Source organism: Solea senegalensis, linkage group LG10 (genome assembly GCF_019176455.1).
Source record: "Solea senegalensis isolate Sse05_10M linkage group LG10, IFAPA_SoseM_1, whole genome shotgun sequence".
Classification (NCBI taxonomy): Eukaryota; Metazoa; Chordata; class Actinopteri; order Pleuronectiformes; family Soleidae; genus Solea; species Solea senegalensis.
In genome coordinates, this window is record NC_058030.1 from 85,892 (window position 1) to 157,980 (window position 72,089).

The window sequence follows — 72,089 nt, forward strand, 5'->3', positions numbered from 1 at the left end:
ATGTACATATACATAGGATGTGACGCTCGTGCAAATCAACAATGTTTTCTGCACATTTGAGCAGAGGAAGTCGCTGTCACGCGCATTTCCTGTATTTATAGAGGACGAGGAGAAGAACGAGAATGAGGAGAAGATTGAAGACGAGGAGAAGAATGACGACGAGGAGAAGGACAAGAACGAAGATGAGGAGAAGATCGAGGAAGAGGAGAAGATCGAGGACAAGAACGAAGATGAGGAGAAGAACGAGGACAAGGATAAGATCAAGGAGAAGAAAGAGGAAGAGGAGAAGGAGGAAGAGGAGAAGAACGAGGACAAGGAGAAGAATGAAGACGAAGAGAAGAACGAGGGTGCAGGATGAGGAGAAGAACGAGGACGAAGAGAAGAACGAGGAGGAAGAGAAGAACGAGGATGAGGACAAGAGCGAGGAGAAGAACGAGAACAAGAAGAAGAATGAAGACTAGGAGAAGGACGAGCATGAGGAGAAGAACAAGGACGAAGGATGAGGACGAGGACAAGGACAAGGAGAAGAACGAGGACGAAGAGAAAAACAAGGATGAAGAGAAGAACGAGGATGAAGGATGAGGACAAGAACGAGGAGAAGGACAAGGATGAGGGGAAGAACAAGGACGAGGGGAAGAACAAGGATGAGGAGAAGAACAAGGACGAAGAGAAGAACGAGGATGAGGACAAGAACGAGGACGAGGAGAAGAATGAAGACTAGGAGAAGGAGCGAGGAGAAGCGAGGGCGAAGAGAGAATGGGACGAGGAGAAGGGCGAGGACAAGGAGAAGAACGAGGACAAGGAAGAGGAGGAGGATGAGGAGAACAAATGAAGACGAGGAGAAGAATGAGGGAGAAGAGCGAGGACGAGGGGAAGATCAGGACGAGGACAAGGACAAGGAGAAGAATGAGGATGAGGAAGAGGAGGAGGATGAGGAGAACAAATGAAGACGAGGAGAAGAATGAGGAGAAGAACGAGGACGAGGGGAAGATCAAGGACGAGGACAAGGACGAGGAGAAGAATTATTTTCTCTCATTCGTCTGTCTTAACTCTTCCTGAGGAGACATAAAGTCCAGACGTGGATGAATGAGAAACGTTACGTGTCAAAATGAAAAAAATAAGAATAAAAAGTCCAAACGCTCAAAGTCAAGATTCAGACATTCATCTTCAAAAACTCGCAGATTTCCTGGAAATTAAATAGAAAAAAAAACAGAAACTAAACAGAAATGACTGTTATATACACACACACACACAAAGAAGAGGGCGGGGTTGTCTGGGTTTTGAGGCGTGATGAAGATTGATGACCTCAGTTCAAGTCACATTAAATGCTAATCATGTTAGCATGTTTCTGGCTCACAGCTCCACACATTAGTGTGTGAGTGTAGAAAATGTTCCCCAGACTGAACCGGAGGCTCTTCATATACATATATGTATATCTGTATATATGTATAAATGCATTGTATAAATGCATATCTGTATATATGTATAAATGCATATCTGTATATATGTATATCTGTATATATGTATAAATGCATATCTGTATATATGTATATCTGTATATATGTATAAATGCATATCTGTATATATGTATACATGTATGTATATCTGTATATATGCATAAATGCATATCTGTATATATGTATACATGTATGTATATCTGTATATGTGTGTATATATATATATATATATTTACATATATATACATACACATATGTGTATATGTATATACACATATGTGTACATATATATATATACACATATACAGATATACATACCCACACTCTGGTGGAGAATAAAGCAGTAGATGATGGATGGATGGACTCGTGCTCTTAAACAGACATTTTCCTAGAGGAACTTCATATAGCCTGGAAAGATGGTTTTGTAGCTTACAAAAAAGCCCTACACAAAGCTAGAGTTGCCTATTATTCTTCTCTAATTGAAGAAAATAAGAATAATCATAGATTTCTTTTCAGCACTGTAGCCAGGCTGACACAGAGCCACAGCTCCACTGAACCATCTATTCCTTTAACACTGAGCAGTGATGACTTTATGAACTTTTTTGTGAATAAAATAACATCAATTAGAGAAAAAATGGATCATCTCCTCCCTCATATTGGGACTGACTCATCTTCTAGCACAAGAGCTTTAGAAGCACCAGGTGCACAGTTAGACAGTTTCTCCACTATAGATCTCCCTGAGTTAACATCATTAGTTTCATCATCTAAGCCATCAACCTGTCAGTTAGATCCTATCCCCACCAAACTGTTTAAAGATGTGTTTCCTTTAATTAACAACTCTATATTAACCCAAATTAATCTATCCTTATTAACTGGATATGTGCCCCAAACGTTTAAAGTAGCAGTTATTAAACCCCTTCTAAAAAAAACGACCCTTGACCCAGATATTTTAGCTAATTACTGACCTATATCTAATCTTCCCTTTGTCTCTAAAATCTTAGAAAAGGCAGTTGCTAATCAATGATGTGAATATCTGCGCATTAATGGCCTGTTTGAAGATTTTCAGTCAGGTTTTAGATTAAACCATAGCACAGAAACAGCACTAGTTAAAGTTAGTAATGATCTTCTCTTGGCGTCAGATAATGGTCTAGTTTCTTTACTTGTCCTGTTAGATCTTAGTGCTGCATTTGACACCATTGATCATGATATTCTACTGCAGAGATTGGAGCAGACTCTTGGTATCACAGGTGCTGCCCTCTGCTGGTTTAAATCATACTTATCTGATAGATTCCAGTTTGTTCACGTTAATGATAAAGCCTCACTACAAACAAAAGTTAATTGTGGAGTTCCACAAGGCTCAGTGCTTGGGCCTATACTTTTTACCTTATATATGCTTCCTCTAGGGAACATTATTAGAAAGCATAACATACACTTTCATTGTTATGCAGATGACACACAGCTATATCTATCGATGAGGCCGGATGAAATAAATCAGTTTGTTCAACTCCAGGAATGTCTCAGAGACATTAAGTCCTGGATGACCTGTAACTTTCTACTTTTAAAAAATTTAGGTCATTATACTCGGCCCTAAACACCTCAGAGAAAAACTTTCTGACCACATTGTTACTTTAGATGACATCACCCTGGCTTCCAGTTCCACTGTGTTATTTTATTCACAAAAAAGTTCATAAAGTCATCACTGCTCATTGTTAAAGAAATAGATGGTTCAGTGGAGCTGTGGCTCTGTGTCAGCCTGGCTACAGTGCTGAAAAGAAATCTATGATTATTCTTATTTTCTTCAATTAGAGAAGAATAATAGGCAACTCTAGCTTTGTGTAGGGCTTTTTTGTAAGCTACAAAACCATCTTTCCAGGCTATATGAAGTTCCTCTAGGTTACTGGAACGCCATTTTCTTTCTAATCTACGTAACGTCTGTTTAAGAGCACGAGTATTGGAGTTAAACCATGGTGCTCGTCTCATCTGATTCACCACTTTCTTTTTCAGAGGGGCAACACGATCTAATGTAGTACGCAGTGAGGCTGCTGTACTATCAACAAGGTTATCTATGAGGGCGGGAGTAAAATCACAAAAGGTACCTTCAGATGTACTGACATATGGCACCGAGTTAAATAAAGGTTGCACTGTCTCTTTGAATGTATTCATATTATTATCAGACAGGCACCGGCTGTAGCTGTATACAACAGCACACATGAAACCTGTCAGACCACAACTGAACATGAGTACAGGTGGAACACCCACAATTCCAGCCCATCAGTAACATACAGAAGAATATCACATAGAACACATGCACATACATTCCCTGACATACGCAAAACAATCCAAACAGGCAAACAGAAACCAAGGAATAGCACCCCACCCTCCATAGCAGAAAACCAAACATGTGAGGGGGTGTCTAAGTGCCATCACAGCCGACGCTGAATCAGGCGACAACTGCAGGACGGGAGGTGCACAGGTTCCTGTGAGAGTGACTGACGCACAGTGGGGCTTGTGGAGGCAACAGAGGAGGAGGGGGGTGAGGAAGGGCAAGGAAGAGAGGGTGGAACACTGTGTCAAACACTGGCACCAACAGGCACATGTGGAGGGGTGGGAGGGCGAAAAGGCTGTGAGGCGAGGGCCTGGTGACTGTATCTCAGCGGGCACAGCAGGTCTGATAGGAGAGGCACCTGTTCAACCTGTTATGATGAACGACCCATATCTCATACGTAACATCTGGGTAACCACCACTACTCAAGCTGCTGGTGTACCAGGAGTAGAGGAGGTTACAGTGGGACAAAGGTTCAGTATCATATCAAGTGGCAAATTGGGTTCTCTCCCATTAACTAAGAAGAACAAAGAAAAACCAGTACAGAAATGAACACTTGAATTGTATGCGAGCTCAGCTTGTGGCAAATACTGATCCCATTCACCACTACTTTCTACAATGTATTAGCAAACTGATCTTTCAGCGTCCGGTTCAGTCTCTCAACCATGCCATCGGACTGGGCGTGGTATAGTGAGGGGCGGGTTTTATCAATGCCAGGGAAACCACAGAGATGCTTAATGAGGTCAGACTCAAACTGTCGACCTTGATCGGTGTGGATCGACTCTGGCACCCCATGATGTCTGATATAGTCCTCAAAAATACACTTTGCCACTGTAGTGGAACGTTGATCCCTCAATGGGAAGAGGTTGACATATCTGGTAAAATAGTCCACAACTACAAGTACATATCTGTTGCCAGATGATGTAACAGGAAGTTCAGTGATGTCTGCGGCCACTTTCTGAAATGGCCTCTCAGCTTGGATTAGCTGCAGTGGAGCTCTTTCACATGGAGTGGGGCAGCTCCGTGTTTGACATGCAAAGCACTCTTTGAAGTGTACGCTCTGCACTCAGGTGTTCACTGAACTGATTACCATGACATGCTGTAGAGATGTGAGCTGTGGGTAAAAAAACCTGGAAATTAACAGGTGTGTGACTTGCATAGGCAATAACACGTTCCTTATCACTTTGACGTTGAGACAACACAGAGCCGATGCTGCCCTGTGAAGCATCAGTGTACAGGAGGAAAGGCTGTGAAAACCAGATGTGCCACAATGGGAGGATGAGTGAGAGCATGCCTCAAAGATTAAAAATGCATCCTCACACTCAGCAGTCCATTTGGATCTCGCTCCTTTGTGCGTGAGAGAGTGCAATGGAGCAGCAATGACAGAAAAGTTTTATTAAATCTACGGTAGTAAGAGCATAATCCAATGAATGCTCTCACCTCTGTCGCTGTCCTCGGTGTAGGCCATTTCCGAACCTTCTCAAGGTTCCTTGCATCTGGTTGCAGTCCCTGATCGGAAACAACATGTCCCAGGAAGGTGACTTGTTTTTGTGCAAACTGGCACACCAGCTGAGCGGAAAAGGCTGAAAACCTCTGTCAGGCTCTGTAGGTGATCTGAAAAAGAGCGACTAAAGACAAGGACATCGTCCATGTAGCAACCGATAACGTAATAACGGCCAATAACGTAATAATTTAAATGTAATAAAACCAGTAACGTAATAAATTCCCAATAATCTAATCTAATCTAATAATAAAGTAATAAAGTATCACTTTATTTTATTTTCAATTTCTGGTGAGAAAGTGTCACACCTTAATATTGCATCTTGCAACAGATGCTTAAAGAGGCCATAGCCCGGAAGTGCCAATGAACGCTGTGTTTGTGTGTGTATCTGCGTCATGACCTCGTCTATGAAGCCCTAAAAGTCCATAACAGTCAGTTCAGCCACTGCTGAGAGTGCAGGGTTTAATTGTTTCCCTAAAATAAACAGCAGCGCCTCCTGGTCCGGGCACTAGAGTGCAGGCACATCCGGTGACGTACTTTGAACCGTAGAAGAAGAAGAACTACTCTTGTTGTAGCTGCTGAGCGTATCGGTTGAGAACATGTTGAAAAAAGGTTCAATGAGTGTTTGCTCTGTTCTGGGTTGTGATAAACAATACCAGACGCTCCACAAGCTCCCCGAAAATGAGCAAAGAAAAGCTCAGTGGATATCTTTCATATTTGAGGGGAATATCCCTGCTACATTTCCCAAATACATCAATGAATGCGGTGACCACTTTAAGGAGGATTGTTACACAAACTTCGGACACAGCACCAAACTTCACCTGAAGGAAGGAGCAGTGCCAACAATACGTATATTACAATATTTACAAACCGCAAAGCTGTCTTTGTGTGCTTGTTCTGTTGTTTAGCATTAGCTATAGTCAGCTACAGGCTAAGCTACATGCGTTCGCTCATGTTTCATTTGCATGTTTACGTGTTTATCATCTCGGTGACCACAACGTTTTTCACTGCCAGAACACTAGGGGCTTCAGGAATGAGTCGTTAACTGACCAATGACAGCACCGCGCTCTCCATTGGTCTCAGTTGCCTGGACTGATGATAACACCTTGGGCTACAGAGAGCCCTCAGTAAAACCTCTTTGAGGCATTTTGAGATTCCAAAAAGGTTTAATTAAAAATTTTAAATGTTTTTCCATGAAAAACCCGTGTTGAATTCATTTGACAATGCAAGATCCTCACTGAGACATGATTTCATGTTACATACAGATATATTGCCTGTATATATATGTATATGTATATTTGTATATATGTATATTTGTATATATGTATACCTGTATATATGTATATTTGTATATATGTATATTTGTATATATGTATATTTGTATATATGTGTATCTGTATATATGTATATCTGTATATATGTATATTTGTATATATGTATACCTGTATATATGTATATCTATATATGTATATTTGTATATATGTATATCTGTATATATGCATACCTGTATATATGTATATTTGTATATATGTATATCTGTATATATGTATATTTGTATATATGTGTATCTGTATATATGTATATTTGTATATATGTATATATGTATATTTGTATATACTGTATGTATACCTGTATATATGTATACCTGTATATATGTATATCTATATATGCATATTTGTATTTATGTATACCTGTATATATGTATATTTGTATATATGTATATCTGTATATATGCATACCTGTATATATGTATATTTGTATATATGTATATCTGTATATATGTATATTTGTATATATGTGTATCTGTATATATGTATATTTGTATATATGTATATATGTATATTTGTATATACTGTATGTATACCTGTATATATGTATACCTGTATATATGTATATCTATATATGCATATTTGTATATATGTATACCTGTATATATGTATATTTGTATATATGTATATCTGTATATATGTATACCTGTATATATGTATATCTGTGTATATGTATATCTGTATATATGTATATATATATATATATATATATATATATATATATATATATATATGTAGACAGATATACTGTATGTATATATACGTCCAACAGGAAACTGAAGTTTGTAAACCACTCACTCTCTCACACCAAACCTCATAAAGAAAATCAGTGATTTTAGCTGCGGGGACACAGGAGCTGCTGATCCTCTGCTGCCTCGTGTGGTCACTTTGTGTCACTGAGGTTAATGTGAATGCAGGATTTTTCATGGTGAATTAACAAAATCAGACATTAGAACTTAGTGATGTTGGCAGCAGTGGATCAACAACTCCTGTGTGTGTGATGTTAAAATCACTGATTTTCTCTATGGGCTTTGGTGTGGGAGAGTGAGTAGTTTACACAGTTCAGTTTCCACAGACTTTCCACAGACAGACAAAGGTTTAATATCAGTCTCTGACCTCAGTTTTCTTCTGCCTGAGATCGAACTGTGATCTGTTTTGCTACAAGGTTCACACACACACACACACACACACAATGATGTTGTCACAGTCGCGCTGACAAACACGCAGCTGTTCAGTATAAATCTTCACCAGTTTGTTTTAGCTCAAGTGCTCAAATTAAGTATGTGTATGTTTTCATATGTGTGTGTGTGTGTGTGTGTGTGAGAGGAGCTCCACTTCCTCCGGGATCAAGTGTTGAAGTCAGGGTGGTCTTCAGTCTGGGGTGGTAATCCTGCTGCTGTGTACAAGTCTCAGACACACACACACACACACACACACACACACAGGTCTCCTGGGTCTGTGTGTGTTTATTTACAGTTTGGTCGGAGTGAAGCTGCAGAGATGTGGAGAGCGGCCGTCGCCTCGTGACGACGTCATCTCGACGTTCTGTCTTCAGTTCTTCACATTTTTCCAGCTTTGACGGAGATGTGCTCGCGTTAAACATAAAATAAATATTTGTTTGTGTGTGTTCCACGCCGCTGTGGTGTGTTTGTGTGTGTTCCACGCCGCTGTGGTGTGTTTGTGTGTTGGACATGCAGAAATAATCTCAGTGTTTGGGTTGGACGATGCAGCGGGAGAGCACACACCAAATCCAGTGTAAATAGAAAAACTTGACATAGAAACATGAACATCATTCACTGAGGCAGCTGCAGTTTATTTAACTGCTAACAGAGAAATGTCATGTTATAAATAGTGAACTGATGTGATATTAACAAACAAACAATCCGAGCTAAACAGAACTTATTATTGTTTCAATGTGTGTGAGAACATTTAAGTAAAAAAAACCTCGACTGTGCTTAATCTAAAGACTCGGTCAATAAAATCTACATCAGTGTAAGTCTACGATGTCTAAACAACACGTTCACGACTTTATCTCACTGTGAGACAGGAAACTGAAGTTTGTAATCCACTCACTCTCCCACACCAAAGTCCAGAGAGAAAACCAGAGATTTTAGCTGCAGGGACACAGGAGCTGCTGGTCCTCTGCTGCCTCGTGTGGTCACTTTGTGTCACTGAATCTGAACACACAACTCCTGTGTGTGTGTGTGTGTGTGTGTGTGTGTGTGATGTTAAAATCAGTGGTTTTCTCTGTGGGCTTTGGTGTGGGAGAGTGAGTGGTTCACACACTTCAGTAAATGGTGAGGACAGGTGAGGACAGGTGAATTGGTGTTAATTCAGGTCCCAGAGTGAGTGACATCTGTGACCTTTGACCCACGTTGACTGACACGTGTTTACATATTTTATCATTTGTAAAGTTTTAAATAACTTTTTTACTTAAACTTTTTGTTTGAGTTGAATATTTCAGTTCTCTCTCTTTTCACCTCAGCTTCTCTGCCGCTTCGTGGACATCATTTGTCAAACCAGGAACATCACATCTATTTTCATGTTGTTTTTTCCTTGTGTGACTGCTGGCAGCCATGTTTCCACTAAGCTCCGCCCTCTGTCTTTTTCAGATGAAGTGCGCACACACACACACACACACACACACACACTGTGTTTATGTCAGATGAACATATGCTAACGTGTACGTTAGCCTCGGTCTGACATTAATGAGACGCAGGAGGGTGTTGGTGGTGCGACGCCGCCGATGACTGGACCTTCACAACTCATTACACACCGTCCAATCAGAGCGCAGCGAGCGTGACCACTGTTTATTTATCCTCAGAGCTGGAGACGGCAGAGAGCAGGCACTCATCAGTGTGACACACACACACACACACACTGGTTTCCACGACTTCAGAGGACATCACAATGACTTTCATTCATTTCCCGGGGACTTACTCTGACCTTAACCATAACTAGTACTGACCTTAACCATAACTAGTACTGACCTAAGACAGCGAGTGAGTGGTTTTTACAGACTTCAGATAAAGACATGAACACATTCTTTAATGGACAAACATTTTATTTTTAGTGTTTTGTTCAGATGAGTTTTTGCTTGAGTCCTCACTGCTGCCATGTTTTCAGCCGTACGTTCCAGCAGCAGGGGGCGCTCACAGCACATTACAAAAACTGTCCCTTTAAGTGGCTTCTGGAGCGTCTCCATCAGGTGAGTCAGACACACCAACTGTCGGAACATCGTCACGACGACACACAAACTCCTTTCATGACAACAATCGAGGAAATCAACAGTTTCACAGAAGAGTTTACATAAACACAAGGCATCAGTGAGTGTCACATGACAGGAAGTTCACACCCCAACGCTAGTGCAATAATAACGCTGCGTCCCATTTACATCGGAACTCGTCATCATGTCCGTGATCCAGTTGAAAAGTCGGGAGGAAAAAAAACAGTCGTTAACAACACGATAAACGTTAAGTTATGTGTGCGACTGATTGACATTAACGGAAAAATACTCGCAATAACTCGTTTGTATGATAATGTTGCTCCGACTATAAATGGAACACGGCACATATACATATATATACATATATACGTATATATATATATATATATATATATATATATATATATATAAAAAAACACAACAGATCACAACAAAGGTCACATCGGTTAAAAAACTAAAAAGCTAAACAGAAAAATGTAGAGTTGCAATAGCATGTTTAAACACTAGGGGTCTCACTTCAGTTTTATATTCATGTTGATCACAAACACCATGGATTCTTTTACAACAGAAATATTTACAACATTTACAAAAATCAGTCAGTCAACCAATCAACCAACCAGTCAGTCAGTCAACTGACCAACCAGTCAGTCAGTCAACCAACCAACCAACCAGTCAGTCAACCAAACAACCAACCAGTCAGTGAGTAGCATATGAAGCTGTTCTCACTGCTTTGAATGAAGACACAATGCTGCCACCCAGTGGTCTCAGGAGGAACTACAGCTCGGTCAACTGAAACAATTGAACAATTATTCTATTGATTTCTAAATGATTTCATGTTTAAATGACATGTTTTTTTTAAATTACAAAATAAAAGACAGTCAGGTGCGATGTTTTATCTGCTGCCAAACAAACACGAGTGGTCGCCCTTTTTGGAATCCTGCACTGAGCATGTCAATCTGGACATTTACGAGTTCCGACTACAAATGGAACACAACACTCATACACACACTCATACACACACACAGTTTTGTTTGTTTGTTCTCTGTGCTTTTTTTTAAAAGACTTCTTCTTCTCCTTAGACGTCCACGATGAATCTCGACCACACTCACGTGTAAATATGGTTACCGTGGAAACAGAACACGCAGAAGATAGTGTGAGGCCGTTTACGTATCGTATATACACCAGATGATGATAATGATGATATTGACGATGATAATGATGATATTGACCAAATTGATGATATCGATGATAATGATGATATTGACCATATTGATGATATCAATGATAAGGATGATATTGACCATATTGATGATGATATTGATGATGATGATGATGTTGATTATTGCTGCTACGACTATGACACAGTTCAGTTCAGTTTTTGTGGTTGTTGGTTGTTTCTCCTCCATGGAAACTGTAACGTGTCATGTGACCGTTGTCCTCGCACTCCCTCACTCAGCCGCCATCTTCTCTATGTGGTCACTCAGTAACTTGTACTGTTCTGCAAAACACACACACACACACACACACACACACACAAGTTATTAGTTACAGTATGAGTTATGTGAATTAAAGGGACAGTCCAGGTCCTGACACTGAGTCAGTACTTATATTATAGCCACTCAACAAAAGACTTCTACGTCAGTCTAAGGGTACGATATCTACGTCACACGTTCACGTCTTTATCTTCACTGTTATACAGACATTACCAACAGGAAACTGACATTTGTAAACCACTCACTCTCTTACACCAAAGCCCATAGAGAAAATCACTGATTTTAACATCACAAAACAAAGGAGCTGCTGGTCCTCTGCTGCCTCGTGTGGTAGGTGTATCAGTGCATCAACTACTCCTGTGTGTGTGATGTTAAAATCACTCATTTTCTCTATTAGGTTTGGTGTGGGAGAGTTGTTGGGAGACAAATATATGAAGATGTTCTTAAAATATTGTAGACAATTAGAAATTAGCAGTGTTGCCAGGCAAACAGTTTAAAAACAGGAAACCCAAGTTTGTAAACCACTCACTCTCCCACACCAAAGTCCATAGAGAAACTCAGTGATTTTAACATCACAGCTCACAGGAGCTGTTGATCCACTGCTGCCTCCATCACTAAGTTCAAATGTCCAATTTTTACAGTTTGGCATTAAAAATCCTTTGTTCAGATTGACCTCAGTGACACAAAGTGACCACACGAGGCAGCAGAGGACCAGCAGCTCCTGTGTCCCCGCCAGGTAAAATCACTGATTTTCTCTATGAGGTTTGGTGTGTGAGAGTCATCATTGATAGTGAGCGTCAGCTTTGACTTTGTGTCAGAAGAACCACACTTCAACATGAACTACACCAACATTAGCATATTCGAAAAATCACTGATGTGGTTTTTATTCAATGTTTTGGGTTTTTTAAGTGAGAATTAAACTCTGAATGAACTGGTGAAAAAACCAAAAAGATTGACCTTGGTTGAGGTTTCCGATGATGGCCTGTTTCTTCAGGAAGTCGTTACACAGCTTCTTACTGAGACCAAACGCTAACATGTTGTGAGTGAACGTCCTGAAAACACACACAGTGTGAGTCCAGAGTTATCAAAAACAACACAAGACCAAAGCTCACAGATACTGCGGAAACACATGAATCCATGTTAGTAATGACACAAACAAATATGGCCGACATAATCCAAACTTTTTTTGTTTTTTTTAGTGGCAAATGTTAAAAAAACATGTTAACAACATGACAATAAAATGAGTATAATACCAATTTAATTTAATTAAAGTTACAAAGTAACGTTGCAAAAACATGTTTTTGACACTTTTAAAATTGAACTAATGTTAATTTCTTTTTACAAATGTTAGTTACAAAGAATGAAAAGTGCTGGAATTTAAAGGTCGGTAAAAAACGCAACACATCACTGTGTTACCAATTTTACAAAAATATTATAACATAACAAAACAAGTTACTCATAGTACACTTTCTTGTGACACTAAAAACAAATGTTTCAAAAAATATGTAACCAAGTAATTTTGTCTTTCTGGAAGCCACGAAAATGTTGTAAAGTTACAAAGGTTTGGGCAAAGTGAGCTCATTTTTTGGATATGAAACCAAAAAAATTGCTCAAACATTTTACTGGTGTGTCCAAAAATGACGAAATATTCTAATGTCAGAAAAACACATGTTGAATGTTACAAAAAACATGTAGGTAATGTCACACTTTTTTTTTTTTAAAAAAAAGTGTTTTTTAAGAAGCTTCAAAAATTCCTAAAAATGCTGAGCGAGACCAAAAGGTGGAGTCAAATGTTGCAAAGTTACAAAAACGTTTGGCCAAAGTTATCAAACTCTTTTTCACATGAAACGAAGAAGTTGCAAAAACACGTACAGTTACCAAACACGCTAGTAAAGGATTCAGATTTTGTGTTGAACTTTTGTACACGAAAGGGCCCTCGCCCCACGCAATTCGTCATATCCGATGATTGTGAGAAATCTCACGTAGTTCTGTTTACGTTCAAACTTTCAAAAAGTGGAATTTTAAAGTAGTTTTCCTGCCATTTTAATGTCAACTTTGTCGGAGGGCTTTTTTAAAAACACCTTTCGACATGGAGAAAATCCTTTGACGACTTTTAATCATTAACTTGTCGACAACACATGGACAGAGTTTGATGCGTCTAGCTCAAACATGTTAGGACCAGTTTGTTCAAATATATTTGTTTTTCCAAAATGGCCGACTTCTGGGTGGGCGGAGCTAATAGAAGTACATTAGAAATTTGTTTGGAATCATGAGAGCAACAAGTTTAGGAAGTTTGGTTAAGATCGGAATAACTATGTGCTATGAGCAATTAACACAATTTTGGCCACTTTCTCTCGCATCAAAAATTCCCAAAAATATTTCTCAAGAAACTTTGGAGTGAGCCCAACACATTCACCAAATTCACCTGATCCGTCGGCTTTTGTCTGACCGTGACCCGACTTCTGGGGGCGCTATAGAGCCCTGGGTCTACGAGCAGGCATTGTTTGCGACCCAACCACTGTGAGAGTTTTCAAGAGTTTTTATTATGTGTGGTAACCCGCTCAAAAATAATAATCTCAACAGGAACAATAGGCTCGGGCCCTAATAAATCAGTCCTGGAATGACTGGAAAGATGCAGCTCCCCCTTGTGGCCCTTCAAAATAAATCACTAGGACTGTGATTTTAAGTCACTCCCGTTAATTGATAATGATTTTTCCTCCATTCAGGACTGTTATGATAAAAGAAATTCACCACGATCGACTGAAACTAATATCGTATATCGTCTCATCTCTAACTCCGCGACATGGCGGCGGCGTCCTCACCCCAGCTGACCGAACGCGATGTTCTCGTCGATCTTGGAGCTGTCGTCTCGCTCCTCCTGCGTCATGTGACACCACTTCTCCCTGCAGCGAAGAAGAAACAAGAAGAAAAGTCAGATTCAGACGTCAATGGTTCCATGTTGCAATGCGATGCAAAGAGTGAAAGAGACCATGTCAAACGAGACAAAAACACAGACTTAAATCACAACAACCATCACCATCAGCAGCAGCAGCAGCAGCAGCAGCAGCAGCAGCAGCAAAACACAACCACTAGCTCATTCACAAATGATTCACAAGAAGCAATGATTGATGTTACATAATCATCAAATATCCACCAGGTTAATCACTTTTAATTATAATTTTAAACCTCGGAAATTTCGAAACTTCAGATCAGATCTTTTTTTTTTCAAAGTTCATTATTCTAAAATCATCTTTCAAATGAAATGTCTTTATTAAAATAAAAAGACAATGTTTGATTCAGATTGATGTCAGTGACACAAAGTGACCACACGAGGCAGCAGAGGACCAGCAGCTCCTGTGTCCCCAGCAGCTAAAATCACTTATTTTCTCTATGGGGTTTGGTGTGGGAGAGTGAGTGGTTTACAAACTTCAGTTCAAACCATCTCTTCTTCTATTCTCCAGGGGCCCGTTTCAGAAAGCAGGTTTAGTGAAAACTCTGAGTTAGTTAACCCTGAGATGAGGGTTTTTCAGTTTCACAAAGCCAGTTCAGTTTAACACTGAGTCAGTTACCCCGGCAACATACTCCATGAACCTAACCTGCTCACTGGCAGGTTTTCTTCAGCAAACCCTGAGTTTCTGTGTCTCCTCCTCCTGCTGAGCCTGAAGCAGCTGTCTGACACTCGTGTCATTTCCTCATTCATAGTCGATATCAGAACACGTATCAGCGCGCGTTCAACTGCAGAATTAATGACATTTACGTCTTTCAAAACATTGAAATCCCAATCACATGTTACTTCCAGTGTGCAAACTATACCTATAGGTTTTGGGGTGGGGGTTGTTGTGGGACGGACGCTTGTGCAGAGCCAGGACTTGTGGCGTACTTGTTCCACCAGCTCCACTCGCCTCAGCACAACACAACACGGTTTAGGTTACATCTTCACTACAGTAAAAACAAGTACACACTCAACTTAACACATCCATTATGACACGCCTATACGTCCACACCTCCACACACACACATCACATCTTAATCAAAAAAATATATTTTGCCAAAATTTCAGAGACGCCCCCAAAATCTCACAAATCATGTTTCCAGGGGAGCTCATGTCTCATTAGGGGGGTGAGAGGGCTGACTCCCCCGTAGTTCACACCAACACTGTGACTGTGTGACATTAAGATTGTTACTGTAGGCTCATCATCACTGTAGACACTCCCTGTACTGTAGACATCATGTGAACTGTTCCTGTCATAGATCACATCATGATGATGTGAATATTTCTGATGCAGCTGGAAACACTTTAACTTTTTGAAATCTTAATGTTTGACAGCAGTGACTGCGTTTATATTTACACGTGGAAATATGGTCATGAAATAGTGTTGAGCAAAATGTTTTAATGTAAAATAGAGTCAAAAAAAGTGAGTCAGTTTGAACAAAGACACTTCAGTTGGACTTTATCATTATACAAGTAAACTATGTTTTCTCAGTTTGATCCATATTCTCATCTTCAGTTTGTCTCGTCAGGTTACAGCTGAATAAAAATCAAATCAAATGTAACATAATGGTAGGACTGCAGCCTCTCAACATCCATTAATGAAAGTAAAGTCTGTTAAATGATGAATGAGTGGATTACGCTGTATAAAATGTAACAGTGTTCATTTATTAACTCGTCTCTTCACATATATGTCATGGTCATTGTCATGTGTTATTATTTCTGCTCGACTGGATTCAAATGGAGGCTGTGCGCTTTGTTTACACGTTGCCATGGTGAATCATAGTATCAGAGCTCCATTGATGATGGCTTTTTTCATTCCCAACGCACACGCTTAACCAACTCAGTTGGTCAACCTAGAGTTAAGGTTTTAACTCAGAGTTTGTTGAACCTGCTTTCTGAAACAGGCCCCAGGTGTTTAAATGCTGCAGAGGCTCTGCCATTCTCCTCCTCCTCCTCCTCCTCCTCTCTGCCTTCGCATCATTTCATTTTCCTATTTTCTTTTTCCTTTTGAAGGCAGCAGACAAAAAGAAGGACAGACCTCTCGTCTTTCTCTTCATCCTTCGTTCTCCTGCCCGGCAGCGAGGCACAAGGAGACAAAGTCAACATGCAGAACAGCAACAGCAAAGAAGAAGTGAAGAAGAGGAGAGAAAGAAAAGAGGAAGAGAAACCAGCAGAGCATCCACAGACCATCTCAAACCTTCTTTCTTTTTACCCACAGTCCAAACACACAGAGCAGAATGTGACTGGTCCACACTCACCTGGTGGTCGGCGACCGTTTCCTCCGCTCGCAGTGAACGGCGTCAAAGAAAGCAGCGTTCCAGAATCTGAGCGTGTGCCTGAGGGCGGGAAGATGACGATTAAGGCATGTTTTTATTATTGAACATGGCATTTGTTCACTTGGAATTGGACTGTACAAAATTCTGCGTTGGTCTGTTTGAGAATGTGGTTGCAGGACTAAAACTGATGACTATTATCATAACCCACTCATCTGTCCATTATTTTTCCCATTAATCGCTGAGTCGTTTGGTTCAGAAAAAGTTGATCAGTGTTTGTCAAACCTGGAAAACGTCAAACGTTTTTGTCCACAAACTAAAAATGATTCCTTGGTTTAATGAAGCAAAGAAACCAGAAAATATTCACATTGAACAAGCTGAAAAATCCCAGAAATTGTTTTTTATTATTAAAAAAATAATGGATTAGTTGTCGCAGCCCTAACTGAAACTTCAATAGCAGTTTATACGGAGAGAGTGTAGATTTTATTAATTAATTTAATTAAATTGTAGAAGTAATTATTTAAAAAAAAAATGAAAATAAATATATGATCAATGAATCGAGAAGTTGTTGCAGCCCTGAATCAAAGTGAAAAAATAGCAGTTTATACGGAGGGGACACTTTTGGCACTTAAGATGCAGAGAGTGTAGATTTTATGTGGAAATGAATGCATTTTTAATAATGACATTTGGAGTTGCTTAAAAATAATGAATCCAATAAAGGTGATGTGTCTGTGATTCTTTCATTCTCAGACCAGAACCTTTGACCGGAGTCATTAGACCAGTGGTTCTCTGAACTCTGAATTTACCAGATGGGCTGCTGCTTCAGGTGTGTGTACAGGTAAACTTTCTCCCCTCTCTTCCCCTCTGCAGCCTCAGACACTGTGGAGGAGGACAGAAACATGACAGACACTCACACCACTCCACATGTTTCTACACACCAAATTAAATGTGTTCACCTTACCTGGAGAAATGGGCTTCATCTCAGTTGGACTTTCTCCTTCTCTGGAAAGAGGAACACAGCACAGAGAATAGACAGATATACAGTGGGTACGGAAAGTATTCAGACCCCTTTAAATGTTTCAGTCTTTGTTTCATTGCAGCCATTTGCTAAAATCAAAAAAGTTCATTTTATTTCTCATTAATGTACAGTCAGCACCACATCTTGACAGAAAACAAACAGAAATGTAGAAATGTTTGCAAATTTATTAAAAAAGAAAAAGTGAAATATCACATGGTCATAAGTATTCAGACCCTTTGCTGTGACACTCATATTTAACTCACATGCTGTCCATTTCTTCTGATTGTCCTTGAGATGGTCCTGCTCCTTCATTGGAGTCCAGCTGTGTTTAATTAAACTGATTGGACTTGATAAGGAAAGGCACACACCTGTCTTTATAAGACCTTACAGCTCACAGTGCATGTCAGAGCAAATGAGAATCATGAGGTCAAAGGAACTGCCCAAGGAGCTCAGAGACCGAATTGTGGCAAGGCACAGATCAGGCCATGGTTACAAAAGATTTTCTGCAGCACTCAAGGTTCCTAAGAGCACAGTGGTCTCCATAATCCTTAGTTTGGGACGACCAGAACTCTTCCTAGACCTGGCCGTCAAACTGAGCAATCGTGGGAGAAGAGCCTTGGTGAGAGAGGTAAAGAAGAACCCAAAGATCACTGTGGCTGAGCTCCAGAGATGCAGTAGGGAGATGGGAGAAAGTTCCACAAAGTCAACTATCACTGCAGCCCTCCACCAGTCAGGGCTTTATGGCAAGAATCCTCTCCTCAGTGCAAGACATATGAAAGCCCGCAGAGAGTTTGCCAAGAAACACATGAAGGACTCCCTGACTGTGAGAAATGAGATTCTCTGGTCTGATGAGACCAAGATTGAACTTTTTGGTGTTAATTCTAAGCGGTATGTGTGGAGAAAACCAGACACTGCTCATCACCTGCCTAATACAATCTCAACAGTGAAACATGGTGGTGGCAGCATCATGCTATGGGGTTGTTTTTCAGCTGCAGGGACAGTACGACTGGTTGCAATTGAAGGAAAGATGAATGTGGCCAAGTACAGAGATATCCTGGAAGAAAACCTCTTCCAGAGTGCTCAGGACCTCAGTCTGGGCTAAGGTTCACTTTCCAACAAGACAATGACCCTAAGCACACAGCTAAAATAACGAAGGAGTGGCTTCGGAACAACTCTGTGACCATTCTTGACTGGCCCAGCCAGAGCCCTGACCTAAACCCAATTGAGCATCTCTGGAGAGACCTGAAAATAGCTGTCCACCAACGTTCACCATCCAACCTGACAGAACTGGAGAGGATCTGCAAGGAAGAATGGCAGAGGATCCCCAAATCCAGGTGTGAAGAACTTGTTGCATCATTCCCAAGAAGACTCATGGCTGTACTAGCTCAAAAGGAGCTTCTACTCAATACTGAGCAAAGGCTCTGAATACTTATGACCATGTGATATTTCAGTTCTTCTTTTTTAATACATTTGCACACATTTCTACATTTCTGTTTTTTTTTCTGTCAAGATGTGGTGCTGAGTGTACATTAATGAGAAATAAAATGAACTTTTTTGATTTTAGAAAATTTAAAGGGGTCTGAATACTTTCCGTACCCACTGTATAGATATACTTTTTTTATTTATTTTTTTAAACTGTCCTGCCCAGTACTAGGACATGTAATGTAGTTCACTGCATGCCGTGGTGTCAGACATATTTGCTGCAGTGTTTTTATTTTTATTTATTTGTTTTAAGGGAGTGGACAGACAGGGGGGAGGCAAGGGGGGGGAGAGAGAGAGAGGTGGACGGCAATATCAATGGTAGTGAATGGGTAAGAAACATTGAACAATTGAAATGATACAAAATAGACTAGAACAAAATACTAGAACATACTCGACAAAACAAAACATGGACAACATGAGACTTTTTGCAGTAGGAATTTCCAGTTTACTCTATCGAATGCTTTTTCTGCATCTAGTGAAACCACTGCTGCTCTAAATGTATTAATATTTATGAATCCTGTCTGATCTGGGTGGATTATGAAGGCGTTTTTGAGTGAGATGGGGCGATAGCTGGATGGGAGTGACGGGTGTTTCTCAGGTTTGAGGCGGAGACAGATATGTGCTGTATTTATGTGTGTGGGGAGTACTTTTGTGTGTTACTTTTTTATTATCATTTTATAGAATGTTGGTGCTAGTATGGACCAGACTGTTTTGTAGAATTCCACTGGGAATCCGTCTGGTCCTGAGGCTTTCCTGTTTGGCATATGGTGTAGGGCCTCATTTAGTTCAGCTATTGTGATATGGGACTTAACCTGTTCATTATTAAGTTTTGGTAGATCGATGCAGTTTAAAAATGTGTTTATGTCTGTACCAGATGAGTTATTGTTTGAGTATAAGTTTTTATAGAAATGTCTAAAAATGTTATTTATTTCTTCCGGTGCATGGGTTAGTTTACCGAGTCTTTTATGGAGTGGATAGTTGTTTTTTCTTTGTTTAATTTAAGTTGGTTAGCTAGGTATTTACTGGATTTATTGTTATTAATCCAGTAATTGTTATTGTTCAATGTTTTCCAAGCGTAATCTCTCCAGTTAGAACTGTGTTTTTCTTTCTATTGTTTTGTTTAATTTGAGTTTTAATTTTCTTATACTGTTCAGCAAGTGCACATGTTGGGATGTCACATAAGCGGTCTCTAATGTTTTTATTTTATGCTGTAATTCTGATTCTAGTAAGTTTTCAATGATTGATGATTCTACCCCTCATAACTGCTTTTGCTGCCTCCCAGAGGACACCTGGTGGTGTTCCTGGCAGGCTGTTTGTTCCCAGAAATATTAACCACTCTTTTCTAAAGTATTTGATGTTGAAGTTTGGATCATCTAATAATAATAATGTATTAAGTGTCTGTGATGTCTGATAGAATTGAGCTGTTGGTGAGAAAGAAGCCAATTCTCGAGTAAGAGTTGTGTACAGGTGAGAAGAAGGTGTTTTCTTTGTCGGCTGGATGACAGGAACACCGAACATCACAGAGACCATCATCACTCACATAGACAGATATACTGATGCACATTTAAATGATTCATCAAAGACTGGATGTTTTCTCACCCCGTCTTCTGAGCTGTTGAGCTCCTGAGCTTGCTCTCCAAGCCTCCGAAGAAACCTTTGACGTCAGTCTTGGACGTGTTTTTGAGAAGGCCGACGGCAGCGTCCTTCGTCCCCGATAGCCAGGAGTTGGCCTTGTTGAGATACAAGTCCATACCAGCGGGAGGGACGCCGCGGTCTAGCAGCTGTGACGGAGACGGTGGACACTTTCCTAAAAAGATGTGAAGAAAAAAAGAATTTAGCCACGTAATTAAAGTCTACGATATTTTTAAGAACATGTTCACGTCTTTATCTCACTGTGAGACAGTTTACAGACAGGAAACACGACCTAACAACAGGGTAAAGTGGCAGCATCACTTTACGAAAACAGAACTTTTCCTCAGGGGGTGAAATCCTCATCATGTGGTGTTTTGAAAAAATGTGGTAAATACACTGTAAAATGCACTGTAAAATAGACTGTAAAATAAACTAAAATACACTGTAAAATATACTGTAAAATAGACTAAAATAAACTGTAAATACACTGTAAAATAAACTAAAATACCCTGTAAAAGGGGCACATGGTGGGGTAGTGGTTAGCACTCTCGCCTTGCAGCGAGAAGACCCGGGTTCGAGCCCCGGTTGGAACAAGGGCCTTTCTGCATGGAGTTTGCATGTTCTCCCCGTTTGTGCGTGGGTTCTCTCCGGGTTCTCCGGCTTCCTCCCACAGTCCAAAAACATGCAATGTGGGGATTAGGTAAATTGGACACTCTAAGTTGACCGTAGGAGTGAGTGTGAGAGTGAATGGTTGTTTGTCTTTATCTGTGTGTGACCCTGCGATGGACTGGCAAACTGTCCAGGGTGTACCCCGCCTATCGCCCGATGTAGCTGAGATACAGCACAGCACCCCCCGCAACCCTCTGGTGGAGGATAAAGTGGTAGATGATGACTGACTGACACTGTAAAATAAACTAAAATAAACTAAAATACACTGGTGTTTTTGAGTGGACAGCAAAGTAAGAATTTCATTGTACAGGGAAACGTGTTTCTTTACTGTGCATATGACAATAAACACTTTGAATCTTGAATCTTGAATCTATAAATACACTGTAAAATAGACTGTAAAATAAAGTGTAAATACACTCTAAAATAACTAAAACGCGGTAAATAGACTGTAAAATAAAGTGAAAATAAACTAAAATACTATAAATACACTGTAAAATAAAGTGTAAATACACTGTAAAATAAACTAAAACACGGTAAATAGACTGTAAAATAAAGTGTAAATACACTAAAATAAAGTGTTAATACACTAAAATACAGTGTAAATACACTGTAAAACAAACTAAAACACGGTAAATAGACTGTAAAATAAAGTGTAAATACACTAATATAAAGTGTAAAATACACTAAAATACAGTGTAAAATAGACTAAAAACACTGTTAATACACTAAAATACACTGTAAAATACACTATAAAGTCTTAATTGTAAGTTTCTAACGTTTGTCAGATTTGGGGAAGGAGTTCCAGAAGGACAGCGACTCCAAGCCCGTGCAATATGTGTATTTTTGATTGTGTGAACAATAATAATAATAATAATAATAATAATAACAACTTGGATTTATAAAGCACCTTTCACGAAACCCAAGGTCGCTGTACAGTTGTGAACAGATAAAAAATAAAACCAGAAAACACAAACACTAGCAAACAAACAATCATGTGGCAAAAGCTTGCTGGAACAAGTGTCGCTTCAACAGAGATTTAAATGACTCCAGAGTTGGTGCCTGGTGAACAGCCAGAGGGAGTGAGTTCCAGAAGGTTGGAGCAGCGACACTGAAAGCCCTGTTGCCAAAGCTTTGCCTGCAGGTGTCGGGAACGGAGAGGAGACCAAGGTCATCAGACCTCGGTTCGGGAGGGACGGTACATCCTGAGACTGAGACACCCAGGAGGTAGAGGGAGATGATTGTAGCTGTTGGTGGACAGACTCAACCTTAGCCTGAAAAAAAGTCCTGGAACTTGAAGCAAGTCAGGTCAGAGTCAGCAGGGGGGTGGGGGGCAGTACGAGGGGAAAGCAGTCTGGTAATGGTGGAGAATAATGCCCTGGGGTGGTTTTGCTGGGACCTGACAATCCAAGTCCAAGTTCAAGATTGGCAATCAGACTGGACAACGCCGGTGCACTGACAGCCTTAATATAGGTAATGGTTCGCCTGGGGCGGTGCCTAGGCACGTGAGCAGGAACATTGAAGGTGATTACATGATGGACAGAGACAGCTAGGTCAATGCACTGACGGTTGGTGAGAGGGAAGCCAGTTGAGTTGTGTGTTACCCTTGCTGTGGGTTGAAGCAATCCAGCAGTGACAGAAACTCAGAGGCAAATTTGCAGCTGCCGGAGTCAAATATATATAAAATATTATGCAAAATCAACTTTTTAACATTTTAATACTTATATTTGGGACTCTGGAGGCCCTACCAGTCACCAAAGTGTGAAAAACGAAGACTCAGTCATGTTTTCGTGGTCCCCCTTAGTGTAAGTATAGGAGATAAAAACACGCAATGTTGAATTCCCTGCGCATTGTGACGACACAATGCGTATTTCACAGCGAATGTTACCACCCACCAGTAAGTTTACTTCGAGAGCTCCACCTTAGCTCCACCATGTCCCTATAAAATGCGAGAGTGCAGGCGAGGGAGGAAGAGCGGTATTATGTCAACGTGGAGGGACAAGTGTGCTGTTGGTGGCTGCACAGTGGAGCACAGTGTTTTACACAAACTTCCAGCCTCAGAGGATTTTATATATGAAGCCTGATATACAGTATGTGTGTTTACGTGTGTTTGTGTGTTCGCACCACTTCACATCAGACTGTTGTGAACCTTGGTCAGTACAATTCTGGACTGACCAGAAGATTAATAATAAAAACAGTGCTATTACATTCCCACTGCTGTGGAGAACACAGGAGTAGCATGCTAGTTACTGAAACAAATCTAGAGTTTTATAATGAGTTAGTTACACAAACAGTGGCCAGTGCTCGCCATATTTAGTCAGCGACCGTATTTAACCGACGTACAAACACACACATTTTTAGGAAAAGGTCAAATAGAGCTCATAACTGACCATTCTGACATGTCCTGTTGCAGTCTACATACTACAACTTCTTCTGTAGCTTCCTCTTGTTCAGGGTCGGACTCTGGTTCAAACATATATGGTTGAACCGCAATGTTTCCTCCACCAGCCATGTTTCTCCCACGGTTCACGCTCAACTGTTGTCATGGTAACATGAGCGTGCCGGTGTCGAAGTGGGTGTGTTTACCTGTGTCTCATTTGCATGTAAAGGGACCAGGCAGGGTTACTGAACTGCTACGGTGCTTCATCCTTATGGTATTTTGACCAAAGCATGTCACAGACATAGGAACTATTTTAACTTGGAGAAATAGGGTATAATATGTCCCCTTTAAAGTCCCCCAGCAAGAGTGTGGATGTGGACATAGCACAGACAGGTGTCAGGAGCTCAGATAGTTCAAATAAAAACATGCCAGGAGCTTTGGGTGGGCGGTAAATGAGGACAGTCTGAAGCTGAGAACTGCCAGCCAGAACGCTACACTCTCAAATGTGGTGGTAATAGGCATGAAGACCCCTTTAATCTGGATGTTGGCACGGTGGATAACAGCCAGTTCCTCACCGCCACCATCAGTGCGAGACTTCTGTAGGTAAACAAAGCCTGGAGGAGTGGCTTGATTTAATGCAAAAAAAGTCCAGCTCTTTCTGCCAAGTCTCTGTCAAACAGAGGACGTCAATCCTGTGCTCCAAAATGATGAAGAAGTAGAGGTTTGTTGAGAGAGTGTACATTAAGCAGCATGAATGTGTGAGTATTATCCATAGGTGAGGCTGAGTGGGTAGGCGAGGAACTGTCAACACGGCACAATGGGCGGAGCCATCTAGTGCGCACATGGTGTATGTTGTGATGACGACACGCAGAACTCAGGTGACTCCAGAATAAATAAATGGGTGAACCAGAATAAATCAACCAGTGCCGGGAGCCCAGGTGAATGTACCGGGGTCGTCGGAGGAGTCGTAGAGATCTAACAACAACAACGGAGTCTGGTGTGAAGTTGGCGTTGAGTCTGTGAAGTTCCGAGGAGCTGGATCCTCCCTATCTTCCGGAAAGAACAGTAGCAGTCGGTGGCTAACGCTAGTGCTGAGGGAAATCATCCAAAACTTCCCCAAGTCACGACAGAAGCCACAATCCAAGTAAGAATGGCAGAAGAAACGGCATAGACACAAACAGTAGAAAATCTAATTAAATTTGGAGTGAGAAGCGGCGACATACACGCCAGCGTCCTCTCACACCGGAAGTCCAAAACGGTGTCCTTGCCTTGTGTGGTTGATTTTTGTTTTTGCTCAGTTCATAAAAGGTTATTTGCTTCTTTAAAAAGAGTTAGGGATTTAAAACACACGCAAAACCAGCATCATGTCGTGTCCTGAGGGCATGAGAAGAAGAATTCAGGTCTTACCAATGTAGTAGTAGGTGAAACACATGGTCATGAGGTTTTTGGCCGGACTGTAGTCGTCCATCTGGTAACATCTGCAAACACAACATGTGCTCAGTCATCATCCCACGAGTATATATGTGTGTGTGGGTTAAGACAAGAATCTTAAGATATAATCATTGCCTGATACAGAATTATCGGGCAAAATTGAAAATGAAAAGTCTCGACGCACGGTTACAGCATAAAACAAACACAGTTTTCTTGACATAGTTCTCTAGGAGGTGGAAAGTCCCATGGCTGAGAGTCTGCTGCCACCTACTGGACGGAGAATTAACCTCAGTCAGAAGTGTTTTTCATGTTTTACGATCATTCATCAATTCACAGATTATTAATCCAGGACTTCATTGATTGCCAACTATTCTGATCTCCACAGCAGCTTCTGGGTGAGGAAAAACTGATCAATATTTCTCAGCATTTATGGAGCAAAGTCCATAAATAGATTGTCTGATTATATATATATGACTAAAGACAAACAACACCATTGCAAGCAAGTGTGTTGCCAACAGCGCCCCCTACACGATGCACTGCACTGAAGAAGAAAGCCAGAAAAAAAACACGTGACTCACTCGAAGAGAACGACGGCGAACGACTGGACCAGTCTGTAGAAAGTGGCCTCGCTCACACATGTAGAGCGGCAGCGCTGTGGACAGACAGACAGACACAGAGACACGTTCATTAAACGTCAACACAAAGACAACATATAACACACAACAGGGTCATCACAATAACTGATAATGTTAGAACCATATTTCAGGGTCTTTTAATGTCAGTTTAAGTCTACAATATCTTTAAGAACGTGTTCATGTCTTTTTCAACAGGAAACACTCACTCTCTCACACCAAAGTCCACAGAGAAAATCAGTGACCACACAACACCTCCATCACTAAGAGATAAAGACGTGAACATGTTCTCAACATATCGTTTTTTTAATTTTATTTGCCGAGTCTTTTGTTGAGTAGCTAAAAATTTCTTTTTTTTTTCCTGGTAGCAGCCATGTTCTGAGAACGAGTCAGTCATTTTATGTCAGTGCTTCAAACTTGAACGATGCTTTTAAACGGAGCTAACCTCAAAAAGACATTCATGTTACGTTCAGTAAATTTGCAAGTTAACAGGTGAGCATGAAACATCAACCGGAGATTATTTGTGCTGCTCGCCAGGATTATTGCTGTCAGGTGTGACCTCTGTAAAGGTGTCTCGTCATTTCTCCACACTCACCTGTGCACTGACGTGTTTGGCGAACCACTCGCGAGCTTTACTGCTCTCTCCAGTGCACAGCTCTCCAAAACGAGCCTTCTCTTCCTGGTCAAAGTCTGCTCTGTGAAAACAAAAGTCACTTACAGCAGCCGTAAAACACTAAAACTGCCCTTTATTTACCAAATATCTGACGATTGTGAAACTGTTGTGCACTGTAAAAATGATGTCAGGTCTGAAAATAATTCAACGTTTCTTCTTTTAGCAGTTTACGGAAAATAAATATGAAAAAGTGCAAAAAAATACTAAAACGATAACTATACATAGAAAATCAAAGCTGTGTTAGCGCTGAGCTAAACAAGGCAGCTGTAGTCACACTGTGTTTGGATAAACTACAGCAGGATATACCTTTCTCCAGCTAACATCAAGTTTAACTCTGGTTATCCAGGTAACATCAAGTTTAACTCTGGTTATCCAGATAACGTCAAGTTTAACTCTGGTTATCCAGATAACATAAAGTTCACCAGATAACATCAAGTTTAACTCTGGTTATCCAGATAACATCAAGTTTAACTCTGGTTATCCAGCTAACATCAAGTTTAACTTTGGTTATCCAGATAACATCAAACTGGTATCCAGATAACATCACCAGAAAACATGAAGTTTAACTCTGGTTATCCATATAACATCAAGTTTAACTCGGTTATCCAGATAACATAAGCAAACTCTGGTTATCCAGATAACATCAAGTTTAACTGGTTATCCAGATAACATCAAGTTTAACTGGTTATCCAGATAACATAAAGTTTACCAGAAAACATGAAGTTTAACTCTGGTTATCCAGATAACATCAAGTTTAACTCTGGTTATCCAGATAACATCAAGTGTAACTTCAAGTTTAACTCTAACATGACATTAAACTCTGGTTATTCCACCAATGTTAGGTTTAACTTGTGGATTACAAGTTAACATGTGTTAACATCTATAAGTCAGGCATAGGGCTGGGTATCAGTAAAAAAATGTCGATACCGGTACCAATACCAATACCGATACCAGTTTTATAATATCATTTCTAAAAAAGAAAATGACACATTATGGTACAAATCCATCCTTAGTTTTTATTTTTCAGTTAAACATTTTTACATTCAATGCAGTTTTTTTTACACAAAAAGAACAATTACAAACAAGTGACAAGTCATTTTCACTAAGGATCTCACAGAAACTTACAGAGGTAAAATCAATGTCGACATTAGAACACAAAACATAACAATAACATGGTTGTATTATTATTACTCAAAAACCATAATCCAGGCTGAGATAATCTGAGATAATCTAGGCTTAACTGGTCAACAATAGCAACAGTTTACTCACGTCTACTGTAGAAAAGGGTAACAAACCTTTAACAATAAAGTTGTGACTGTGGCACTCGTCTTGTTTTTCTTGACTCATTTTCTTTTCGGAGGACTGGCCTTGTCCTCCGCCTCACATCAGGGTCAGAGGTCACTGTGAGGACAAGATAAACATAACAGTGAGCTGTTTAACAGGTTAAGCTTTATCAGTTACTGTCTATATTCAGTTAGCTTTTCATTTAGTTAGGTTTAGCTATATAGCCATAACATAAAACTACACACTCATATCTTAAGTTAGTGTTCAAACACATATTACGCTGCAGTAACGTTAACTTCAGTAAACAAACATACAACACATAAACTTACCTGTTGAAATCCCGACACAGCGCCGTCAGTACTCTGTACTCGTCATTGATGAAGATTTTAAATGGTTCTGGCTCTGTAACATCCACAGTAGAGCTGTGGTTGAGAGGAGGAGGATGTCTGCGCTCCGCTCTTCTTACATTCAAACACTGAGCAACTTCCTGCTCTGAGGTCGATGCCGGGCGCGTTCGGGTGCTTCGTTAAATTTGTCGTGTTGCAGACCTTAGTGGGAGCCACACTTTGGACCTCGGTGGCATTTTTAGCCCCTTCACAACACACTTACATGTAGTTAACGACACAGATACACGTGAACCCGGTCTGTGGGCGTAACCCTGTTGTATTCTTCTTGCACGCCGCAACCATGTGTAACGTTACAGCTAATCACCAGCAGCATTATCAGATCTTGATCACGTGATTAACTCTGAAGGTATCGAAACTTAGGACCAGAAAACACAACATGTTTTGATACCCGAAAGTTCGGGTTCGGGTACCCAAGTTCGGTACCCAGCCCTAGTCAGGCACAGCAGTTTTAAATTTAAAAATAAAAAATACTTACTTTCCATGAAACACCTTCTCCACATAAACCTTCATGAAGCGTCTTCCCTCCAGCGTGTCGCCGTCGGCGTCCTCCCTGCTGTGAACAGAGGAAGACGACGACCTTCTCAGCTCCCACATGTGAGAGGACGGGTCCATGTCGTCCTCGCTGTCCGCAGACTCTGTGGTGTCGCTGTCATTGCCTCCTTCGTCCTCTGGGTGGTGCTGCTGGTAGTGAGAGTTGTGCTTGGATGGTGTCATTGGCTCTGGCAGTGACGACTGCTGTTGGACTCCCAGAGAAGACTCCGGCTCTGGAGAGAAAATGTCCACACGGCCTTGGTTGTGACCCGCGTTGGCGCTCAGAGCACCGTCTTCTGACGGAATTTCAAAGTTTATGAGGTTCTGCATGGCCACGCCCTCCATGACGGAAACAAGTCCCTTCCTTTTAGCTCAACGACGGGGTTCCTCTCTGCATGAACATGAGGGGTTTGATTCTGCAGACCCTCCTCACACCACCTGAGGGCGCTGACATCAGGTGAGCTCACAAAGCCAGTGCATCTGTGGACAAGAGAGAAGAGGAGATTCTTACAATCTTGCTGTGTTCCATTTGTAGTGATGTAAATGGAACGCAGCATCAAGTAAATGTTTGTCACGACCAGAAAATTCATTTGTTCAACTGCAGCTACTTCCTGTCAAAAGTATTCACGACAGGTTGGATGATTTTTACGTAAAACAATGCGATATTTGGTTTAAGCGTTTATTCTTACAAAATAAATTCAATGTTGCAGTATGTCACATTAAATTAAATAAAAATTAAAATATCGTGATCGTATCATGGCTGAAATTTTGTGATAATATGTGTGCCACGATACAATGTGACTAAAATATTGTGATTTTATTGTATTGTGGCTGAAATATCGTGATAATATCATACTGGACTTAAATATCGTGATCACATCGTACTGTGACTTAAATATCGTGATTATATCATACTGTGACTTGAATATCATGATTATATCATACTGTGACTTAAATATCGTGATTATATCGTACTGTGGCTTAAATATCGTGATTAAATCGCATCGTGACTTAAATATCGTGATTATTTCATACTGTGACTAAAATTTCGTGATAATATCGTACTGTGGCTTAAATATCGTGATATATCGTACTGTGACTTAAATATCGTGATTATTTCATACTGTGACTTAAATTTCATGATTATATCGCACTGGCTTAAATAACGTGACTGTATCGTGGCCTAAATATCGTGATAATATCGTACTGTGACAAAAATATCGTGATTTAATTGTATTGTGGCTGAAATATTGTTATAATATCGCGTCTTGACTAAGATATCGTGATAATATCGTATCATGACTTAAATATTGTGATTATATCGTATCGTGGCTTAAATATTGTGATCTATTGTCGCTGAAATATTGTGATATTGTACTGTGACTTAAATATTGTGATGATAACCTATTGTGACATAAATATCGTGATAATATCATACTGGTTACTTGAATATCGTGATTATATCGCATCATGGCTTAAAGATTGTGATTATATTGTATTGTGACTTAAATATCGTGATAATATAATGCGACTTAAATATCGTGATTATATCGCATCGTGGCTTAAATATCGTGATAATATTGTATTGTGACTTAAACATCGTGATAATATCATACCGTGACTTAAATATTGTGATTATATCGTACTATGACTTATATATCGTGATAATATCATACTGTGACTTAAATATCGTGATTATATCGCACAGTGGTTTAAATAACGTGATTATATCGTACTGTGGCTTAAATATCGTCATTATATCGTACTGTGACTTAAACTTCGTGATTATAGCACACTGGCTTAAATAACGTGACTATATCGTATCGTGGCCTAAATATCATGATAATATTGTACTGTGACTAATATATCGTGATTTAATTGTATTGTGGCTGAAATATCACGATAATAATATCGTATCATGACTTAAATATTGTGATTATATCATACTGGTTACTTAAATATCGTGATTATATTGCATCATGGCTCAAATATCGTGATTATATTGTATTGTGACTTAAAGATCGTGATTATATTGTATTGTGACTTAAATATCGTGATAATATCATAATGCGACTTAAAGGGGACATATTATGCAAAATCAACTTTTTAACCATTTTAATACTGATATTTGGGACTCTGGAGGCCCTACCAGTCGCCAAAGTGTGGAAAAAGAATACTCAGTCATGTTTTCGTGGTCCCCCTTAGTGGAAGTATAGGCGATAAAACGCTCGATGTTGAATTCCCTGCGCTTATGACGGCAGCATGCACATTTCACCGCGAATGTTACCGCCCCACCAGTAAGTTTACTTCGCGAGCTCCACCTTAGCTCCACCTTGTCCCTGCGAGAGTGCAGGCGAGGGAGGAAGAGCGGTATTATGTCAACGCGGAGGGACAAGTGTGCTGTTTGTGGCTGCACAGTGGAGCACAGTGTTTTACAGAGGATTTTATATATGAAGCTAATGTGCCGGATAAAGTCAGCAAATGTGTGTTTGTGTGTTTGCACCACTTCACATCAGACTGGGGCTAGCGGTCGCCGTATTTAGTCAGGGGACGTATTTCACCGACGTACAAACACACAAATTGTTAAGAAAAGATCACACAGAGCTCATAACTGACCATTCTGACACGTCCTAATTAAACATATTTGTTCAGTACGTCCTCCATGACCGGAGCACAGACTCAGTCTGATACAATCACATAAAGCAGCTGTTTATGCAGCTTGCCGCTGACGATCAGCGGTGGCGATCAGCGGTGCTGCACTCTCTGTGCAGCAGTGCTACACTCTCTGTGTCACCGCTGATCGCCACCTCTGATCGCCACCGCTGATCAGCGGTGCTGCACTCTCTGTGTCACCGCTGATCGCCAACGGCTTGCAGCGGTGCTGCACTCTCTGTGCAGCGGTGCTACAGCACCGGGGCTGGTCAGTGGTGGCGATCAGCGGTGCGCACTCTCTGTGAAAATCAGTTAGGGGCATAGGGACAGCACCGCTGATCGCCAGCTCGCCGGAGCACCGGAGCTGGTCAGCGGTGGTGAGGTCTCCGGAGCACAGTCTCCGGTCTGATACAGCAACATGCAGTTTATTCAGCTCGCCGCGCGCCACTTACAATCAGCGGTGGCGATCAGCAGTGCTGTTCATAAGTGTTTTTAACTTGATTTACAGTTCGGCACTGTTCGGCTCGATCCTTATGTAGGACGTCTCTTCCTGTGACGGCACTCTCGCTGTTTTCTGCGCACGCTGCCATGTTGATATTGTCAGAGAACTAGTGGAGGGAGGGGGAGAGGAATAGAGCTGTAAAGCGCTGTAAAGAGGACAAATCAGAAACCCCCTGGAAGAAGTGGGTGTGTGTTTCCCTTTGTCTCATTTGCATGTAAAGGGACCATGCACGAAAACCGAGCGTTCTGAAAGGGGCGGGTTTAGCAGGGTTATTGAACTGCTATGATGCTTCATACTTATGGTATTTTGACCAAAGCATGTCACTGTCATTAGGACACCAGGGAACTATTTTATTGGGGGAAATAGGGTATAATATGTCCCCTTTAAATATCGTGATTATATCGCATTGTGGCTTAAATATCGGGATTATATTGTATTGTGACTTAAATATCGTGATAAACTCATACTGGGACTTAAACACTGTGATTATATCGTACTGTGACTTAGATATTGTGATAATAACCTATTGTGACTTAAATATTGTGATATCATACTGCGATTTAAATATTGTGATCATATCGTATTGTGGCTTAAATATTGTGATCATATCGTATTGTGGCTTAAATATCGTGATTATATTGTATTGTGACTTAAATATCGTGATTATTTCATACTGTGACTTAAATTTCATGATTATATCGCACTGGCTTAAATAACGTGACTGTATCGTGGCCTAAATATCGTGATAATATCGTACTGTGACAAAAATATCGTGATTTAATTGTATTGTGGCTGAAATATTGTTATAATATCGCGTCTTGACTAACATATCGTGATAATATCGTATCATGACTTAAATATTGTGATTATATCGTATCGTGGCTTAAATATTGTGATCTATTGTCGCTGAAATATTGTGATATTGTACTGTGACTTAAATATTGTGATGATAACCTATTGTGACATAAATATCGTGATAATATCATACTGGTTACTTGAATATCGTGATTATATCGCATCATGGCTTAAAGATTGTGATTATATTGTATTGTGACTTAAATATCGTGATAATATAATGCGACTTAAATATCGTGATTATATCGCATCGTGGCTTAAATATCGTGATAATATTGTATTGTGACTTAAACATCGTGATAATATCATACCGTGACTTAAATATTGTGATTATATCGTACTATGACTTATATATCGTGATAATATCATACTGTGACTTAAATATCGTGATTATATCGCACAGTGGTTTAAATAACGTGATTATATCGTACTGTGGCTTAAATATCGTCATTATATCGTACTGTGACTTAAACTTCGTGATTATAGCACACTGGCTTAAATAACGTGACTATATCGTATCGTGGCCTAAATATCATGATAATATTGTACTGTGACTAATATATCGTGATTTAATTGTATTGTGGCTGAAATATCACGATAATAATATCGTATCATGACTTAAATATTGTGATTATATCATACTGGTTACTTAAATATCGTGATTATATTGCATCATGGCTCAAATATCGTGATTATATTGTATTGTGACTTAAAGATCGTGATTATATTGTATTGTGACTTAAATATCGTGATAATATCATAATGCGACTTAAAGGGGACATATTATGCAAAATCAACTTTTTAACCATTTTAATACTGATATTTGGGACTCTGGAGGCCCTACCAGTCGCCAAAGTGTGGAAAAAGAATACTCAGTCATGTTTTCGTGGTCCCCCTTAGTGGAAGTATAGGCGATAAAACGCTCGATGTTGAATTCCCTGCGCTTATGACGGCAGCATGCACATTTCACCGCGAATGTTACCGCCCCACCAGTAAGTTTACTTCGCGAGCTCCACCTTAGCTCCACCTTGTCCCTGCGAGAGTGCAGGCGAGGGAGGAAGAGCGGTATTATGTCAACGCGGAGGGACAAGTGTGCTGTTTGTGGCTGCACAGTGGAGCACAGTGTTTTACAGAGGATTTTATATATGAAGCTAATGTGCCGGATAAAGTCAGCAAATGTGTGTTTGTGTGTTTGCACCACTTCACATCAGACTGGGGCTAGCGGTCGCCGTATTTAGTCAGGGGACGTATTTCACCGACGTACAAACACACAAATTGTTAAGAAAAGATCACACAGAGCTCATAACTGACCATTCTGACACGTCCTAATTAAACATATTTGTTCAGTACGTCCTCCATGACCGGAGCACAGACTCAGTCTGATACAATCACATAAAGCAGCTGTTTATGCAGCTTGCCGCTGACGATCAGCGGTGGCGATCAGCGGTGCTGCACTCTCTGTGCAGCAGTGCTACACTCTCTGTGTCACCGCTGATCGCCACCTCTGATCGCCACCGCTGATCAGCGGTGCTGCACTCTCTGTGTCACCGCTGATCGCCACCTCTGATCGCCACCGCTGATCAGCGGTGCTGCACTCTCTGTGTCACCGCTGATCGCCAACGGCGCGCTGCCTAAACTGCCCGGAGCACCGGGGCTGGTCAGTGGTGGCGATCAGCGGTGCCGCACTCTCTGTGAAAATCAGTTAGGGGCATAGGGACAGCACCGCTGATCGCCAGCTCGCCGGAGCACCGGAGCTGGTCAGCGGTGGTGAGGTCTCCGGAGCACAGTCTCCGGTCTGATACAGCAACATGCAGTTTATTCAGCTCGCCGCGCGCCACTTACAATCAGCGGTGGCGATCAGCAGTGCTGTTCATAAGTGTTTTTAACTCATTTACAGTTCGGCACTGTTCGGCTCGATCCTTATGTAGGACGTCTCTTCCTGTGACGGCACTCTCGCTGTTTTCTGCGCACGCTGCCATGTTGATATTGTCAGAGAACTAGTGGAGGGAGGGGGAGAGGAATAGAGCTGTAAAGCGCTGTAAAGAGGACAAATCAGAAACCCCCTGGAAGAAGTGGGTGTGTGTTTCCCTTTGTCTCATTTGCATGTAAAGGGACCATGCACGAAAACCGAGCGTTCTGAAAGGGGCGGGTTTAGCAGGGTTATTGAACTGCTATGATGCTTCATACTTATGGTATTTTGACCAAAGCATGTCACTGTCATTAGGACACCAGGGAACTATTTTAATGGGGGAAATAGGGTATAATATGTTCCCTTTAAATATCGTGATTATATCGCATTGTGGCTTAAATATCGGGATTATATTGTATTGTGACTTAAATATCGTGATAAACTCATACTGGGACTTAAACACTGTGATTATATCGTACTGTGACTTAGATATTGTGATAATAACCTATTGTGACTTAAATATTGTGATATCATACTGCGATTTAAATATTGTGATCATATCGTATTGTGGCTTAAATATTGTGATCATATCGTATTGTGGCTTAAATATCGTGATTATATTGTATTGTGACTTAAATATCGTGATTATTTCATACTGTGACTTAAATTTCATGATTATATCGCACTGGCTTAAATAACGTGACTGTATCGTGGCCTAAATATCGTGATAATATCCTACTGTGACTTAAATACCGTGATTATATCGTGCTGTGACTTAAATATCGTGATAATATCATACTGTGATATAAATATTGTGATAATCTTATACTGGGACTTAAATACTGTGATAATCTCATACTGGGACTTAAATACTGTGATTATATCGTACTGTGACTTAGATATCATGATAATAACCTATTGTGACTTAAATATTGTGATATCATACTGCGATTTAAATATTGTGATATCATACTGCGATTTAAATATTGTGATCATATCGTATTGTGGCTTTAATATTGTGATCCTATTGTGACTAAAATATTGTGATTTAATTGTATTGTGGCTGAAATATCGTGATAATATCCTTTCTAACTTAGATATCTTGATAATATCATAATGTGACTTAAATATCATGTTGTGACTTAGATATCTTAATATCACATTGTGGCTTAGACATCGTGAGGATATCGTAAAGTGACTTAAATATCGTAATAACATCATACTGTGACTTAAAAATCATGATAATATCGTGTCGTGACTTAGATATCGTGATAATATAGTACTGTGACTTAAACATTGTGATAATATCGAACTGTGATTTAAATATCATGATAATATTGTATTGTGGCGGTTTATAAGCGGTTTATAAACTTCAGTTTCCTTTTGGAAAAGTCTGTCTTACAGTGAAGATAAAAGTGACGTAGATATTGTAGACTTTTGTGAAGTGGTTAAAATCAGATTTCTCTTGTTTTTCACTGAACGTGAACCTCCGCCTCCGGCATAAAGCGCAATCAGCTGAATGCAAGACACTGATTATGTTAGTATCTCATAAAACTAAACTTAAAAAAAAGCTGAATCATCATTAGTGTGATGACAAGATCCTCTTACATCTGTGGGAACACTGCAGATCAGTTTCGAGTTCACCAAGAGAAAAAAAAGAGAATGAAGACAACAAAAAGAGTGTGTTAAAATGAAACAAATCTGTGAGTGTGCTTCAGATTCACAACATGGACGAGCAGTGTCAGTGCAGTCGATGTTGCAATGTCACAGCAAGTCAGAACAGATGAGCAAAACAACAGGAAGATGCTCTGGCTGAAAACCACAAAGACAGAAAAGTGCACCCTGAAAACATATCTGTTTAAAAAGGCACACAACTGTTTTATTACAGCTTTATAAAGAGAGAGAGAGACAGCTGACTCAAACACTGAGTTTCCCAGGCTGATCTCAGAATCTACACACACACAGTGTGTGTGTGTGTGTGTGTCACACCCGCGTCCTTGAGTTGATCTGTTTCAGCTCCTATCACTGGGAACCATTTTGTGCTCCGAGCGAACACACAGCTATAACAAAATTAGTCTAAAACACACACACACACTCACATATAAAATGCTAAAAGGATAGTTCAGTTTTTTTTAAATGTGTTTGTATGAAAAACTGACACCGACATTCAATGGGGACATGAGGCAAAACTTTAGCCACTTAACGAAAGACTTGGCTGATAAAACCTACGTCAGTTTAAGTCTACGATATCTACAGAACATGTCCACGTCTTTATCTCACTGTGAGACAGACTTTTCCAACACTTTGTAAACCACTCACTCTCCCACACCAAACCTCATAGAGAAAATCAGTGATTTTAGCTGGTGGGGACAGAGGAGCTGCTGGTCTACTGCTGCCTCGTGTGGTGACTTTGTGTCACTGAAATACAGTGGTAAATCTGATCAAACAATTACAAAAGCCAAAGTGACAAAATAACATGTTTGAACTCAGTGATGGAGGCAGCAGTGGATCAACAACTCCTGTGTGCTGTGATGTTAAAATCACTGATTTTCTCTATGGGGTTTGGTGTGGGAGAGACGATTAAAAGAAAATCTCTCTCTTTCTCAGACATCAGTACATGGATGTTTCTGCTGCCATGAGCAGGAAGAGGAACCTCTGTGCACACACGCAGGCTCACACACACACCATTATATAACCTACACCCCCCCACCCCACCTCCAGGACATTCACACACACTTGTCCATAACAACATCAGCAGAGAGAGATACGAGTGAGCTGCTGGTTCAAACTCTGTCTGCTAAATAACAACAACAGTGTTTATCAGCTGTGACTGGCAACAATTATCACATCACACACCAACACGCACACACATCTGTCCTCTACTTTGTGACCTTCATGACCTCCATGACAGCAGCAGAGTCTGCTTCCTCGGAAGTGTTAACAGTCTTTCATCCATTCATCCGTCCACAATGATTTTCTCTATGGACAATGGGTGATTTTAACATCACAGCACACAGGAGTTGTTGATGCACTGCTGCCTCCATCACTAAGTTCACATGTCTTATTTTGTCACTTTTAAAATCATTCATTCAGATTGACCTCAGTGACACAAAGTGACCACACGAGGCAGCAGTAGACCAGCAGCTCCTGTGTCCCCGAGAGCTAAAATCACTGATTTTCACTATGGGCTTTGGTGTGGGAGAGTGAGTGGTTTACAAACTTCACTTTCCTGTTGGAAAAGTCCGTCTAACAGTGAGATAAAGACGTGAATATGTGACGTAGATATCGTAGACTGAAGTGAACGCTTAAGTTAAGACTTAAGCTGTTGCATCCGTCTCCTCCCGCCCCTGCTCCACTGGTGTAAACACAGAAACACATCCTCGGTCAGGTGAGATCGTTCTGCTTCCACACGGGAAATTTAAACTCCCACTTCTTACAAATAAACACGTTTTCAGCGCCCATGCAATATGCCGAAAGATTAACAGGAAAATATAACTCTCAAAAACACCCGGAAAGACACTCGTACCTGGTATACAGCCTCAGGCTGGCGCGCGCGCGTCTTAAAATGACCAAAAAGTGAAGGAGGTTTGGCTGTGGATGAACGGAGGTGTGTAAGGTGAAGCAAGCAGGTGTGCACACGCGCGCGCGCGCACACACACACACACACACACAAACACACGCACACACACACACACAGCTCTGAACAAACAGCATCACCCCACTACTGCTGCGTGACGTTTCCTGCACAGCAGACGGGAACCACGGAGACAATTTCAGGCGAAGCCCCAGCAGGTTTCCGCGGAAGAGGAGGAAGGAGGAGGGGGCGGAACCTCCGGCTGTCTGTTCACGAAGCCCCCAAAACATTTACATCAATATGTGTACTTATAATATTAAACATCACGAGAAGAGGAGGAGACGGTATCCGGAGCCATTCAACGGGCTGACGCGACACGACTGCCCTTTACAAACGTCAAAAACAAACAAACTCTGAGTCTCTGACGAATGAAGAGATAGTTTAAGAGTCAGAAGAAGGAAGACAAAGAGGTGAACTCACCTGTGACGACGCTGAGAGAAGAAACTGAGGAGGAACCTACTCTTGTTCCTGCTGCTCTCAACTCGGACACATAGCCACAACTGCGCAGGCGCAAACAGAGTGGGGAACCCAGTGACGTAGACAAAAACCCTTCAGCCAATGAGCGCGGACACCAGGAGCTGCGTCACACCGTCACAGTTTCTTTACTTCCTTCAAAATAAAAGCACGACTCTTGGAGGGAGAAAAAGTAGAAAATTACGTGATAAAAATCTTATTTATGAAATAAATTTAGTAAATTACGTGGTACAAATCTAATTTATGACATAAAAAAGTGTAAATTACGTGATAACATTCTAATTTATGAGATAAAAAGTGTAAATTACATGATAAAAAAAAATCGAATTTATAAGATAAAAAGTGTATTATAAGATAAAGAGTCTAATTTATGAGATGAAAAGTGTAAATTACGTGATAAAATTCTCATTTATGAGGTACAAAGTATGAGCAAAAGTCTAATTTATGATGCAAAAAGAGTACATTTTGGGATAAAAATCTAATTTATGAGATGAAAAAGTGTTAATTATGAAATAAAAAGTGTAAAGTATGAGATAAAAATCTAATTTATGAGATAAGAAGAGTAAATTATGAGATGAAAATATAATTTATGAGATAAGAAGAGTAAATTATGAGATGAAAATATAATTTATGATGCAAACATTGTAAATCATGTGATACAAATCTAATTTATGAGATAAAATGTGTCAATTATGAAATAAAAATCAAATTCTTGAGATAAAGTGTAAAGTGTAATTTATGAGATAAAATGTGTAAATTATGAAATAAAAATCTAATTCTTGAGATAAAAATCTAATTTATGAGCTGAAAAGTGTAAATTAAGAGATAAAAATCTAGTTTATGAGATAAAAAGTGTAAATTATATACACACTTCTAGTGTGATTCTCCTGTGATCTGACAAATGGCCACTAGATGGGAGCAGTGAATTTAACAGGAGAGAGCTCGGCAGCTTCTCATTCACTTCCTGTGCAGGTGAAGTTGGTGACCCAGTTGTTCTGGTTCTGGACTTTTACAGTGAAATGTTGAAATGTTACATTTTAATATCAGTGTTTCCCAAATCTTTCACTTTTTGAAGATTTAAAGCCACAACAAGTGTGAATTATGAGTCACAAATCTAATTTATGAGATAAAAAGTCACAATCACGAGACAAAAAGTGTACATTTTGAGATAAAAAGTAATAATAAAACAAGAAGTCTAAGTTATGAGATGAAATAACTTCATCATGAGACTGAAGTGTAAATAATCATGAGATAAAAAGTTAAAAGTATGATGCAAAAAGTGTAAATTATGTGATAAAATCTAATTTATGAGATAAGAAGTGTAAATTATGTGATAAAAAGTCTGATTTATGAGATACAAAAGTCATATAATAAATAATACGTTATTAGATAAAATAACTTCATCATGAGACTGAAGTGTAAATTATTATTATGAGATAAAAAGTCTAATTTATGAGATAAAAAGTCACAATTATAACAAACAAAGCCATAATTGGTGACTTCATTAAAACTTAAAACATACACACATATAAATGTTTATTACAGAGTTAAATTATGTCATTATTATTTTATTTTTTAAAGTTTTTAAACTTTATTATTAGTTATTTATTATTATTTTAAAAACTTTATTTGTATTAACAGACGGCGTGCGTTTGGACCAATGGCAGACAAGTGCGTTGTGCCACGTCAGACGTTGGGGGCGTGGCTCCGCGCCGAGCCGAGGTGAGATCAGCGCGGGGCTCCAGTGTCGAGAAGCGGCTTCATGGTGGAGGATCAGAGACGCTGCAGGCGGAGACGAGGGGGCGGACTGTACCGGACCTCTGAACACTTAACACGAGCAGCGGCTCCACGGACAACTTTGAACCGGTTGTATCCGGTGATTTCCCCGAAGAAAGACAACTGCGCTGCCCGCTGACAAACACGAGGGACGCGTATTGCGGGGGGAGGGAGGGGGCGCGACCGGCGAAGGAGTAACAACGTACGGCGGCAGAGAGGGAAGGTGAGGCGGAGGAAGCAGCTCCGCTCCCAGCCACAGGTACCCCGAAGAAGAGAAGAGCAGCCGGGGGCATGAGGATTCCTGGGAGCGCGTGCGGGTCACAGCTGTAGGAAGAAAAGACCAGAAGAAGAAGAAGAGGAATTAAAGGAGTGAACTAGGAGAAGAAGAAGGAGAAAAAGAAAAGAAGAAGAAGAAGCAGCAGCAGACTCTGCCGCTCCGTCTGTCCGTGAGTCCCAGCGGAGAGAGAGGGCTTCTGGCCTCAGGAAAGAGCCGCCATGTCCCGGAGGAAGCAGAGCAAACCCCGGCAGATAAAACGTAAGCACGAGACCAATGTATTATTATTACGCTGTGTGTGTGCGTGCGCGCGCGTGTGTGTGAGCGAGAACCTCAAAGGTCACTCCCGACTGTCTCGCTCACTTCTACAAACCGCAAAAAAAGCCGTTGGTTTATGGGCTCGATATTCGATATGATCGCTTATCGCGATTAAAACGAGAAACTGAAAAAGAAAAAGAATGAAGTTGATGTTAAAGACTTTTCCTTGTTTTTGTTATGGATCATAAAAGAGTGACTTGAACATGAATCTGCCACAAGGGGGCGTCTGCATTTTCCCCAGTCATTCCAGGAGAACGTTATTTTTTAGTTTGTGTGTTAATGAAAAAAATGCATCGTTTTCCATGCGTTTCCGATCCAAACCACTTATGTTTATGAATGTGTAAAAAAATGCGTTATTTAATTGTATTCTTAATTTTCAACAAAGTAACAATGTAAAGTTTTTTACATAAATACACATATAAGTGTGTATGTAAATAACATACATATATATGTATATGTGTTTAAAAAATCAGGATAATTGCGACAGTAAATTGAATTGCGAACTTTTTTTATGTTTGAGTTTTTGTCGTAAATGTCGAATTTTTTAAATGTTGAATATTTTACAATTTTTTTTTCTTTTTACAATTTATTCACAAGGCCGTGCATTGATTAACCCCAAAAAGCCCTAATAACCACATTATTAACGACGTCCTTAAACACACCACGGACCCTGAACGCAGCACTCTGATAACATCAGCCTGAAGTTAAGCTCAGGTCACGCTCTGGTGTTTTTCACAGTAAAAGCACATTTATCTCTTTCTCTTTTTATTTTCCCTCCCTGCACTTTTTCATAATTATTAAAGTGTCCTCTGTGTGTGTGTGTGTGTGTGTGTGAATGAGAAAGTTTATTATCGCTCCTCGTGTGTTTGTCTCCGTGTCTGTGGAAGGAGACGTCTTTTGTCCGGCCGTGGTTTCCTGTTTAATTCTGTTGTGGAAACGTCAGTGTTCTCTGAAGCAGCAGATGTGAGCACAGATAAGGCAGCGATCCGATGTGAGCAGAGATAAAGATTAAAATTGGATCTTTAAATTTTCTTTTTTTTTTATTTGTTTTCTGTCTGAGCCAGCTTTTCCCTCCCTCTGGCTTTTCACTTCTCTTTTCCCAGTGATGGGGCGTCAGATAACGGCCTCGCCTGGCTGATCTCTGCCGCTGATAGCTGCTTTACAATTGGAGCTCTCTCTCTCTCTCTTTTTTTCATCTATCCCTTTAACTCAATAATGCATCTCAGGGCCTCCTGTCTTTGCTCTGGTCTCCGAGTCTGACGAGCACTTCCTGTTTATAAAACGTGTGAAGGTTTTATCGCTGCTGACTGATGTCAGAAGTTTCTGTGAAAGCTCATTACTGATCACAGGGAGTCATCACTGTCATCATCACTGTCATCATCACATCCTTCCATGTTAGATCCAGGTTCACTTTTTCATCCATCCATCCATCCATCTATAGAAACGTGTTTATGATTTGACAGGTTTTTGACGGGTTTGTGGACTACCCGCAAACATATTTGTGTATAATCACTCACTCTCCCACACCAAAGCCCAGAGAGAAAACCAGTGATTTTAGCTGCGGGGACACAGGAGCTGCTGGTTCTGTGCTGCTGCCTCGTGTGGTCACTTTGTGTCACTGAGGTCAATCTGAAGAGAGGGTTTTAAAAGCGCGTGCGTGTGTGTGTGTGATGTTAAAATCACTGGTTTTCTCTGTGGACGTTGGTGTGGGAGAGTGAGCGGTTGTTTCAGTACCTCACACAAACACTCTTTTAAACACCTGAACTATCTCACCGTTTTGTCATTGTTGACACTAACGGTGTGCTGCTTAAAACACTTCCTGTTTGTCATATCTGTTGCCATAGCGACGCCTACTGCTGCTGCTGTGTCAGCTGTGGACTCCCAGCAGGCACCTGCAGCGAGGCCTGGAGCTGTATCACAGAACCTGGGGCTGATAAACCCAGGCTAGACTGTGTGTGTGTGTGTGTGTGTGTGTGTGTGTGTGTGTGTGTGTGTGTGTCATGGCCGCCTTTATCAGCGCTCCTGGTCCACTGTGCTTCCCCGTGCACCAGGTCCCGGCTCTTGTCGAGGCCAGCTGCGTCTTCAGCCCCATGACTCTCTTGTGATTTGGCAGACATTTTGATAGGAAAGAGGGAGAGTGATAAGGAGTCTGTTTGGCTGGTGTGTGTGTGTGTGTGTGTGTGTGTGTGTGTGTGTGTGTTTCTGGTGCTACCACGACTACACTAGCACTCTTTCATTGTGTCCACCATGTTGTTGTGAGCGAGCCGCTCCCGGTGCGACAGATGTGGGCCAGGTCACGTGGTCGTCTGGATGGACTTTTTATCATGGCAATAATTCAGCTTCAGCTTCCTGTTTGAAAATGACTCACACACTGATGGTAGTTTGACACAGGTCGATGACTGCGCTGACGCTGCAGCTACCCTGACTGCATGTTGAGCGCCCCCTGCTGCTGAGAACCAGCCCAGGGTCGGGCCCACCTCGAGTGAAAACATGGCTGCCGGCGGGAACGCACGCAAAAACAAAACCATAACAAACAAACGCAGCTGATTTTAGTGTGTGTGAATAAAATCTACGTCCGTGTGAGTCTACGATATCTACGTCACATGGTTCATGTGACGTATTTATATATAGTATATATACATTTACTTACTTAACAAATAACTACTAATAATCCACATCTTTATCTCACTGTGAGACAGACTTTTCCCACAGGAAACTGAAGTTTGTAAACCACTCACTCTCCCACACCAAACCTCATAGAGAAAAGCAGTGATTTTAACATCACACACACAGGAGCTGCTGGTCCTCTGCTGCCTCGTGTGGTCACTTTGTGTCACTGAGTCAAGTCTGAGTGAAGGCAAGTAAAAGTCCAAGTGACGAAATAAGACATTTGAACTTTGCGATGGAGCAGCAGTGGATCAACAACGTGTGTGTGTGTGTGTGTGTGTGTGTGTGTGTGTGTATATAGGTGTATACATATATATATCTATATGTACATTTATATACATTTATATATTTGAATATTCTTAAATGATTCCCGCTGTGAACATCAGAGAGACGTAGCTTCTCTGACCTGAAGTGACTTTTGTGAAAACCAGCAGAAAAACAACAGTTTACAACAACAAAAACACAACTGTTTATGAAGACAACACACAAACAGACACACACACACACACACACACACACACACAAGACAGCAGCAGTGTATTAAGTGTGGGCTTGTGTGGAGGCCCACAGAGGAGGAGCAGGGGTTGTTTGTGTAGCAGATAGATATTTGTCTGTGTCTCTTTGTGCGTCATCCTCCCCAACGGTTGGAGATGTTTCAGGCTGATAAGGCTCCTCTCCTCGATGAGGAGATAAGACGCAGCGGCGGCAGCGGGCGGGCAGGCGGCCCCGCTGAGGCTGAGGCTGAGGCTCGATCCCTGGGCTTATATTTTGGCGGTTGAGATGGGAGACGCGATAATAAAACATTGGCGGCGATCGCTGCTGCTGATATCACTGAAAGCAGGAGGAGAGCGAGAGAGAGAGAGAGGGAGGGAGGATGGAAGGAGAGATAAGAGAATGGAGGACACATTGTAATTACATCTGGTGACCACGTGCCATTTTCTTCCCCCGCCGCCATTGTCGCGTTGTTGCCGGTAGTTTTGTTGGTAGGAGGTGATTTTAAAGAAAACGGGAGAGAAAAAAGTGTTGTGACGAGGAGGTGAAGAAGAAGAAGAAGAAGAAGAGGAGGAGGAGGAGAAGAAGAGGAGGAGGGGAAGAGAAGAAGAAGAAGGAGGGGAGGAGAAGAAGAAGGAGATGCTGCTGCTGTTGCTGCTGCTGTCACTGCTGCTGCTGCTGCTGTCACTGCTGCTGTGCTGCTGCTGCTGCTGCTGCTGTCACTGCTGCTGCTGTCACTGCTGCTGCAGCTGTCACTGCTGTTGCTGCTGCTGTCACTGCTGCTGTCACTGCTGCTGCTGTCACTGCTGCTGCTGTCACTGCTGCTGCTGTTGCTGCTGCCCCTCCCTCTCTGAGAGAGATGTTCTGACTGATAAGGAAGCTGCTGATTCCAGATAGATAACAGCTCACAGATCCTCACTGCTGATGAGGTGTGTGTGTGTGTGTGTGTGTGTGTGTGTTAGAGGTCAGAGGTCACCATGAATAATTTGCTGCGTTTAAAGCGGATGTCTGCAGAGACCACTTGCTTTCACACGCACACACACACACACACTTATAAACTGTGCATAGGTTTGCTTTCACTCACACACACACATGTGCATACACTTGCTTTCACACACACACAAACCATAACACACATAAACCGCTTGCTCACACACACACATATAAACCATGCGTCGCGCTTGCTCACACACACATAAACATGCGCGCGCTTGCTCACACACACACACACACACACACACACACATTATAAACCATGCGTGCTTGCTCACACACACACACCTGCGTATAAACCGTCGCGTACACTTACTTTCACACACACACACACACACCGTGCGTGCTCTTCTTTCACACACACGTATAAACCGTCGCTTGCTTTCACACACACACACACACACACACACACACGTATAAACGTGCGCACTTGCTTTCACACACACACACACACTGCGTAGCTTACACACACACACACACACCCGCTTGCACACACACACCCACTTTCACACACACACACGCATATAAACCGTCGTACACTTACTTTCACACACACACACACACACACACATGTATAAACCGCGTATTGCTTTCACACACACACACACACACACACACGTGCGCTTGCTTGCAGCGCACACACACACCTGCGTATAAACACGCTTGCTTTCACACACACATGTATAAACCGTGCTTACACTTGCTTTCACACACACACACACACACACATGTATAAACGTGCGTCGCTTGCTTTCACCGCAGCGCACACACACGCGTATAAACCGTGCTTTTGCTTTCACACACACACACACACACACACGCGTATAAACTGTCGCGCGCTTGCTTTCACACGCGCACACACACACACATATAAACTGTGCGTCGCTTGCTTTCACACACACACACGTATAAACCGTGCTTACACTTGTGCTTACACTTGCTTTCACACACACAAACACACACATGTATAAACCGTGCGTACGCTTGCTTTCACACACGCGCGCGCACACACACACAGACACACTACAAACCTGTGTGTGTGTGAGGGAAACTCACTCACTCACTTTGAGCGAATGACAGAAATGAGTTTTCCACAGATGAATCTTGTTTTTATGTAACACAGTGATGTAAATAGACACGCAGCTGCTGACATGAACACATGAACACATGAACACATGTCAGTCTATAATGTTTTAAAAGCTTCAAAATAAAGTTATTGAAATAATCTGTAAATTCAGCTCACGTGGATCAGTCTAAACATGCTCAGGATCAACTATCAATGCTCAGTTTTTAAGCATCAATATTAATTGTCCTTCTTTTCTGTCCCTGGTTCTTTGCTGCCTCAGTTGTCCTTGTTGTTCAGGAAGAAGGCGTCGGTCGTGTGTATATTCATGTGTGGGTGGATCAGGGGCGTGGTCTGTTAAGTTACGCAGGACTTTATAAAGCTGAGATTTTCTTTGCGTACGTACTTTTCAAATATTGTGCATACGCCGTCTTTTCTACATGAGGCCCTCGAAGAGCAGATCACACTGCTGTGAGCGCCCCCTGCTGCTGATAGTTTAAGTGTGTAAACCACTCACTCTCCCACACCAGAGTCCACAGAGAAAATCAGTGATTTTAACCACACACACACACACACACACACACACACACGATCCACTGAAGTTCTGATGTCTGATTTTGTTAAACTCAGCTTTTGTTCAGATTGACGTCAGTGACACAAAGTGACCACACGAGGCAGCAGAGGACCAGCAGCTCCAGCTAAAATCACTGATTTTCTCTGTGGACTTCGGTGTGGGAGAGTGAGTGATTTACACACTTGGGTTTAAGTGAACGTGTGACGTAAGACATCATCCAGACTTAAACTGATTTGATTTGTGATCTGTTGTTTTCGTGTGCGTTCCCACCGGCAGCCATGTTTTCACTCGGGGTGAGCCAACCCTGGGCTGGTTCTCAGCAGCAGGGGGCGCTCAGCGTGCAGTCAGTCAGTCTGCACCTCATACGAGCACATTTAAAAAAAAACAACCCTGAACTTTCCCCTTTTTATTCATTGTTTGCAAGAGTGAAATAAAACACACACACATTACTGTGGTGGCTTTTCTCCCTGTGTGTGTGTGTGTGTGTGTGTGCGCGTGCGCGCGCGGTGCGGTGCGTGCGGTACAGTGCGGTTTCCTTTGTTCTGCTCTTAGCTCGATGTGAACTCTGGATAAGCCTCAGGGCCTGATCTCCGGTGCAGATAGAGATCGCCAAGTGTGATTAGAGTTGTTATCAGGCAGCAGCAGAGGCCGGAGCCGAGGCCGCCGCAGACTCCTCCTCCTCCGCTGCTGCTGCTGCTGCTGCTGCTGCTGCTGCTGCTGCTGCTGCTCGGACCCTGCATGACAATCAGTCACAGCTCTAATGGGATTAATGTTGTTGTATAATTAGATGATAGGTGTGAATCCATTTCTTTTCTGCCTCAATCTTTTCCACCCTCTTTCACACTCCTCCTCCTCTCTCTCTCTGTCTCTCTCTGTCTCTCTGTCTCTGTCTCTCTGTCTCTCTCTCTCCTCCCTAACAAGCGTTGTCATTGATTAATTTAATTAAAATTAACACCACATATTACTCATTCCTGATTCTCTGTACGATAACACAGACATGTTGAGAAATTTTGTTGTGATGATTATCTACTGTCTCTCTCTCTTTTTTGTTAAATATGATTTTCTGTGTGTGTGTGCGTGTGTGTGTGTGTGTGTGTAGGCAGGTGTGTGTGTGTGTGGGGTTATGTGGCAGCATCAGGCAGGATGACAACTCTGTCGGCCTCTCTGTCTCTTCTGGTGGGCTCTCTCTGTCTGTCTCTCTCTCTCTGTATCTCTCTCTGTCTGTCTCTGTGTCTCACTCTGTGTCTCTCTCTCTCTGTTTGTCTGTCTCTCTATGTTCATGTCTCTGTTCTTCCCCTACTCTGTGTCTCTCTCTCTCTCTATGTCTGTCTGTCTGTCTCTCTTGTCTTCGTCTCTCTGTCTGTTCTCTGCTTCCTGCCCGTCTGTCTCTCTCTGTCTCTCTGTTCTGTCTTTTCTGTTCTGTCTGTCTATTCTTGCCTCTGTCTCTGTCTTTTCTGTTCCTGTTCGTCTGTCTGTTCTGTCTCTCAGTTCCCTGTCTTTCGTCTGTCTGTCTGTCTCTCAGTCTCTGTCTGTCTGTCTGTCTGTCTCTCTCTGTCTCTGTCTTTTCTGTTCCTGGTTCAATTTCAGTCTCTGTCTTTCTGTCTCTGTCTGTCTGTCTGTCTGTCTCTCTGTCGTGGTGATGCTGTGAGCAGATAATATGATGAGATGGTGAGTGATTAGGACGTCAAACGATTCTCATGCTCTCCATCAGATAACTGCTGCATGTGAGAGCTGCACACTGTCTCACACACTGTCTCACACACACACACACACACACACACACACACACCAGCGGGTCATGTGACCTGCACCGTTTCCCCTGCACAGTTGAGTTGACCTGTACTCTTAACTGCGTTTCATTCTTGTGGAAACAAACAGTAACCAGGACCCCTGAACCCAGTGTTTACACTCAAACGTTTTTCCTGACATTTTAACAGCGACTTTGTCGGCCACGCCTTCTGACGTAGACAAAATCCTATGATGACTTTTAATCATTAACTTGTCGAGAGCACATGGACCCAGTTTGATGCGGCTAGCTTAAGCATGCTAGGACGAGGTTGCTCCCACCTCTGAATACAAGAGGAACGCCGACGTTTGAGACCATGTGACTCTGACCACTCTGGACTGTGTGTGTGTGTGTGTGTGTGTGTGTGTGTGTGTGTGTGTGTGTGTGTGTGTGTGTGTGTGTGTGTGTGAGCGATGGGTGAAAGAGGTGCAGCCAGTGTTATGACAACCCCTCCCCCACAGCAGTGATAAGATGAAGCATTTGCTCCTACTGTGCTGGAGCGCTCTATTCCAGGGTGTTATGCAACCTGAGCAAACAACAGCACCTGACCTGCTTTTACAGCCACACACACACACACCCAGACACACACACACACACACACACACACACAGACAGCACACACACACACACACACACAGAGGTCCCTGGCAATAAATACAACTGTAGCTCTGAAGCGCGGTCTGTGATACTTAACCAAATAAACCTTCATGGGGTCAAAAGGTGTCAGATATGGGGGGAGGGGGGAGAAGGGGAGGGAAACTCCGCCCCCGCTGAATAACAAAGGATCATGACACACAAAAAGACTCGCTCAGAGTGACCTTTGAACCTGTGTGCACCTGCTCCTGTGCAGCAGAAACTCCTCGTGTAGGTGCTGAAAAACGTTTACATTAAAGTTTATTATTATTGTTGTTATTATTATTATTGTCATCATCATTATTATTATTATTAGTATTATTAGTATTCTCATTGTTATATCATCGTTATTAGTATTATCATTATTATATCATCATAATAACATCATTATTATCATTATCGTCATATTATCATCGTTATTATTATCATTATCATTGTCATAATCATTATTATCATTATGATCATATCATTATCATTATTATTGTCATCATTATTATTATCAGTATCATTATTATGATTATTATTATTATTATGATCATTATTATCCTTATGATTGTTATCATTATTATCATTATGATCATATCATTATATTATTATTATTGTAATTATTATCATCGTCACTATTATTTTCATCATCATTATTATTATTATATTATTATTATTGTTATTATTATTATTCTCATTTTTATATCTTGTTATTAGTATTATCATTATAATGTCATCATTATGATCATTATTATTATTATCGTTATTATCATTATCATCATTATTATTGTCATCATCATTATTATCATTATCATTATTATGATAATTATTATTAACATTATTATTATTATTACTATTATTATTATTATTACATAGTTTAGTGTTTTTTTCCCTCTGGATAACGAGAGATTGTTTTCTGTGCGGGCGACTCTGCGTCTGTGACTGGAGAAAGACGAGAGGAGCCTCCTGAGACACAGACTCACACACACACACATACACACAGACACGCACACTCACTCACTCACACACACACAGACAAAGACACAGACACGCACACTCACTCACAGACACACTCGCATACAGACACTTACACATAGACACACAAACACACATATAGACAGAGACACATGCACCACACACACATACAGAGACACACAGACTCACACACGCACACACACACACACACAGGCTGTTGAATTTCACTTCCTGCTTGGTTCTCTTGTTCTCAGGAAACATGTGAACCTCCATGGTTGCAGTTCCTCTCTCTGCCAACAGAGGGCAATAAAAGTCATGACTGCCTGGAATTCTGTTTTCCAGGCGTTCTCTCTCTCTGTCTGTCTGTCTGTCTTGTGTGTGTGTGTGTCCACTGAAGTCACAAAATATGTCAATATTTTCTACTTTCTGTCATTGTCAGCTTCTTTAATGTGAATACTTTCACTATCATTTTCACCTCTTAAATTTGAACATTTTTCTTACTTTTCTGTCATTTTTCAGCTACTTAATTCAGAATTTTTTCTGCTTTCTGTCATTTTTCAGCTTCTTAAATGTGAATATTTTCTACTTTCTGTCATTTTTCACCTTCTTAAATTTGAATATTTTCTACTTTCTGTCATTTTCCAGCTTCTTAAATGTGAATATTTTCTACTTTCTGTCATTTTTCAGCTCCTTAAATATGAATATTTTCTACTTTCTGTGATTTCTCGGCTTCTTAAACGTGAATATTTTCTACTTTGTGACATTCTTCGGCTTCTTGTGAATATTTTCAACTTTCTGTCATTTTTCTGAAGCTCTTAAAATGTCAATATTTCTTTTCTACTTTCTGGTCATTTTTCAGCTTCTAAATGTCAATATTTTCTACCTTCTGTCATTTTCAGTTTTAAATGGGGAATATTTTCTACTTTCTGTCATTTTTCAGCTTCTTAAATGTCAATATTTTCTACTTTCTGTCATTTTTCAGCTTCTTAAATGTGAATATTTTCTACTTACTGTCATTTTTCCGCTTTTTGAACGTGGAATATTTTCTACTTTCTGTCATTTTTCTGGCTTAAATGTGAATATTTTTCTACTTTCTTGTCATTCTTTTCAGCTTCTTAAATGTGAATATTTTCTACTTTGTGTCATTTTTCAGCTTTAAATGTGTAATTATTTCTACTTTCTGTCATTTTTCAACTTCTGAAATGTGAATATTTTCTACCTTTTGTCGTTTTTCAGCTTCTTAAATGTGAATATTTTCTACTTTCTGACATTTTCAGCTTCTTAAACGTGAATATTTTCTACTTTCTGTCATTTTACAGCTTATTAAATCTGAATATTTTCTACTTTCTGTCATTTTTCAGCTTCTTAAATGTGAATATTTTCTACTTTTGTCATTTTTCAGCTTCTTAAATGTGAATATTTTCTACTTTCTTGCTTCATAAAAACACTGAATAATTTTTGTGTTTTGGATCAAAACAAAGATGTTCAAGGACGTCATCCTTTCCACATTTCACCAAATATGAATATAAGTTACAGTTGTATCTGATATGTATATATATATATATATATATATATATATATATATATATATATATATATATATAGTATATATATATATACAGTATACATATATTTATAACCTATAACATTTGTCAGATATCGTGCCGACGATGATATTGTGCCTCTGTCTCCTGTATCAATATTGGCTCTTAGAAACAGATATCGGTTGAGACTCGACAACAACAGAGACATCAGGTCATGTTTTTATTTAAAAAAAATCTGACTTTTCTTTCCCCTCCCTTTATCGTCTCACTCCCCCCCGTCTCCATCCAGACCTCTGGCCTCGGCTAACCAGGTCTTGGCAGTATGATAATGTGGAAAGTTGAACTGGCCCCATTACAGCGAGGCTGATGGCAGCGGCGATAAGTCTGTTGATAATGGGTGCAGATAGCGCTGACACAGCGGTCCAATAGCCGAGCCTCCCCCTCCTCCTCCCCCTCTTCACCCCCCCATTATCATTCCTGCCCACCGATGGGCTCCCAGAACGCTATCTCCTCTCCATTTCCACTCCTGCGACAGATAAGAATGGAAATACTGACTTCATAGCTGACTGATTAAAGTGTCTGCCTTTCTTGATAATACACAGATAAATTATGTTTTTTTTTCTTTCTTCTTCTCTCCCCCCTCTATCTATCTAGAAAAGGGTGGGACGCAACAGAAAGAAGAAAAACCCTCTCCTCTTTTCATTTCTCTTTTCTTTTGAGGAGCTGTTTTTTAGCGGAGAGGAAGAGAGAGTGGAGATTTGTTATTATTTGTAGATCAATTTATTAATATTAATACAACAATAACGTTATTCCATTATTCCATCACTAAACTAACCAACCAGTGGTTTTAAATGTGAGGACATTTAGTCAGAGAGAGTGGACCGGTTCACTCTGTGGACACTCGACTATAAACGTGTCCACTTACCAGCTGATTCTGTGTTTTCCACACCACTGAAAAAGCAAATGTTAGTGTGGAAGGGGCTTTACCATTGTCTTTGAGTCATTACAATGGTAACAAGGGAGGTCCTGGGATGAGAGGGTGAGGGGGTGAGAGGGTGAGAGGGTGAGAGGTTGAGACTCATGTCTCAGTGAAGTCCCACTGCAGCTACAGCTGTTTCCAGGTTTACTGTTTATCACTCATCGCTCCAGTTTGATATGAGCAGAGATTCCTGATGGATAAATGCTGCATCAAATCCACACACGCACACACACGCACACACACGCACAGACACACAGGAGCAGCAGCAGCAGTAGTAGTAACCTCTATCTCCCTCCCTCTCTTATCTTCAGCTCTCCAGCTCTCCGTCTGTCCAACTGAACTTCTGTCCTCCTCTTCCTCCTCACCCGTTCCTCCCCGCCTTCCAGTGAGGACTGACTCTCCCTCCTCCCTCCTCCCTCCCTCCAGGATCAGGACAGCGGCAGTGACAGTGTCTGTCGTCTGTCAGCAGCTGAATTTCCTTTCAGGTTTTCAGATGTGAGTTGTGACACGTTGTTGCACAGAGAGAGATAAAGTTGAATTTGGATTAGGTTTGTGTGTGTGTGTGTGTCTGTCATAAACATTGACCTTGTCAGGACCAGTAGTCCTCATGGAGACCAAAACCTGGTCCCCAATGAGGCAGAACCTCATTTCTGAGGAACTGGTTAGGGGTAGTCATTAACCGGTTAAGGTTAGGGTTAGTCAGTAACTGGTTAGGGTTGAAGACCTTGTTTAGGACAGTGTTTCCTACGTTTTTCGTGACCAACGTTTAGTTTAACATGTCATTTTTCAACTAATGTTACAAATAAACATTCAATGTTTTAAATATCACAATCATTTCATGTCGTGGCTTAATTATTGTGATCGTGTCAGGGTTTAAATATCATAATATCGCAATCGTACTGTGGCTTTAATATCATGATAATTTTGTTATTGTGGCTTTAATATCGTGATAATATCGTATTGTGGCTTTAATATCATGATAATTTTGTTATTGTGGCTTTAATGCTCATCGTTATAATTGTTATTGTGGCTTTAATATCGTGATAATATCGTATTGTGGCTTTAATATCGTGATAATATCGTATTGTGGCTTTAATATCGTGATCGTATTGTGGCTTTAATATCGTGATCGTATTGTGGCTTAAATATTGCGATATATTTAGTCAAAGTGAGGACGTTTAGTCAAAGTGAAGGACCCTAGAAAAATGTCCCGCGACCCATCTGTGGGTCCCGGCCCAGTCTTTGTTTGGTCTTGTACGTGTGAAAACGACACAGAGGAGCAGATTATTCATCATGTGACAGCGACGTCCAGACTGAAACTGTTATTCTGTCCTTTTTAACGTCCACAGAGAGCAGAGGGAGGGAAAGAAAAGAAAAGAAAAAATGAAAGTGAGATAAAAAGCCCAGATAACAAGAGTGACTGTGTTGTGTAGGAGTTACTATCAATGTTATCTATCTGTCTTTTTTCACTGTGTGAGCCCTGCTCTTGTTTTTTTACCTCTTATCTCTCTGCACCAAAATGCCAGGAACAAAAGAAGGAGAGAGACAGAGAGAGAGAGACAGAGAGAGAGACAGACAGACAGAGACAGACAGACAGAGAGACAGACAGAGACAGGGAGTATTCATGGAGGCTCGTGTGATAAAATGTCCACTCTGAAATGTTGTCTTTTATTTGTATTGTTTTGATTTCACATGCATGTGAAGGTCTGTGCTCTCACTGTGTGCTGATAACTTCTTACTGTTGTTCACTATGAACAGATCACACCTCCTTTAACTCTTTGTGCCCTTCCTGACACACACACACACACACACACACACACACACACGCACATCCTGTCGCTAACACAGAGACACAAACCAGCCGCGCTGCATGGCGACGTCCGTGATTGGTCGATCCGTGACGTCGTCGGTCTTCTGTGGCGTTCAGACAGTCCGGGGTCAACAACGCGACCCCAATTTACATCTGAATCCCTAATTACTGCTGCACTCCATACAAAGGCTGTGTGTGTGTGTGTGTGTGTGTGTGTGGACAGTGGCAGTTTACACTTCCTGTAATGGACACAGTTCTGTTTCTACTTCCTGCTGTCGCTGTAAGCGTCAGAGGAGCGCGCTTGTTGTTCTTAAAGGGGCAGTTCAGCTTTTTTGCCACACGCGATGATCAGAAGAGGTGTGTGAGTGCGCTCTGAGCGCCCCCCTGTGTCGAGGGGCTGCACCGCTCTGAGAGAAAAAAATGATTTCTCTCACACTAAACCTCAAAGAGAAAATCAGTGATTTTAGCTGCGGGGACACCGGAGCTGCTGGTCCTCTGCTGCCTCGTGTGGTCTTCAAAGGATTTTGAAGACGAATTTTACAAAATAACACATTTGAAGTTAGTGATGGAGGCTACGGATGTCCCGATACAACTTTTTCACTTCCGATACGATACCGATATTGCAGCCTTGAGTATTGGCCGATACCGATATTGATCTGATACGATATCAGCGCGAATCATACGTACTTTGATGACTTAATTCTAGGGCTGTAAGGATACACCAAACCCACGATTCGATTCGTATATTTTTTATTAAATAACGTTTGAAAAACCTTTAAGATTAACTATGCAAATTATTAACAATATAAATATCCAAAGCTATAACAATTCTGTTTTCTTTGTAACAAAATACAGAACTAAACTCCACTGTAGAGATGAACGTGACAACTGTCCTCACTCTGCCCCTCCCTCTCTGCGCAGCCACATTAACAGTGTGAGCAAAGCAGCGTATACGCGGTGAAAATCCGGCCGCTTCGACAGCATTGTCTATGTTTCTGGCGTTATCTGTTGTCACTTAAAGCACTTAAGGCAAATTGTGTGGATCTTGTCGACTACACGATTGCCGTCCTTTATCTCCACCAGGTTAGCCCGAAATGTTGCCATACTGCTGACTTAAATGAAGATCCGCTATTTGTGGGTTGGTTGCCATGTTTCCTCACGTTCTCCTTCAACGGGAGCGATAACTCGCGATTCTGCCTTCTCACACCGCGACACAGGATCGTGGATCTGAGTGTCGCGATTTCGGTTTCATATTGCATATTGTTACAGCCCCACTTATTTTGTAGTGTGGAACGTTAGAATAGGCTTGATCAAGTGATATTACTTAAACCGAGAAACTGACCCATTTATTATTAAGAAAAGGAAAGTACCAAGTGTTAATGGCGGTGTTTTCAGAGCACCCGCGTTTCACATCGGAAATTCTAGAGGCAGTCCGATATTATCCGATTATCTCATTTCTTGGCTGATACCGGACCGATATCTGATATCAATATCGGATTGGGACATTCCTAGTGGAGGCAGCAGTGGGTCAACAACTGTGTGCTGTGATTTTCTCTGTGGACTTTGGTGTGGGAGAGTGAGTGGTTTCCAGAAGTCTGTCTCACAGTGAGATAAAGACGTGATCGTGCGTCGTAGATATCGTAGATTTCTTCTCAACAGCAGGGGGCGCTCACGGCACTGACCACATGTCATTATCTTATTTAATCACACTTAAATACAAATTAAAAAAAAACAACTCTTTCTTAAACCCCTTTTTCTGTCTTTGTCTTTCTGTGCTAAGCTAGGCTAAGACATCTGAAAGTGTTGCATGCTGTGTTTGAAGCAGCGCCCGGTGTGAATCTTCACGTCTCACAGTCATTACTAATTTGCATGTGGTGTTTTAAAGTAATTCTATACAATAAGGAGTGCTTTATCACGATGGAGCACACCTGTGCACAAAATCCATGAGTGAATGAGAGGAGACTGCAGGACGGTGAGATTAATCAACGGGAAGAAAGAAACGATCAACTCTTAATTCACCGTCTTCCCAAAGACATTTTATTAGCTTAGATTTCTTCTTCTTTTTTGTTTTTTTTATTAAGGGTTAGATTTTATTAGGTTATTTCCCACACAGATTAGGATCTCTTATAGAGAGAGAGAGAGAGAGAGAGGGATTTTATTAAGCAGTCTGGTCTGAGAGAGAGAGACGGAGAGAGGGAGAGAGGGAGAGAGGGAGAACGTAGTGCTTGTGTTTCACACTTGACCCTGTTTTTAACCGTAGGTCACCTGGCTTTTAGCCCTGTGTTAGCTCAGGTTACCCCTGTGTGTGTGTGTGTGTGTGTGTGTGTGTGAATGTGCATGTTTATCTCACTGTTAGACAGACTTCTCCTCCAGGAAACTGAAGTTTGTAAACCACTCACTCCAACCGGTGATTTTAGCTGCTGGTCCTCTGCTGCCTCGTGTGGTCACTTTGTGTCACTGAGGTCAATCTGAACGAAGGTTTTTAAAAGCCGAGTTTTACAAAATAGTGATGGAGGCAGCAGTGGATCAACAACTCGTGTGTGTGATGTTAAAATCACTGATTTTCTCTATGGACTTTGGTGTGGGAGAGTGAGTGGTTTACTAACTTCAGTTTCCTGGTGGAAAGGTCCGTCTCACAGTGAGATAAAGACGTGCACGTGTTCCTAAAGATGTCGTAGACTTAACCGAGACTTTTGTTAAGTGGACTGACAGCCAGCGGGCGGCGCTCCCAGCACAGTCAGTACCTAAGTCAGGATAGAGACGTATCTTCCTCCCCTTCATGATGGTTCTCCCTCATTCTTTGACCTCTCCTCTCCACCTTCCCAGCAGCAGCAGCAGCAGCAGCAGCAGCAGCAGCGTGTCTGTGTTGTAGCATTAGCAGCAGCAGTTTCCCGCTGAAGTAAAACAATCTGCTGTAATCTATCAGCGTGTTATCGCTCTGTATCTGAGAGCAGAGAGAGCCGGGGCCGGGCTGTGGCGCCGCGACACAGAGCTGATAAAGTTTCAGAGTTCAGCGATGATGAATGTTAAGAAACTACACCCTCGTTACCAACGACGCGGACTTGGCAGGATGATAGTGAGCAGTGTGTGTGTGTGTGTGTGTGTGTGTGCGCGGAGGCAGAAAACAGAGAAAAGGGGAAGATGAGGAGGGTGACAGCAGTGATGATGACGATGATGATTGTTTTTGGCATGAGTTGTGAGATGATGGGGTCAGACCTGGATCAGGAGTCACTTCCATTCATTGTTTTGTTTTAGCTTCCTGCCACGTTTCTGTGACTGTTGGTAAAAAAGTGTTTTCATCGTTGATTAATCAGAAATCGTTCAGACTGAATCATTCTGACATTTGAGAAACATCATTTCCAGGTTTTTTGTACGTTTTCTGACGACTCATGAAACATGAGGAAAGTTTTTAGTGGACAGTGTTGTGATAATATTGTTTCGTAATATATTGTACTGTGATTGAAATATCGTGATTATATCGTATTGTGATTGAAATATCGTGATTTAAATATTGTGACAATATCGTAATGTGACCTAAGTCGTAAGTATCATCATAATATACCATATGTGTCTTATATATCGTGATAATGTCAAAATGTGATTTAAATATTGTGTTAATTCTGTATCATTATTTAAATATTGTGAAAATATCATGACTTAAATATCGTCATAATATATTGTATCGTGATTTAAATACCGTGATTATATCTTATTGTTATTTAAATATTGTCGTGATTATATGGTATTGTGATTTAAATATTGTGATTATATTGTATTGTGATTTAAATATCTTGATAATATTGGGTTGTGACTTAAATATCGTGATTATCTCTTATTGTGATTTAAATATTGTCGTAATATATCGTATTGTGATTTAAATATCGTGATCTATTGGATTGTGATTTAAATATCGTGATTATATTGTATTGTGATTTAAATATCGTGATTATATTGTATTGTGATTTAAATATGATGTCGTGATTATAATTGTGATTTAAATATTGTGATTATATTGTATTGTGATTTAAATATCGTGATAATATTGGGTTGTGACTTAAATATCGTGATTATCTCTTATTGTGATTTAAATATCGTGATTATATTGTATTGTGATTTAAATATCGTGATAATATTGGATTGTGACTTAAATATCGTGATTATCTCTTATTGTGATTTAAATATTGTCGTAATATATCGTATTGTGATTTAAATATCGTGATTATATCGTATTGTGATTTAGAAAGTATTATCATCATTGATTAATCAGAAAACCTTCAAACTGAATCATTTTGTCTGAGGACAAAACAAGACTTTTGAGAAACACCATCATTTCCATCATTTTTTTGTACGTTTTCGGAACCAATCGACTCATGGATTCATTTCACCGTGCTATGAAACCATGAGGAAAGTTTTTAAGTGTAAAGTAAAGAGAATTTGAGTTATTGTGATCAAAGAAAATATCCATATATTATTGTATATGTGTAAGATAATGGATTGATGGACTCTCTGGTTCTGTTCGAGCGCTGGAGAGAGAGGAGAGTGAAACTGCTGAGAAAGAGCGTGGAACCATTGTGATGGCGACAGAGTTCATGAGTGTATAATAGCAGTTAATGCGCGGCAGGCCACGGCCAGCTTTGTTCACCACTGAGCCGCCGCGCGCCTAATAGAATCTGATAGACGGACGCTCGTGTCCTCGGGCGTCTCCCCTCCTTGTCTTACTGTCACTCCGTGAAGGAATCATTTGTCAATAATTGACCGTGTCGTTCTCGTCAAAGACGGTTTGATAAAGCCGCGGCTCTCTCTCCAGGGGTCGGGCGGCAGAATCTCGCCCTAAAAAAAAGAAAAGTGTAAGAATGTGGCAGCAGATCTGAGGCGGCGATAAAGCCATTAAGCGCTTCAGAAGTATTTTAGCTGAATTCACACAAAGCGAAAAATAGATAAATAAATAATGAAAACGAAGGGGAAAAGTGGAGCGTCAACTGTCAGGGAAGTGATACAGACTTTAAGAAATCATTTGGGAGGATGGAAGATAAAAGATTATCCCTCTTTTCTGCCAATTTATTGCCTCCTCAGCTGTCGCTGAGGCTAATTCGCTTACCCAAGCAATCATGTGGACATACCGTTTCCCTGTGTGTGTGTGTGTGTGTGTGTGTGTGTGTGTGTGTGTGTGTCGTGCATTATCTGTTCATTTTAAAGGAGACAGGATTTTTTTTTTCCCACAGATTTCCCAGAAATGCTTGTTATCACTAAAATATCTTCAACGATGGCTGACGCTCATCTGGCCAAATCCTCCTCAGTGGGCACATTTCCTCTGAATAAAAATAAAATCTCGACTGGTCCTCGGCTGGTCCTGGTCCTGGTCCTGGAGCTTAGGCCTGAGTGGGAAATAATGTCTCACCAAATATATCCGGTCATTCCCAGGAAGAAGTGGAAAAATATGTACTTTATATTTCAGGCTGTCACATGTGTGGTCCTGTGGTGCGTTCCAGTTGTGATCGGAAGTCGGAGCTTCCAAGATGGCTGATTTGACGTTTCAGTCCACTAGATGGTGCCAAGAGCTCACTCGAGTTCATCGCAATACATTGTTTCGCAATATTGTGATAATATCGCAGTATTGTGACTTTAATATCATGATAATATCATATTTTCACTTAAATATCGCCACTGGCGGGTGTAGTGGCTCAGTGGTTAAGACCGGTACCCTATGTGTGAAAAACATCATGGTCGCAAGTTCGATTCCACCCCTCGCTGACTGTACTTAATTCCATTGTAAGTCGCTTTGGATAAAAGCGTCTGCTAAATGACATGTAATGTAATGTTATGTCGTATTCTGATTTAAATATTGTGATAATATAATGATTGTGATTTAATATGGTGATAATATCGTATCATGATAATATATTGCATTTTGACTTAAATATGGTGATAATATGTTTTGGCTTAAATATCATGATAATATAAATCATTGTGACTTAAATATCGAGATGTCGTATTTTGACTTAAGTATCGTGATAATATCGTATTGTGACTTAAATGTGATAATATATCATACTGTGATTTAAATATCATGATAATATATCATATTGTGATTTAATATGGTGATAATATCGTATCATGATAATATATTGCATTTTGACTTAAATATGGTGATAATATCATGTTTTGGCTTAAATATCATGATAATATAATCATTGTGACTTAAATATGGTGATAATATTGTATTTTGACTTAATATCATGATAATATAAATCATTGTGACTTAAATATCGCGATGTCGTATTTTGACTTAAGTATCGTGATATCGTATTGTGACTTAAATATCGTGATAATATATCGTAGTGTGATTTAAATATCGTGATAATATTGTAGTGTGATTTAAATATCGTGATAATATATCGTAGTGTGATTTAAATATCGTGATAATATTGTAGTGTGATTTAAATATCGTGATAATATCGTAGTGTGATTTAAATATCGTAGTGTGATTTAAATATCGTAGTGTGATTTAAATATCGTGATAATATCGTAGTGTGATTTAAATATTGTGATAATATATAGTATTGTGATTTCGGTCTTTCTTTCTTTCTTTTGACCTCTGTAAAACCACAGTGTGGTGTTTTAAAAGCGAGGAGGAAACTCTGGAATCCAACATTCATTATTCATCAACAGACAGATTCCTGAGAACGTTGAGAGGGGGCGGGGCATCTATCACCCTCATCGCGGTGCTTTTATTTCACTTTCAGCTCATCTTCAATTTCCATTATTCATCACAAAAGCCAAGCCAAGCCTTTTTTTTGTTACACAGAGTGTTTGACACTGACTGGCCCCTCCCCTCTCGCTCTGACACACACACACACACACACACACACTATTATTAATCACACTCTTATCACCTCCTCACATCTTCACCACTATTTGCTGTTTAATCACTAAAATAATCCGAGTGGAGGGGGCGGACGAGGCCAGTGGTTTAAGAGGTAGTGACGTGGGGGGGTCGTGTGTTAGGTTGCCATGACGACCAAATTGGAAAAAAAGGTCAGATGTAGTTTATCTTATCAGTGAAAGGGAATGGTTACTAATTACAGATAGGTGGTACCAGAGCTCAGTCCACCGGGCCTTGCTTTAAAGCACTATCAGCGATCCACACCGGCCTCATATTAATATAATCACACACACTCACACACACACACACGCCCTGACTGCATTATTTAAACGTGATGATGATTGCTGTGAGAGTACGTCTCACCACTGTAACTCTATTAAAGACGCAAACAACACTTTATGAACTGAGCAAAAACAAAGAAAATATGGATTTAATTTTATGGGTTTGCAGTGATCACAACTTTCAAAGTAGACACAGGCTTGGAGTCGCTGTCCGTCCAGAACTCCTTCCCCAAATTTTATAGTGCATTTACAGTGTATTTTATAGTATATTTTAGTGTATTTTATAGTATAATTTTGTGTATTTTACAGTGTATTTAACAGTATTTTTTAGTGTATTTTATCATGTATGTATACATATATATATATATATATATATATATATATATATATATATATATATACGTATATATGTGATTTAACTAGTCGTTTACTTTGTTGAACAGAGGAGTCATGTTTGATCTGTTTTGAAAAACACATTTTTAATATCAGTGTTTTGTTTTTTAAAATAACTTATTTTAAAATTTAGGCTGATTGAGTCGTAGAATATGGACGTGTGTGTGTGTGTGTGTGTGTGTGAGATCTTGTCTCTGCACCCTTCCATTTATCATCTTTGACATTTGGCTGTACTCTCTCTGTATCTGACCGTCATCTGAGGAAAGCACATTTTTCCCATCACAAATCCTGTTGTGACTTTTTGCTGCTCTGGTGTGTGTGTGTGTGCGTGTGCGTGTGCGTGTGCGCGTGTGTTTGTGTGAACATAACTGTCGGTGTCGAGGTTTTTTATACTTTTGTGTGTATTTTTAGTTTGATCAGCAGAATAATTATGGATCTCTTGCTCACACACACACACACACACACACACACACACACTGGCTGTGTTAACATGGATGTTATCTGGTCACTGCGGGCTCCACTGATGCCCTCCCTCCCTCCCTCCCTCCCTCTTGAAATCAGCCTCTTTCTCGGCGGCTGCCAGCCTTTTCACTGTTGTTATATTTAACCACTTATCTGCTTTACATCCTCTCTCCGTGCTCCGCCGGCCTATCGCTGCTGCCACACTGTTACTGCTGTTACTGTTACTGCCGCCGCCACCATCACACTTTATTTTTATTTTTATTTTAAGCCGTGTGACAGGAGGCGCAGATAACGGATTCAAAGCCAAGTAGTGAGTGAAGTCTCCCTCCTCCTCCTCCTCCTCCTCCTCTCCATCTGAACTCTAACAAAAACACACATATTACCCATCTTTCCGTATCTCTTTTCTTTTTCTCTTTCTTTATCTTCATCACTTCTCTGCCCTTTTACCCTCCACCTCCCTCCTCCCTCCTCTCTCCTCCCTCCTCTCGTCAGTTTGAGAAGCAGCTGAAGATGACACTGATGTATAATTCTGATTCTGTCATGTGGAACAAAAGCAATATTGACTTTTATTCCAAACCTGCAGCTCATGCCACGCTCAACTTCAAGCACAAGTCTTTTTCCTTTTGTATTTGTTTTTGCAAGTTCAAGTCTAGACTGCGACCAAACATCGGGTTTTCAGTGCAACAACATTTTTTAATTGCAAGCTTTTTTTAAACTGTTTTAAACTGTTTATTTATGAATAAAAGCCACATCAGTTTAAGTCACACAGGAGCTGCTGGTCCTCTGCTGCCTCGTGTGGTCACTTTGTGTCACTGAGTTAAGTCTAAATGAAATATTTCAAATGCCGAATTCAGGAAATCAGACATTTGAACTTAATGATGGATAGAGTTGTTCCGATTCCGATACCAGTATCGGAAATGCCTCCGATACTGCTGAAAATGTGGGCCTCGGTATCGGCGAGCACTGGAGTCCATGCGCCGATCCGATACCACGTCATTTATTGGAGCTCCGTTAGCTCTGACACGGTTCTTCTTCACCGCTCTTGAAACAGTTGCGCTGTGCTGTTTTAGAGGTGTGAAGAAGAATTGATCACCCGACACCTGTAGACAAGGAGCTAACGTTAGCGGTTTGGCAGTATTTACCAGTTAGCTCCGTTAGTGTTGTTAGCTGTGCTAGCTCCATTAGTGCGCCTACAGTCAAACTGGAGCGGCCCGTTTATTAAACATAAAAAAGTAAGTAAGAAGTTAAAAGCAGTATAAAAAAAGAGAGTTAAAATGGGAAAAAAACAATAAAAAAAAAACAGTTAACAGTTAAAAAACAGGAAACTGAAGTGTGTAAAGCACTCACTCTCCCACACCAAAGTCCATAGAGAAAATCAGTGATTTTAACATCACACACACAGTTGTTGATCCACTGCTGTCCATCATTAAATTCTAATGTCTGATTTTTACAATTCGGCTTTTAAAATCCTCTATTCAGATTAACCTCAGTGACACAAAGTGACCACACGAGGCAGCAGAGGACCAGCAGCTAAAATCACTGATTTTATCTATGAGGTTTGGTGTGGGAGAGTGAGTGGTTTACACACTGAGTAGAAGCGGCACAACGATATGAACAACAGAGTCATGCTGTGCTGATCGTGTGTGGTGTTTTCTGTTTGTCATGAATGAGGTCAGCGTGTCACACAGTTAAAATAGAACATGAGCGCACGCACACGCACGCACACACACGCGCGCACGCACGCACGCACAGCTCAGTCGTGTTTTGGTCTAAGCTGTTTTCCTTCGCCTTGCTGTGTTTAGTCTAAGTGGAGCTGAAACATCTGCGCGCGTGTTTTAGTTCCGCACAGTCGGTGAGAAGCTTCAGGGCCGAGGTCACGTCTGGAGGAGGAGGAGGAAGAGGAGGAGGAGGAGGACAGAGAGTCCATGTCACTGAGCTGGTTCATGTCAAAGACGGTGGGTCTGAGGGAGGAACACAGTGGAATGAGTCTCTCTCTCTCTCCCCATACCATCATAATCTCTCATCAACCTCCGTCTTTTTCAAGGTTGAGATCAATGAGAAGGTTATACACATGAACACACACACACACACTCACTCTCCCACACCAAGGTCCATAGAGGAAACCAGTGATTTTAGCTGCTGGTCCTGTGCTGCCTCGTGTGGTCACTTTGTGTCATGAGGTCAATGTGAATGAAGGATCTGCCAGGTCCAGGACCAGATCTAGTCTCATGTCACCATATACACATGTAAATCTAGACCAGGTCTGAGTGAAGACACTGTGACCTGAGGGAGGATTCACACACACACACACACACACACACACACACTGCAGTGTCTGCAGCTCAGACCTTGTGAATGAATCCCATCGATACATTTCACCACCACAGCCACGTCGACAATGACCTGCTGCGTGTGCGTGTGCGTGCGTCAGGCAAGGCAAGTGGCGCGCAGCGTCGCGTGGCAGCGTCGCGCGCGCGCGCGATAAGTGCGTCGCGTCGCGTCGCGTCGCGTCGGTGTGTGTGTGTGTGTGTGTGTGTGTGTGTGTGTGTGTTTTATATCAGTGCAGCAGCAGCAGATATGAAGAGAAATAGTCTCTTAGATGATGATGATGATGAAGATGGTACAAAGATGAGACGACCTCACACACTCTCTCACCTTGTGTCCGTGTGTGTGTGTGTGTGTGTGTGTGTGTATAATCGTGTTAATCGATGAAGAATCATTTAGCGATTGTTTCCGGATCAGTTTGTGTTTTTTGGAAAATATCGATATTCTTTTTTTTTTGTCAAAAAAAAGAATTTTATAAACGTTACAGTCTTTACGCACTACACTTTTTACACTCTACACTGTTTACACACTTTACACACTGCATTCTTTACACTTCGAGCACAAGTATATGTGTATGTCTGTCTCTCTCTCTGCCTCTGTGTCTCTCTCTCTGCCTCTGTCTGTCTCTCTCTGTCTCTCTCTCTGTTCTCTCTGCCTCCGTCTGTCTGTCTCTCTCTCTCTGCCTCTGTCTCTCTCTCTCTCTCTGCCTCTGCCTCTCTCTCTGTCTCTCTCTCTGCCTCTGTCTCTCTGCCTCTGTCTCTCTCTGCCTCTGTCTCTCTCTCTCTCTGCCTCTGCCTCTCTCTCTGTCTCTCTCTCTGCCTCTGTCTCTCTCTCTCTCTCTGCCTCTGTCTCTCTCTCTCTGCCTATGTCTCTCTCTCTCTCTGCCTCTGTCTCTCTGCCTCTCTGCCTCTGTCTCTCTGCCTATGTCTCTCTCTCTGCCTCTGTCTCTCTCTGCCTCTGCCTCTCTGCCTCTGTCTCTCTGCCTATGTCTCTCTCTCTGCCTCTGTCTCTCTCTCTCTCTCTGCCTCTGTCTCTCTCTCTGCCTCTGTCTCTCTGCCTCTGTCTCTCTGCCTCTGTCTCTCTCTGTCTCTCTGCCTCTGTCTCTCTGCCTATGTCTCTCTCTCTCTCTGCCTCTGTCTCTCTGCCTCTGTCTCTCTCTGCCTCTGTCTCTCTGCCTATGTCTCTCTGCCTCCTCTCTCTCTGCCTCTGTCTCTCTCTCTCTGCCTCTGTCTCTCTCTCTCTGCCTCTGTCTCTCTCTCTCTGCCTCTGTCTCTCTCTGCCTCTCTCTCTGCCTCTGTCTCTCTCTCTGCCTCTGTCTCTCTCTCTCTGCCTCTGTCTCTCTCTCTGCCTCTGTCTCTCTGCCTCTCTCTCTCTCTGCCTCTGTCTCTCTCTGCCTCTGTCTCTCTCTGCCTCTGTCTCTCTGCCTCTGTCTCTCTCTCTTTGGGAAAGTTCTAATCTGTTTCTTTTTTCTATCTTATCAGTGAAACTTTTATCAGCAGTTTTTCTTCAGTCGACTGAAACTGAAACAGTCTGAAACTCAAACTGTCAACACACGCTCTTCTCCTCTAATATACTCATGTACTTCCACCATGTGTACTTAAAGTACTTTCTTTCTTGCATACTTTATGTACCATTTTAATTGCATGTTTTCTTTCGTGCTTTTCTTTAAATACCCTCTCCTCTACCTTATGTGTGTACTTTCTTCTTGCATACTTTGGCGAGTACTTTAATCTGGCTAGTTTACTTTCTTACATATGAGTGAAAGTGCATGTGCATACTTTGTTACATACTTATTTACGTACTTTGTTGCGTACTTCGTTACATACTTTGTTACCTACTTATCAACGCATTTTGTTGCCTTCTTTGTTCCATGCTTACTTACTTTGTTTTGTACTTTGTTATGTACTATGTTACGTACTTCGTTACATACTTTGTTGTGTCCTTGTTGTGTACTATGTTACGTACTTTGTAGCGCACTTTGTTACATACTTTGTTGCGTACTTTGTTATGTACTATGTTACGTACTTTGTTGCGCACTTTGTTACATACTTTGTTGCGTACTTTGTTGAGTACTTTGTTGCGTACTTTATGTACTATGTTACATACTTTCTTACGTACTTTGTTGCATACTTTGTTACATACTTTGTTGAGTACTTTGTTGTGTACTATGTTACGTACTTTGTTATGTACTTTGTTGAGTACTTTTTTACGTACTTGTTACATACTTTGTTACGTACTTTGTTGAGTACTTTACTTTAATATGACGTAAAATAAATTATCTGTTGTTTCTTTAAATTATTGTTTAATGAAGATTTTTTTATAAAACAGCTTCTAAATATGGGGAAATTCTGCTGTAACACAAAAATACTTTTACTATTTGTCATCAATATTAGGTGTGTGTGTGTGTGTGTGTGTGTGTGTGTGTGTGTGTACAGCAGCAGCAGCTACATGGCAGCGCTACTATCAGCTCTGTTCCTACATGTGCAGCAGTAACGGGGAGATTTATTTCCTGGGGCGCAGCGCACTGCTGCTCCTGCCGCTGCTGCTGCGTGTTTGTCCTGAAGGAGGCGCCGTCCTATCAGATCAGCCCTCTGACTGTGAAGAGGATTCTGATGTTCTTCTCCTCCAGGGCAAACGTTCTCCTCTCTCCTCAGGAGCCAGTGTCCCGCACACTGGCACTGTGTGGGACTGTAGGGGGCGCTGTGGCTGCTTTACCTGCTCCCTCCTTAAGTTGTTTTTCTCCACCTTTGATCGCAAATGTGAGTCCCTAAAATCAAAAAGCATCACTCAAATTGGACGTGACGAGAAATTTTGTAAAATAATGAAAATGTGAAAACTCATGCGAAATGACTCTGTAGCGCCCCCTCAGGTGAAAGATCAAAGTGGTGATGGTGTCATTTTAGATGTCTGCCAATAATAATAATAATAGTAATAACGCTCTTCCGTTGTATTGCGATGTTATTGTTGTTGTGTCATATTCACCTCAGTCGAGTTATGTTTTGACATCATTTCTTTCTTCCGTCTCTCGCTCTGTTTTATCAGGAAGACTTCTGTTCTCATTAAGGAGTTAATTTTCTCTCCTATCTCTGGTTCGTATAGTCGACCATAAGTACTGTGAATTCTTTACATTCTCCCCTCCACTTGTTATCAAAAAGAGAAAAGATGGAAATGGAGGGATATGTAATCGTTTAAGTCGTCTCTTTCTCTTTCCTTCTTTTTCCCCCGTCTTTGCAGCGGTGTAAAGAAACGCAGCAGAGAATCAGACCAGCTCAATAATTCAGTTTTTAAAAGCGAGAGGATGGAGGAGGAGGAGGAGGAGGAGGGAGGGGTAGATGTGGGGGGAAGGAAGAAAAAAAAAATGACTTGATGAAATTCCGCTATCAGCTCCGAACCAATATGCAAAATATCTCGCTGGAAATCAAATAGCTATTATGTTTTCATTTCCACGTCGGCGTATTTGCTTAATGAAGAGGAGACAGATCAGACCGGCAGAGAGAGTCTGCAGCGGACGATAACCGCCAACGGCTCGCAGCTATCCACGCCGAGTGACGCTCCCAGTCACCGCACCAACACGAGGAGGAGGAGGGGAGGGGAGGGGGGGTGACGGACGATCAGGGACAGAGAGAGAGAGGAAGAAAAGAGGTGGAGGTGGTGGTGAGGATAAGGATAAGAGAGGATGAGGAACGGACAGATAAAGACAGAAAGAGAGGAGGAAGTGAGAATAATAAAGGAGAGATGAGAGAGAAAGAGAGAGACTGAATATTGATGCGACTGTGAGGTGTTCAGGGACCTGGAAAACTAATTATTATTCCTAGAATTTCTTCAAACATGAGGCCAAAAAAACAAAAACACAAGCAAATTATGAATGAATGTAAATGAGAATTTAAAAATAAATGTAAATAAAGTCCAAGACTGAATATTTGTTTTATTGTGATCCGTTCAGGGACCTGGAAAACAAATGATTCCCCAGGAATCCTTCAAATACTCTTGTTAATTATGTTTTAAATACACAGACGGACCTGAACATCTATTTTTTTAACAAACACAAGACGCTTTATTTCACATTCAAAGATTCAGCTTTACTTTTATATCGTTTTTTTTAAATATGACCTTTCTTGTCAAAAGTGATGTCGCAGATGTGAATGTGTTGTTGTGGTGGTTTGGTTCGTGATCATTTCATAATCACTTCATCTGTGATTCTGGGAAATGTCAGATAACAGAAACAAACAAGTCAGCAGGAAGACGACGACGGCGCTGCTGATTTCAATCAAAGAAATCCAACAACAACAAAATCATCAAATCAGTCTTTTTTTTACAAACAATCAGAAAAACTATAAATTAGTTGTGAGTGTTTTTAAAAGTTGTGAATTGACGTGGGTTTTGTTGATGATTTGAGGTAGTTTTTGTTGATTTGAGGTAGTTTTTGTTGATGATTTGAGGTAGTTTTTGTTGATGATTTGAGGTAGATTTTGTTATTCATTTGAGGTGGTTTATGTTGATGATTTGAGGTAGTTTTTGTTGATTTGAGGTAGTTTTTGTTGATGATTTGAAATAGTTTTTGTTGAACATATTTAGTTTTTGTTGATCAGTATGTTTTTATTGATGATTTGAGGTAGTTTTGTTGATTTGAGGTAGTTTTTGTTGATTTGAGGTAGTTTTGTTGATGATTTGAAATAGTTTTTGTTGAACATATTTAGTTTTTGTTGATCAGTTAGCTTTTATTGATGATTTGAGGTAGTTTTTGTTGATTTGAGGTAGTTTTTGTTGATGATTTGAGGTAGTTTTTGTTGAACAGAGGTAGTTTTTGTTGATCAGTTAGTTTTTATTGATGATTTGGTGTTGTTTTGGTTGATGATTTGAGCTAGTTTTTGTTGAACAGAGCTAGTTTTTGTTGATTATTTGAGGTAGTTTTTGTTGAACAGTTAGTTTTTGTGGATTATTTGAGGTAGTTTTTGTTGAACAGTTAGTTTTTGTGGATTATTTGAGGTAGTTTTTGTTGAGCAGTTAGTTTTGTTGATGACTTGAGGTAGTTTTTGTTGTTGACTTGAGGTAGTTTTTGTTGTTGATTTGAGGTAGTTTTTGTTGAACAGTTAGTTTTGTTGATGACTTGAGGTAGTTTTTGTTGTTGACTTGAGGTAGTTTTTGTTGTTGACTTGAGGTAGTTTTTGTTGATGATTTGATGTTCTAATTGATCATTTGAGGGTTGGATCATGGATCACAAAAAATATGGCAGCGTGTGGAATGCTGAGCGTTTAATTCTCTTCACTCTGATCAATAAGTGACTCCTCTACAGGGCGTCAGCTTCCTGACTCCTCCCCCTTCTCTGTCTTAAATCATACTCTTCATGTTTCCCGTCACAAGAACAGCCTTGGTACTTCTCTCTAAGGTCTATTTTACTGTGTGTATGTGCTTTAATCAGAGTTGTTGACTCGGGTTGGGTTAGAGTTCAAGGTAGTGTTTGTTGGTACATTGATGTAGTGTTTGTTGGTACATTGAGGTAGTGTTTGTTGGTACATTGATGTAGATGTAGTGTTTGTTGGTACATTGAGGTGAGTGTTTGTTGGTTGTGGTAGTGTTTGTTGGTACATTGATGTAGTGTTTGTTGGTACATTGATGTGGTGTTTGTTACATTGATGTAGTGTTTGTTGGTACATTGAGGTAGTGTTTGTTGGTACATTGTGGTAGTGTTTGTTGGCATCGAGGTAGTGTTTGTTGGTACATTGAGGTAGTGTTGTTGGTAATTGTAGTATTTGTTGGTACATTGAGGTAGTGTTTGCTGGTACATTGTGGTAGTGTTTGTTGGTACATTGAGGTAGTGTTTGTTGGTACATTGAGGTAGTGTTTGTTGGTACATTGAGGTATTTTTTGTTGGTACATTGAGATAGTGTTTGTTGTCACTTCATGAGTCAGTTCAGTAACTGCTGTTTCATCTGCATCATAGAGTTGCACTTGTATCGTTTATCTTCCTCTTGAAGGGTTTTCCTTTGACTTGGCTCTGGCCTTGATGATCCGGAGGCGAGAGACAAAGAAGGGACGTTTGTCCTCGGATGAAAGTGGAGCTGCAAACTTTTTCCACTCTTGAATTTGTCGTCTGAAAGCAGCGATTGATTCATTAAACCACAGCTGTAATGAGGAAAGAAATCATAATTCCAACTTTAAACATGGAATATAATTGGAATTTTATAGCGACGACTGCCTTTGTACAATTATGATTAAAGCTAAATTAATTGTATGAAAATGTCCTCACAGATACTGAAAATGAGATCCAGCGAAGCTCAGGCCTAATTCTAAAAATACTGTGTTCAGTATCGATCTTTTTTATTTCCTCCGTCGCCGTCTGCCTGATGAAGGTCCAAATGTGGCTGCCGTGTTAATTTTATCTAAAATTGGAGTGAAACCATGCAGGCGTGGAAGTTGAAATTAGCCTAAAGATGTTTCATTTACAAAGACAGAAACACTTTCTCCGTCTGCGATTGTTTCCTGCGCCATTATCTCTGCCCGCGTTTAATTGCTTTGGAAGTGAAATTAACAGAATTAGAAAAATTGCCTCTCCCTTCTTCTACGAGTGTCTTTATTCACGGGCATTGTTGTTGCTTTGTGTAGATTACACACGCCTTTTGTTCCAGCGTTGTAAATATACACGCCCCGAGTCACGGCTTTAGCTCAGAAACAAATCAACCCCTCCTCGCCCCCTTCACCCTCCTCATCCTCATTCACTCGTTGGTTCATTCACTTGTGGAAATTAATTTGTCACCTGCAAAGACTGAAGCAGGAAAGGTGGGAAATAAAAATCCCTGTATTCATTTTCACTGGTGAAGCTGCAACATCCCACCCTCCTTGACTTTCTTCCTCCTCCTCCTCCTCCTCCTCCTCCTCATGGGGGTTATTATTATGTGTGCAGGTTGTCTTCACCCTCGGCAGCAGCTCATTAACCCTTTCTGCTTCACACTCTCTAATCCTCTTAAAGGAAAACGTCACCTTGAACGAATCATTTCATCGTGAGCTGAGCGAGAAGAAGCGTTTCGTCTGACGAAGACGAAGAGCGTCTTTGATCGTGAAAAACCCAGCAAACCTTGAAACTCTAATAACTGTGAAACGGCCTTTCGACGTGAGGGAAACAA

At 40.9% G+C, this 72,089-nt stretch overlaps 1 protein-coding gene across 2 annotated transcripts; it reads right to left on the reverse strand.

The window, feature by feature from the left end:
- Positions 1–11,100: 11,100 nt before the first annotated feature.
- kiaa0513 (KIAA0513 ortholog) lies at positions 11,101–38,783 on the reverse strand. 2 transcript variants are annotated; one of them, XM_044036539.1, is made up of 13 exons: positions 38,702–38,783; positions 28,674–29,209; positions 26,430–26,529; positions 25,781–25,854; positions 25,179–25,249; positions 20,693–20,900; positions 17,555–17,595; positions 17,400–17,472; positions 16,579–16,656; positions 16,359–16,388; positions 14,151–14,231; positions 12,286–12,380; positions 11,101–11,333 (listed from the first exon to the last, which is right to left on the reverse strand). In XM_044036539.1, exons 2-13 carry the CDS (start codon positions 29,072–29,074, stop codon positions 11,284–11,286), a joined length of 1,302 nt encoding a protein of 433 aa, XP_043892474.1. In that variant the 5' UTR covers positions 29,075–29,209; positions 38,702–38,783; the 3' UTR covers positions 11,101–11,283. The 2 variants fall into 2 exon arrangements, with proteins under 2 accessions (XP_043892474.1, XP_043892475.1); XM_044036540.1 differs by lacking the exon at positions 16,359–16,388 and having other exon boundaries at positions 11,102–11,333.
- Between the last annotated feature and the right edge of the window lie 33,306 nt (positions 38,784–72,089).

Excerpts from the sequence above, each read along its gene's own strand:
- kiaa0513 (XM_044036539.1), bottom strand. The coding sequence starts at position 29,074 with ATGGAGGGCGTGGCCATGCAGAACCTCATAAACTTTGAAATTCCGTCA. Across the intron at positions 17,473-17,554 it reads GATGAAGCCCATTTCTCCAG|TGTCTGAGGCTGCAGAGGGG; the intron begins GTAAGGTGAACA and ends CCTCCTCCACAG. Across the intron at positions 11,334-12,285 it reads CATCGGAAACCTCAACCAAG|AACAGTACAAGTTACTGAGT; the intron begins GTCAATCTTTTT and ends TGTGTTTTGCAG.